This window comes from Syzygium oleosum, unplaced genomic scaffold (assembly GCF_021117445.2).
Source record: "Syzygium oleosum isolate NSW1041296 unplaced genomic scaffold, Sole_v2.1 Sole_v2.17, whole genome shotgun sequence".
NCBI lineage: Eukaryota > Viridiplantae > Streptophyta > Magnoliopsida > Myrtales > Myrtaceae > Syzygium > Syzygium oleosum.
Window position 1 is genome coordinate 3259908 of NW_026607501.1, and position 61496 is coordinate 3321403.

The following is a 61496-nucleotide window of genomic DNA, read 5'->3' on the forward strand; positions in this document are numbered from 1 at the left end:
AGCAATCAATACTTTGAAAGTTAAATTATTTTGAATGAAGTATCTTAAGACATTGATTACCATGACTCATCTAGAATAGGAAAAATAACATAAATGGTCCATGAATTTGGGTCCCATGTGTAATGTCGTCATTGGACTTTTAATTTGTTCAATGTGATACTTGTACTATTTTTAATCTAGTTCCTAAACTATAAGAAAATGTTCAATATTGTCATTTTTTAAATTTAAGTTAACGAAATCTACTGACGTAGATTCCAATAAATTACACGTGGATTGTCCACATAAAATATTCATCACGAATCAATAAAAAAATATTTTCCACATGGGATATTATTACCAAAGAACTCAAACCCGGGCACCTCAATTGACAATTTCTACGATGCTCTAACCTCTCTGGTTTTAGGTTGCTGGTTGCCAAGGACAAGAAGAAGAACACGAAGAAGGCATGCAATTTCACATACGACATCATTATTAATAATGGCATTTGCTTTCTCGGTCCACCTAGGGTGCGCATGACAATGTTTCTATGCCGGGGAACTATTTCTACTCAGAAATGATTCTTTTTTATTCTGTGCCCGGAAACAATTTCTAAGCATTTGAAGGCGTTTGGTAACTGTCCAAAATTTCTATGCCCAGGATAGAAAAGAACAGAAATGCCTTTGGTAACTACACAAAATTTCTTTTTATTAATAATATTTTGAATTGTTTAATTTTTTTTTTCTTTCTACCCATTCTCTTCCTTGGCCATGGCCGGCCACAGCCCAGGGGCGGCAAGGGCGTCACGGCCCTCGCCGACCGCCGGCGGAGGCGAGGGTCCCCCTTGCCGGCGAGGGCGAGGGCTGGACCCTCGCCACCTAGGCGAGGCGGCTCGCCGTCGGTCATGGCGAGGTCGGCCTCACCCAGATCGGGCGAGGCCAAGCCTCGCCCTGGGTCGCGACGGCGAGGCTCGGCCTCGCCGGATCCGGGCGAGGCCGAGCCTCGCCGTGGGTTGCGACGGCGAGGTCGGCCTCGCCCGGATCCGGCGAGGCCGAGCCTCACCGTCGCGACCCACGGTGACCACGGCCGCCGGCGAGGGTCGGCCACTCACCCTCGCCGCAAGGGGGACCCTCGCCTCCGCCGGCGGCCGGCGAGGGCCGTGACGCCCTCGCCGGCCCTGGGCTGTGGCCGGCCGCCGGTCGCCGGCGACCGGCCACAACCCAAGAATAGCAACACAAAAAGAAGAAAATAAAAAAAAGAAAAAGAAGAAAAAAAACTGATTCTCAAAATTATGCCGAGAAACAAGAAGCAACTTTTTTTTACTTCTTGTTTCTCTTCCAAAACTGTTTCTGGGCACAAAGTTTTGCAAAAATGTGCCCGGGAACAAAAAGTTTACCAAGCGCATTTCTGTTCCCAAATTATTTCTGGGAACAAAAGAACAGAAATTTTTACTGTTTGGCACGTTACCAAACGGGCCCCTATTCTTGTCCATTCTTTTCCAGACATCATTTGATCTTGCTTCATCAATCAGCAATAGAGTTGTTGCTTGTTTCCCTCACCAAAGCCAGAACCAAAGTTACGAGTACTCAAACGGAAGGAAAATCCTATCAAAATCCAATTTAAAAACTAAACAAGAAAGCAGAAAATAGTTTACTATGTAAATTTTCGGACCGCAGATTAATTTATCTAGAAAACTAAACTGTCATTGATAGCATTGATTTTATACAAAAAGAAAAGCGGTAATACCACGAAAAACCCAAAATTGGTACACATATTGTAAATTTACCCTAAACTAATTTTTTGACCATAAAAAACCCCAAACTGATACACTTGTGACAAAATTATCCTCCATTAGTTTCCATCAAATTGTTGAGTTGGATGACATGTGACAATTGACGGTATACCACTTTAGGGTTTTACCCTCCATTTGTCACAGATGTATCGATTTGTGATTTTTTGTGGTATTAATCCAATTAAATGAAAAATAATAGAGGGTAAATTTGTCACAAATATATCAGTTTGGAATTTTTGATAGTCAAACAATTAGTTCGGGGTAAAGCTGTTACATTTGTACCAATTTGGGATTTTGATGTTCAAAAAATTAGTTTTTAATAAATTTATCACGGATATACTACTTTGGGGTTATTCGTGATATTAACTTAGAGAAACAACACAATACTTTAAAATGATTATCGTGTAAATTGTGCCAGCTTTCCAATCACCTCCTTTCACGAATAACATTGGTGAATGGAGGGACCAAATCGGGTCACTTTCTCTTTCATTTCGGTCCAATTTGGGTCCACAAGGGACAGAAGTTTCATCCCTGGACGGCCTTACAACTAGCAGGTATCTATCCATTTGTTACCCGCTCAGCCACTGTGCCTTCGGATAATTGGAGCAATTAATTCAAAGTTAAGGTATATTAGTTTGTGATTAAGTGGTCGGTCACAAATTAAAATGGTTTACCACGTTTACTATTTCTCAATTTCTTCGCGCTCCTGCTTTGAGCGAGGAGATTTGCGTAGATTTGTTCCATGGATGACGTGATTAACACAATCAATCAGCATGAAAATTATATAAGAACTAGCTTTTGTAAGAAAAATAAAATATTACATTGTCTTTCGGTTGTGTGGACCATGCTAATCATCCAGACCATTGCTCATGTGGCAAGCCCTGCAGTGGTGGGACCATCATGGTCAACGGTCCATATAGTGTTGGTCCACATGTTTAAATAGATGCCAGCTATCCGGTGCAAGTCCCACAAGGTTTTTTTCACAAATGTGATTGGCTTGATTTGATATATTTAATATATGCAGTACTTGCTCGTTAGGCATGGACTCATGCCCATAATCCCCATAACAACTTAAGGGTGATTGAAAACTAAATTTTCAGAATTTTTCAAACCCTTCCTTTTTTATTCCCATTGGAGCTCCCATTGGAAAACTCTTTTGGTCAACTAGGGTGCTTGAAAAATACTAATAGCTTTCTCTGATTTTCCAAATATGAAAGCCACAGCTGACATTACTAGCTTCTATTTTTCCACAATTGGCGCAAAGAGAGGCAACCCCTTGCTGTCAAGAAATTGCATGTCATCTTGCCCATAAGTCGACAGCTCCGTCTGAGTTTGAGAAAGCTTTGGGAAAATGAAATGGTGTTTGGTATAGTAAATATGGGTGTAGTAGCCCTGATTCAAGCAAACTCATGTTTGGTTCTTTGCATTGCTTTTTCCCCTTCCTATAAGCTGGAAGAAGAAAACATGGTTTCATTCCAACATATCGTGTCGAGGACAGCCCTGCCGCCCCCTCCGTTGGCCTAGTACATTGTCGCCCTCTCTTCCCCAGACTCTATGTCTCCACCTGACAATAGATCGATCTCTCTATCTCTGCGCCCGTCATCTTTCTTCGCCTCTGCTCCGTCTCGATCTTAGCTCTGCAACGCGTCTCTGTCACCGTTAACGAGGACGATGAGCCTCGAATCTCGAACTCGGCTGCCTCAACTAGGGCTTACTCAACGCCATCGACTAGGGATTGAAATTGAGCACAAGCGGCGCGCAACCCTCGGCCGGCGTTGCACAATGGTCAGCGGCCTAGATTTGGAAAAAACCAAAACAGAGACCTTGAGAAGGCGAGCCAAGTGAGACCCAAAAAACCAGACCAAAACTGGCGTTAGTCGGCGTCATGCGAGACCTCGACAGACGTCTTGTGACCCTCAACTGACGTCCCTGACCTCCTTTGTGAATTTATTAACCCTGAAGTAGCATTTTGAAAATGCCGAAAGCCAATGTTGAGTGGGAATTGCATTGAGTTAAAGAACTTTGAAGATGCTCAACTTTGTCGCCTTTGGGATTTTGTTACCAAACACCTCAACTTTGGCAGAAGGGCATTTAGAGGCCCAAAAAACCTTGGAAACACTCCTCGCAAACGCACCTCGTTCATTCATCATCACAGATTATGTATATCCTTCTCTTTTTTATTCAACTTATTTAGATTCATTTTTTTTCGTAGAGGACTCTAGTTAGTTATCTGGATCTTGCGGACCATCATGTCACAATTTGCAGAAAACAATCTTTCCCATGCATTAAGTTGCTTATGAGTTTTTTCTTGTTTTTTTTCCCCATTAAGTTAGGTTATCTATGATTCGTTCTTATTGTGCTAATATTTAATGGATGGACATAACTTCCACGAGATTCCCACGGAAAATAAATATAAACTAATGTATGAGATGGGCCATACGTGTTTTGGAATGGGTCAGATCGTTTATTATGTCATGTTGGAAGATATGCGATATCATTTGGATTGATATGCGATATCGTTTGGAATGATATGCAAAGATCGAGTGGGATTGTATTTGATTTGTAAAATATTTTATTTCCTTTATTCATTTATGCATTGTATTATAAATTTGTACATCGTGTATTGAGCAATACAGAGAAAATATACACTGAATTTTCTCCCAAAGCCATCTCTCCTTGTCTTCGATCTTGCTTTCTTTCATGGTATCAGAGCAGCTTCGCTCCTGACTTAGCTTCCGGAAGTCCTCAACGATTGCCTGCCGAGAATTTGGACCTGAAAAAACAAGGTACCCTTCCGGCGAAGGAATCAGATTTTAAGCAGACGAAGAAAGGCTAAAGGCTACACACTTACCCTCATCATGAATCAGAAACAACCATCATCTTCAGATCCGTCTTCCCCAGAAGATGTTACGGATCAACATGCCTCGGAGAATGTTACGGATCAACATGCCTCGAAGGAAGTTAACCCACAAATTCCACAGACTCTGGATCCACAGACTGTGTTTTCCGGAGGCCAGGCCCAGCCCTTTTTTTGGCAACCCTATCAGGCTCAGACAAATACAGGGCAGCTCCTATCGGGCTCGCCCATCGTGGGCCATCCAATTGGGGGCCAGCCTTTCCAATGGATATCGAATCCATGGTACCTTGGGCCAAACCCAAATGCATCATTGCCTGGGGCGAGCCAAGAAAATGCCCAGCCCAACAGCGGCCCACTAGCCGCAAGCGGAGCAGGCCAAACTGAAGGATCTGGAACGATCAATGCGGGGGTATCAAGCGGGTCAGGGAATCCAGGTTTGGGTCAAAATCCCTACCCGGTTCTGCCACCCGGTTACTTGCCGTATCCAATGGCATCCGTCACTGGCCGACCAGAGCCCGGCGACGTTCTCTACGTCTCCACCGTCGATGGACCGGAGTTGCGGCTCATTAGCCACCATCTCACGGGATCTGGAAACTACTCGATCTGGGCACAAGAATTCCGACGAGCTCTGGTGACGAAGGACAAAGACGGTTTCATAGACGGATCTGTTCCGATCCCGACTGACGAGAGAATGGCAAGACAATGGAGAAAATGCAACCAGCTCGTTAGAACATGGATCAGGAACTGTATTAGCCCAGAAATAGTCGTCGGACTTCCCCCCACAAAAGATGCAAAGAAGATGTGGGATAATATACGAGAAATGTACGGGAAATTGGACCGTGCGAGGATTTTTTTCTCTCACCCAGGAGCTTTCAGAGCTAAAGCAAGGGAATATGAGCATAACCACTTGCTTCAACAAGCTGTCGGCCCTCTGGAATGAGCTAGAATCAGTCGAAGAAAAGCTCGAGGGGCCCGAAACCACGCTACAACAGTATAGGGCGATAAAAGACAGGGAGAAAGTCACACGATTTCTCTTGATTTTGAATGAATCCTATCTCACCTTTAGATCGCAGATCCTCGCCATGGACCCGGTGCCACTGCTCGAACGCATCTTTCAACTATCGGTACAGGAAGAGAGCCAACGACTCGCCTCGCCAGAGCATGCAAGGGGAGCAGAAAGCATCACCCTCGCGACTCGCGGCGAGCGTCGCGAATCGAGTTCCAGAACCCTAGACCGAGATAAGGAGCGGCGAGGGTTTGTGGGCAATGATCTGCAGCAGATTAAAGGAAATGGGATGGACGGTGGAGATCGCGGCTTGGAATCTGATGGCTGGAAAGGCACCGATTCCATTAAGGAATCGGACGGTGGGCATCAAACCCATCCAAAGACATCCAACGGTCCAAGCTTTTCGGGTGCACAAAAATCTTTCGGGCAGAATTTAAAAGGAAAAAAATTTTGTGAATATTGCAGGCGACCCCATCACACAATCGACAACTGCTGGAAATTGCATGGTAAACCCGGGGAAAAAGGAAAGAAAGGAAAAGAATCCTTGGCTGCGGCTTATCAAGTCACTGGTCCAAATAATTATCAGCCCATCACATATGGACAATATCAACAAATTATGCAGGCATTACAAAAATTAGACACTTCCAACAAGGGAAGTAGTTTTTCAGGTATTACTCATTGCCTGATAAATTCTATTTCCAGAAATGCTTGGATAATTGACTCAGGGGCAAGTGATCATATTATTTGTGATAAGGGATTATTCTCCACTATTCATAAAAAATTAAGTATTCCTATCTCTATGAAATTGCCGAATGGGAATGTTACTCATGTCACTACGACAGGGATAGTAAATCTTAGTTCTCAAATCACACTCAGAAATGTCCTTTATGTTCCAAACTTCGTTCAACCTCATATCTGTGTCTAAAGCATGTGAAGAAAATTCCTGTCGAATTTTTTTCGATTCTGATACTTGTTTCTTTCAGGCCCTTTCGACTGGCAGACTGATGGGCTTGGGTAATCTCTCTTAAGGATTATATTTTTGGATCAGTTTTCCCAGAAATTTCGATTTATCATGCATTCCTTTCAATAAACAATTATTGTGTAATTCGACTGCCAATGATAAAAATGTCCTTATGCATTCTAGAATGGGACATAGTGCCTTATTTCCTTATTCTCAGTGTCATATTTGCCCACTTGCAAAACAATCTCGTATACCTTTTTCTCTTAGCAAGAGTCATGTTACCTATATTTTTTCTTTAATTCACATTGATGTGTGGGGGCCATATCACACACCGAACCATGATGGATCTCGGTTCTTTCTTACCATTGTGGATGATTATTCCAGAGCTACACGGGTTTTCCTTATGCAGTCTAAAGCTCAAGTTTTCCATAACTTGAAGACATTCATTTCCTTATCAAAGACACAATTCGGAAAATCTATTCGACGCATCCGAACAGATAATGGAAGGGAATTCTTCAACCGTGAGTGCGACAATTTTTTCTCATCTCATGGAATTTTACATGAAAGCTCATGTATTTATACCCCGCAACAAAATGGGGTGGTTGAGAGAAAACACCGCCATCTCTTGGAGGTAGCACGGGCGTTAAAGTTTCAAGCTTCTATCCCATAAACCTTTTGGGGAGATTGCGTGATAACGGCGGCCTACTAGATTAATCGGATGCCATCGAAGGCACTCAACAAACAATCGCCATTCTAGCTCCTATTTAAAAAAAAGGCTAGATCTGGACCATTTGCGAATTTTTTGATGCTTATGTTACGCCACTTCTACAGCCCCTCGGGACAAGATTGGTCCCCGTGCTCGGCGATGTATATTCATGGGATACCCGAATCTACAAAAGGGTTATCGTCTTTTTGACACATTCACAGGAGAATTTTTCGTAAGCAGGGATATCGTATTTCACGAAAACACCTTTCCTTTTGAAGGTGACTCCTCCAAGGAAGATGTAGGGGTAAAAAATGCTCCTCGTATTTTTTTCACTGAAGAAGAAGGTTTAAGGGATCCCACCTATGTTCCGACCATTCAAGGTTCTCCAATACCTGACATAATTCATGCTGACGATGCTTCTCCATCATCATTGGAACCAGTGGAAGACGATGCGACCACTAAAGATCTTCCATATGCCGAAGCATTATCACCTGTTATGGAGGAAACTTCACCCTCACCTCCAAGAGACCCTCCACGACGTTCTGGGAGAATCACACGTCCACCCACGTGGACTAAAGACTATGTCTATGCTACTCACAATTCACCACGTATTCGATATCCCATCTCAGCTTATGTTTCATTCAATTCGAAACATAGATGTTGTATTAGCCGAATATCTGAAGATCGGGAACCTTCCAACTATGATGAAGCCTCCACTGATCCACGATGGCAAAAGGCTATGGCAACTAAGTTGCAAGCCTTGATTGAGAATAACACATGGGAACTTGTGCCACTGCCCCCTCATTGGAAGCCGATTGGGTGCAAATGGGTGTACAAGATCAAGTATCGATCAGACGGATCCATTGAACTGTACAAGGCTCGTTTGGTAGCTAAGGGTTTTACACAACGGGAAGGTTTTGATTACCACGAAACATTCTCCCCAGTAGCCAAAGACGTCACTATCCGATCTTTCATGTCGGTTGCGGCATTCCAAAACTGGACTTTACACCAAATGGATGTCCATAATGCTTTCCTTCATGGTGATTTGGATGAGGAGATTTATATGGAGGTTCCTCAGGGATTTCGGAGATAGGGGAAGGATAAAGTATGTCGTCTCTGTAAATCCCTATATGGTCTTAAACAAGCTTCCCGGCAATGGTATACCAAATTTGCGAATGCACTCATCGCTGCAGGATTCAAGCAATCCTGTTTTGACTATGCCCTTTTTACGTGGACAAAAGGTATGTCATCCATTTATTTAATGATATATATTGATGATATACTTATTATGGGTAATGATGAAAATGCCATAAAGAGTTTCAAGCAGTATCTGCATTCCACATTCCATATAAAAGACCTGGGATCACCCAAGTACTTTCTGGGAACTGAAATTGCCCGATCCGATCAAGGAATTTCCCTCAGTCAACGGAAATTTGTGTTGGAAATTATATCAGAAGCAGGTCTATCAGGATGCAAGCCAGCCGTTGTTCCGATCGAACAAAATATCAAGCTGACCACGGCGGAATATGATGAGGGATCTTCTCAAGAAGATGATCCCATACTCAAAGATCCAACAGGCTATCAGAAACTTGTTGGGAAGCTCATATACTTGACCATGACCAGGCCAGACATATGTTATGCGGTACAGACGCTCAACCAATTTATGCACAAACCAAAACAGTCTCACATGATGCTGCACTGAAGATTGTCAAGTATTTAAAAAAATGCCCAGGACTTGGAATACTTCTTTCTAGAAAGTGCAACATGGAAATGACGGCTTATTGTGATGCAGATTATGCAACCTGTCCAATGAGCATAAGATCTGTCACAGGTTTTTGCATTAAGCTAGGAGACTCGTTGCTCTCACGGAAGACAAAAAAACAGCACACTATCTCACTGTCTTTAGCAGAAGCAGAATATCGGGCAATGGTGAAAACTACTTGCGAGATAGTATGGCTGCGAGGCTTACTGCAAGATCTTGGGGTACAAATTAAGGGCCCAACCAGACTATTTTGTGACAATGATGCCGCTCTCAAGCTTGCGGCTAATCCTATGGTGCATGAGAGAACGAAACACATAGAAGTAGATTGTCACTTCACACGAGAGAAGATTCAAGAAGGGGTAATTGAAACAAGAGGGATAGGGACTGCAGAACAACCCGTGGATGTTTTCACCAAACCCCTCTGTCAGAAACAGCATGCATATCTACTGAGCAAGCTAAGTGTCTTGGACATCTACAAGCCACCAGCTTGAGGGGGAGTGTTGGAAGGTATGCGATATCGTTTGGATTGATATGCGATATCGTTTGGAATGATATGCAAAGATCAAGTGGGATTGTATTTGATTTGTAAAATATTTTATTTCCTTTATTCATTTATGCATTGTATTATAAATTTGTACATCGTGTATTGAGAATTACAGAGAAAATATACACTGAATTTTCTCCCAAAGCCATCTCTCCTTGTCTTCGATCTTGCTTTCTTTCATGTCCATACCAGTAGATGAACAAATGTTTAAAATATAAACTATTCTTGCCAGTTTTAGTATTTATAGATTGAGCTCGATGTCCTCCAACTCATCCTCGTCGTAAGTCATCACCTCCATTAGCCTTGTGCTCAGCACACTCTCTTCTCCTATCTAAACCCTAATATCGTCCATTGAATTTATCTCTTCTTCGTACATATTAAGGTTAGTACACATGATTATTATCCCCTCTTTCACCTTGGTACCCACTTTCCCTAACATGATCTTGGGGTTGTCATCGAGTTCGTAAGATCACCTTGTTCAGTGAACACGCTGGATATATTGTTCTTATTTACTTTCATGAACATCAGTAGCACACGATGCAAAAAATTCATATCCTGATCAAGATTATAACTGTAATTCGTGATTTTGAAAGGGTGGTTGTGGCATGTTGATGGCCCAACAGCCGCCGCCGGTGACGGAGGCAATTCTGCATCAAGTGGCCGCTTCTCTCCAAATGTACGTGGACAAGCTCCCTCAGATGCCCAAGCTCTTAGGGTACACCCTCGACATCGGTTCGCCTGAACCCGGTGGTCTCACTACCGGCATGTACGAGACCAGATGGGTACGTACTAAGTTTCTATTCCTTTCAACATCTGAATAAGCGTGTATCAATCCGATCATTTGTTTAATCTCATGACATTTTTCCACTTGCAAAATGGGGCAACTTTCTTGACTTTCACGGAGAAAGTGTTCCACACTTAACACAATTCAATTTCATCTGGTCTCAAATGTGGACGCCACACATGGACAAGACACATTTCCTACTAGTAAATAAGAAGAATAGAGAGATTATTTCTAATTAGGTTCATGTTTAACTGACAAAACCAAATTAACAGACTAAAGTTAAGGCCTTCCAATGTATTATTCTTGTGCTTTCTTTATTGAAGTTCACCTAACTTTGATTTTCTATCCATGAACAGAAATTTCACCGCGATTTACCTGCAACAACTGCATTTGCCAACGGAACGTCGGCTCAAACCGCCACAGTGCCCGGCCCTACCATCGAAGCGATCCGAGATGTATTGACGGGTGTGACATGGGAAAATCACCTCCCCCAGTCACACATACTACCATGGGACCCCACTATTCCCACCGCAACCCCCAAGCACGGAGGTGTCCCTACGGTCGTGCATCTCCACAGCGAGCTTCACCCCCCGAATCGAACAGCAGTGCTCTTGCTTGGTTCACCTCCGATTTCAAGGAGATTGGTTCCGCATGGTCCCGGTCCACGTAGACATACCCTAACATACAACACTCCGGGAACTTATGGTACCACGATCACACCCTCGGTCTAACAGGGGCCAACCTCTTGGCCGGCCTAATGGCCGCTTATGTCCTTCGAGATCCGGCCTTCGATGCGAAGATGAACCTACCTGTCGGCCTGGAGTTTGATCGCCACTTGATGATCTTTGATCGAAGCTTCTATAAGGACGGATCCTTATACTTGAACTACACCGGAGACAACCCAACTATCCATCCACAGTGGCAACCGGAGTGCTTCGGAGAGGCCATCATAGCCAATGACAAGGCGTGGCCTTATCTACAAGTCCAACGTAGAAAATACCGATTCCGCATAATCAATGTCTCTAACGCGCGGTGCTCCAGTCTTGCGTTAGCCAACGGCCTATTGTTCACGGTGGTGGGATCAGACTCGTCGTGCTTAGCCTCACTCGTCACCATACAGCGGATTCTACTGTCGCCTGCCGAGACCTTCGGTGTGGTCGTCGACTTCTCCGTCGCCACTACGATTGAATCCATATTGACCAATGACGCCCCTTACCCGTATCCAAACGGGACTCAGTCTGATCAACTAATGGGCCAGGTCATGAAGTTCATCATCAAACCCGGAGTCCCGAGCCCACCGACACTTCTTGTGTCCCAGCAAGTCTGGCGCCAAGCCAGGCAGCGACGATTGTTGGAGCCTCCCTCACGCGATACATCACGTTGTACGAGTACCTGAGCTCGGCCAACCTGTCCACCCATCTATACATAAACAGCAAGAACTTCCTCGACCCGGTCACGAAGAAACCAAAATCCGGATCCACGGAGGTGTGGGAGGTAATCAACTTGACCGGATACAACCACCCGCTGCATATTGACTTAGCGACGTTTCAGGCGATCAAAGTGCAACGGTTGGTAGATGAGCAGTGTTGGAGTTGGTGAATACTTCGGGGACCCTTGTTTCTCACACCGAGTACGCCCACGTGAGCTTAGGGAAACTGAAGTGTTATCCGACAACATATGAACCCTGCGTGCGGAACGCGGGGTTCGGGGCGCGCGCCCGACACGGTGTCCCGCCGTCTTGGGCCGGTCCGGGCTGGGATCGTGCGGCGCCCCCGACAAGGGTTCCTTGCCGCCCGGTCTTGGCCGGGTGAGACGCTTGCCCTCTCGCCGGTGAGTGGGCGGGGGGCTCGGGGGCAGCGCCCCCGAAACCTCAACGGGTTTGGGCTGGCCCTTATGGTGCGAGATTAAGAAATTTCGTATAGGTTTAGGTTTTGGGCCCGTTTGGGGCTCATATATATTTTGCTCGTTTTTCTGATCATTATAACGAGTTGAGTGGTTGTAAACCGAAAATATAGTGAAATCTCTTTGCAGGACGTAGCCCTATTTGAGGGTGAACCTGGGTAAATTCGTGCATTGTCTTTTTCTCTGATTTCTGCTTGATCGTTCTGTTTCGGTTCTCGATACATCCCTTCAATTTCTATCAGAGATGGAGTTGTTCGAAGAATTAGGGTTTATTCGAGATGTCAGGAGGATCACGAATAGAGATAGAAAAATTCGATGGGACGCGATTTGATCTGTGGAAGATGAAGGATCTTCTTTGTGATCGAGATCTTTGGTCGGCAATCGAAACGGAAAGGCCTGTTGCTGCGCAACCTGGTGTCGTGATAAGCAAGGAAGCGGTGAAGGAAGGGGATTCAACTTCCAAACCGGCAGATCCGAAGGAGATTGAAGACCGGAATCGGATTGATCGGAAAGCAAAGGGTTTGATTCGGCTTTGTCTCACAGACTCGATTCTGACAAACGTGATGGGGGAACCTACAGCCAAGGACCTATGGTAGAAACTGGAGTCGTTGTATCAAAGTAAGTCGTTGGTTAATAAGCTGTTTTTGAGGAAAAAGCTGTATAATCTTCGGATGCATGAGGGCGACTCGTTTTCTGCACATATGTATAACTTTAACACATTAATTAGTCAACTCGTATCAATCGGTGTTAAGTTCCAGGATGATGATAAGGCAATAACACTGCTCTGTTCACTGCCGGATTCATGGGATAACCTAATTGTGATGATCGGTGGTGGGGATAATGAATTATCGTATGAAAGTGTGTGTTCTGCCTTGTTATCGGAAGAGACACGAAGAAAGGGATCGGGAAATTCCGGTAAAGAGGCATTGGCGGCTAGGGGAAGGCCAGCAGAGAAGACTCTGAATCAGAGAGGGTTCAGATCCAAATCTCGTGGGCGATCAAAGAGTAGGGAGAGGAGGGTACAGTGCTGGAAATGTCAAGAGTGGGGCCATGTTCAGCGGGACTGTAAAAACAAGCCAGTTTTTAAGAAAGAAGCTGCATCATCCTCGGGTAAGAAGGAGGTCGATGCAGGAGATATGTATTTGGCTGCTGCGTGTATGGCGCAGTTAGACAAGGATATATGGTTGATCGATACGGGTGCTTCATACCACATGACGCCTCATAGACACTGGTTTTGTGAATATGAGCAATATAATGGTGGGGATGTCATGCTCGGAGATGATACTGCAGTTCAAATTGTCGGGCGTGGCAGGGTGAAGCTGAGGATGAGTAATGGCACGGTGAAGACTATTCCAGACGTGATGCACATATCCTTGATGAGTAGAATTTGTTATCAGTCGGTACGATGGCTGATTCGGGGGTTATTTTTAGCTGTGATAAGGATTCGTGCAAGATGACTCGAGGTTCTATTGTGATTGCACGAGGAGTCCGTTACGGGACATTATACAAGCTGCTCGGCGAAAGAGTAACTGTTGGTAGCTGGTTCGTTTCTAAAGAGGCCAAGGAAGATGGACATGATACGTCCATGTTATGGCATCAGAGGTTAGGGCATATCGGTGAAAAGGGACTGTCTACCTTAGCTTCAAGTCAGATGGTAGAAGGAGTTCCAAAATGCTCTGTGGGTTTCGGGTTCTGTGAACACTGTCTTCATGGAAAACAGAACCGAGTTAGCTTCCAACACAATGGTACAAGAGCAACTGAGGTTCTCGAGCTGATTCACAGCGATGTCTTTGGACCTACTCCGACTCCATCTATTGGAGGATCCAGGTACTATGTATCGTTCATAGATGATTTTTCGAGATATAGTTGGATTTATTTTATTAAAAGTAAATCAGATGTATTCGAGAAATTTCGAGAATTTAAGGTTTTGGTTTAAAACCAATTGGGCAGGAAAATCAAGGTCCTTCGTACAGATAACGGAGGTGAATTCTGTTTAGATAAGTTCGAGCAATTTTGTGTGGATAATGGTATTGCAAGGCAGAAGACGACTCCATATACGCTTCAACAGAATGGGGTAGCCGAAAGATTAAATCGGTTACTCATAGAAAAGGCAAGATGCATGCTGAGTTGGGCAGGTTTGGGGCCAAAATTTTGGGCAGAAGCTGTAGACACAGCCAGTTATTTGAAGAACCGGTCACCGACCTCATCAGTGAAGGATCGTACACCATATGAGGCAGTGTTTGGGAAGAAGCCGAATCTGTCGCATGTTCAGGTGTTCGGGTGTGACGCATATGTTCATGTACCCAAGGAGAAGCGGGGTAAGCTTGACAACAAGTCTGAGAAGAACATATTTGTCGGATACAAGGAAGGGGTCAAGGGCTATAAGCTGTGGAATCCAGAATCAAAGACCATTGTATACAGCAGGGATGTTGTCTTTCGTGAATCACAACCCCAGGTTGGCACACAGAAAGGTGATGAGCCCAAGAAAGTGGTAGTGCTTGAAGAAAGTCCTAAAACTGAAACTGTGGAGATGGTTCCACAAGGCACACTAGTAGAGTCTAATTCTGAATCGGAGCAAGGGGACTCGGTTAATGAAGTCGAGGATGCAGATTCAGATGAAGACCCGGATACAGATAGCATGACGGCTCTCAGGAGATCGACGCGGGAAAGAAAGGTACCACTTCGATACTCACTTAGTGCTTTGAGTACGTTTCATGCTTTGAACATTACCGGAGATGATCCTAGTTCTGTAAAAGAGGCGAGATCTATGGATGATGCGAATCAGTGGGAGCTCGCAATGATAGATGAGATGCAATCGCTTGATAAAAATGAAACATGAAGCTTGTGTAAATTGCCTAAGGATAGAAAGGCAATTGGTTGCAAATGGGTGTTCAAACGAAAGCTGAAACCGGATGGGACTGTAGAGAAGTACAAGGCTAGGCTTGTAGCCAAGGGGTACTCTCAGATTGAGGGAGTTGACTATGACGAGATTTTCTCTCCCGTGGCGAAGTTGACCTTGATACGGTTTGTTCTGTCTATAGCAGCTGCATATGATCTTGAGGTAGAACAGATGGATGTAAAGACGGCATTCTTTCATGGGGACTTGGAGGAGGAGATATATATGAGGCAACCAGAAGGCTTTGAAGTAAGAGGAAAGGATAATTTGGTGTGCAAATTGAAAAAGTCTTTATATGGGCTGAAGCAGTCACCGAGGATGTGGTACCAGAAGTTTGACACGTACATGCTCCAGCTTAATTTTGTGCGTTCAAATTCTGACCATTGCGTTTATGTGAAGAGAACGGGCGATCAGTTTGTTATTCTCACGTTATATGTGGATGATATGTTATTGATCGGGAATAGTGTGAAGATGGTGAATTCCGTGAAGAGTTTGTTGGCCAAAAAGTTCGAAATGAAAGACTTGAGGCCTGCAAATTTTATTTTGGGCATGCAGATTAGGAGGGACCGTGAGAAACGGAAACTGTGGCTAGGACAGGAGAAATACATAAAAGAAATATTGAAGAAATTCAATATGATAGACTGCAAGCCTGTTGGTACCCCTATACCTTTAGGGACCAAGCTATCTGCGGAACAATGTCCAAAAACGGATGAAGAAGCTGAAGAGATGGCCCAAGTTCCATACGTGAGTGCAGTGGGTAGCTTGATGTATGCTATGGTGTGCACGCGTCCGGATATAGCCCAAGCAGTGGGAGTCTTGAGTCGATACATGTCTAACCCAGGTAGAGAACACTGGAATGCGATCAAAAGAGTTTTCAGGTATCTTCGTGGAACTTTGAATTTTTCTTTATGTTTTGAAGGTACAGGGAATGGAAACATGCTTGATATCGTAGGCCATGTAGAAGCTGATTGGGGTGGAGATATTGATAGTAGACGGTCCACTAGCGGATATGTTTTCACATTGTTTGGTGTTGCATTGAGTTGGATGAGCAGGAGGCAAAGCGTGGTAGCGCTTTCTTCTACGGAGGCTGAGTATATGGCTCTTACTCATGCTGGAAAAGAGGCCGTATGGTTACGGCGGTTGTGCTTGGAGCTCGGTTTTGAGCAAGGTGCCATAGAGGTGAGATGTGATAATCAAGGGGCTATTTATTTAGCTAAGAATCCAGCATTTCACTCACGCACAAAGCACATTGATATACAATATCATTTCATCCGAGAAAAGGTATAGAAGAAAGAGGTTCGGCTTGTAAAGGTCGACACGGTAGAAAATAGTTCTGACTTCCTTACTAAAGCCGTCACAGGTGCGAAGTTTGAATGGTGCTCTACTGCGATTGGATTGAAGAAGAATGATATTGGAAAGGCTCTCATTTGCGCGAAGTATCCACCAAGTGGGAGAATGTTGGAGTTGGCGAATACTTCGGGGACCCTTGTTTCTCACACCGGGTACGCCCACGTGAGCTTAGAGAAACTGAAGTGTTATCCGACGACATGTGACCCCTGCGTGCGGAATGCGGGGTTCGGGGGCAGCGCCCCCGACACGGGTGTCCCGCTGCCCGGTCAGCGGGCGGGGGTTCCGCTGCCCGGTCAGCGGACGGCTGCCCCGCTCGCCGGCGAGCGGGCGAGGGGCTCGGGGGCAGCGCCCCCGAAACCTCAACCGGTTTGGGCTGGCCCGTGTGGTGCAAGATTAAGAGATTTCGTATAGGTTTAGGTTTTGGGCCCGTTTGGGGCACATATATATTTTACTCGTTTTTCTGATCATTGTAACGAGTTGAGTGGCTGTAAACCGAAAATATAGTGAATCTCTTTGCAGGATGTAGCCCTATTTGAGGGTGAACCTGGGTAAATTCGTACATCGTCTTTTTCTCTGATTTCTGCGTGATCGTTCTGTTTCGGTTTTCGATACATCCCTTCAAGCAGGGATTCTTGAACTGCATGACTAGCAAGAACGACGCAGTGGCATGCAACGTAACGGGCCATGCAACTGGGCCCACTCTCGACGTTCTGGCTCATGAGAGGGTGTGGAAGAACATCGTCAAGATCGAGCCCGGTTACAAAACGACGGTCGTCGTGCACTTCAATTTGGTTGAACAAAACGATGCTCCATACCCTTTTGATGCCACCTCAGCTCCAGGATATGTTTACCATTGCCACGTAAGCTACCATAATTTGCCAACTTTTTTGTCAATAGAGGCAGATTAAACTTGATCATTGACCCGGCCGAGCATGCTCTTTCCTAAGCATGGTCATTGAATATGGAAAATTCGAACCCTTTTACATCGTGGCCGGGCCTGAACAAAGCCTTTTAGGCCCTAGTACTCGACTCGACCCGGTTACTAATTCTTACTCGATTCTTCTCTATGTTATGACTCTGTCATGTGAATTCTCTATGCAGATATTGGATCATGAAGAAAATGAGATGATACGACCCTTGAAGCTAGTTAAATAACTAAGATAAAGTTCTTGCCGGTGATTTTTGGGAATGGCTTTTTCAAGTGTGAATTAATGTTCAAGTAACATATATATGTCCTTAATTTGTATTTTCTATTTTCTTTACATTATTTTCTATTTTTTTTACATTCCAGTTCAAGTAAATCAAAATGTAACCATAGTTGTGATAAGATAGTTGTGACGGTAATTGTACATGAAATCTCTTCGATGGGTCCTATTGGATATGTCTAACTTGTGTCTTCAACATGCCACTTACTATAAATAGTTATGTTATCTAGAGGGTCCTTTTGATGTAACAACAATATTTAACATTGTAGCTTCCATGTTAAGCATACTTAGGTAAGAGCACTACCCGGATGGATGAGCTCTTGGAAAAGTGTCTATCTGTACACCATTTTAAACCCTTAAGGTTTCGTACGAGACAGGTCGAAGCGGATTATAGGGGGCAAGAGGGCCTCGACAAAAGAGCGGTTCCTGATAGGCTTCTATGATGGGAAGTGGGTAGGAACAAACTTAATTGCACACCAAACATGAACAAGAATTGACTTACAAGATGTGCCTTTAGGCGTAATGCCAACGTTTAGCATTGGGATGGATTAAAGCAGACCATACCTCGAGTGAGTTAATTTAAGATGGTCATAAGTTGATTAACTTGGACCTCTGCATGCAAAGCCATTCATGGCAAGACATATAGAATCGCATCAAAATTATTTTATTCGAGTTCCCAGAGGTGAATACATTAATGTTTAGTAACCCAATCCTAAGAACTTTTAGATTGATGAGAATATTTGATTAGGTGCCAACATACACTAAATAAATTGATTTAGGTACTGTCGCGACCTAACCTCCCGCGGATGTGAGCCACCTAGGGGTTCGGCTAATGGATTATTAAGTCTAACCCTAACTCGGGCCCTTCCAAGCTCTACCAATTTGCGACTTAGGGTTTATGTTTTTAACATGCAAATCATTTCAATCAGGAGTCACCACTAATCTATTTTTTGGTGGGTCGATTAGAAACCCAAGTAAAATATCAGGAGAATTACTTTACTCTTACGAACCAGAGATTATAGATTCGGAGACTTGGTTACACTAGATTACTCTAATGCCCTTTCGGTACCTTTTCTCTTTTATTTCAAAAAATATTTGGAGGCAGCTTGGATTGATTTTAAACCTATCCACTAACATGCGAGGTGATCATGCGAGTGCGCAATCATTAATGAAACACCCAAAAAAGCAAAGCAATAAATAAATTACAAGATAGAGACTTACCTCAAAGCAACAAAAGCATCTGCAATATTAGTTAGAAAATCACATCAACAACCCTAATATGATTTCTAATTAACAAGCAATTTCACTCACATTTTTTTAGGGTTTTCTCTTATTTAGTGAAAATTAAACTATGTGCAATACATTCTACGTCTAGTATGACATGCAACATACGATTTATTTAAATGTCCTAATTCTAACAACAATTAAATGCATTATCTCTAATGTAGCACGCAAATGAACCTAGAAGTGAGATTTCTAATGACAAGTATTAATTAATATACAACTACTCCAATATGACATGCACGTGATATTTTTTATATTTTTTAATTTAAATTCGGAATAAATAATTAACCTAATTTAAACATGTAATAATAATATCTAAGAAAAGAATCTAATCTATTCTAAAAACATAATCAAAATTTATCCTAAACATGCAATTGCCTAATCATTTTGTATTTTTTTTTTTTTTATAGAAAGACAATCAATTCAATTCAAACAAAAGACAGAAAGAAATAGCAATGGAATGAACACGACACCCAATCACAAGAAATATTATATGTATCCATTTAAATTTAGAAACAATAGATTGACGAATCATATCTCGGGCATGAGGATTGGATTGGCCAATCTTCCGCACAATCGTAAATCATATCTCGGGCGGGAGAACGGATTGACGATTTTTCGTACAATCGCGAGTCATATTTCGGGCATGAAATCGGACTATCGATCATATGTGCATTGTGAAATTAGGAAATAATTCCTAATTTAAATGCTACCTGAGGATTTCATGGATATGAATAATATTCGAAGATTCAAACAATACTGCAATTTCACAAATTAAGCAACAAAATATACGAAAATCGAATTAATGAAGATTCTTACCTAATTCGTAATATCACCTAGATAGTGTTTCCAATTTCGAACTCGACGGGATCGGGACGGTGGCTAACGGCGGGCAGTCGACGGCGTCACGGTGGCCTCGTTTGCTCGGACCGAAAGTCAAGGAATCGGTCCCAAAACAATTGGCGAGAATACGAGGGTGACCAGTCAGAGATAGAATCTTCGAATTGTTGAGCACGTGAAAATTGTATCCAATGTTGTAGCGAGCGGGGGCCGAGACCATGAAGAAAAAGCCTCGCTCCTTTGTCTTCTTCTCCTTTCCTCTCTTCTATCTTTTGCACAGAGACCACCAAGGACAAAAGCTACTGCTTGACCATGTCTAGTATTGACTAGATTTTATTGCTTTGGCAGTGGGTCTTCAATGGCCAAATCTCTTGACCGATGGAAGTGTTGGCGCAGCGATGGATGGTTGCCAAGCACCGGAGGAACCACCGCGGGAGGAGAGAACTTCTCTTCTGTTTCAACCGTGAACCTCTCGCTCTCACGCTTTTCTCTTCTCACCCTTGTGGCCATGTATTCTCAATTGTGTGGCCTCCTCCTATTGCGATCCCTAACACATCTATTTATAAGAGTTAGTCAGAGTTATTTTGCAAGAGCCAAGATATATTATTTCTTAATTCTGATACTCAACTTAGGTAATTTTCTGATTATTTCCTCTAGCTGAATATTCACAAAATAATATGAATTATCTTCCAAGTATATTATTTAATAATTCGATAATTCAATTATTCCAATTTGCTCTATAATGCAAATTTCGGCCATAAATGTATTCAATGGACTTGGACAAATATTTAATCTTTTGGGCTGAGTCCAATCAATTAAGCTCAAAACCATTCACTTAAGTCCATAGCTCGCTGGTCTAATGCAAATGCAACTATATGAGCCTAATTACTAATGCAAATGCTCCTGATCTATATGCAATTTAACTAATATTTTTTCTAGGGATCGGGATCGATCCCTAATTTTTATGCAACGAACGACTAACCGGGTCGTCAAAATTTAGGTGTCAACAGCTGCCCCTCTTTAAAGGGGAGCTCGAAGAGGTTTCATTCAAAGACAAAATGATACCTAAATTTTGACTATGTAAATGCAATGAGAAAAATTAATTTTTTTGTCGAGCAAATGGGATCTCAATGAGCCCACACCCATTTTCTAATGTGATATGAAAATGCAAATGATAATGTAAAGATAGAAAACATACTTGCACTTACTTACCTGTGAATTTGGGAAAGTAAATTTGGGTATGAAACAATTTTTGAAGACTAGCCAAATATCTGGAATTCCACTCAGACATTTGAGGCTTGGAGATTTTTTAGGTGTTTGAATAGACAACCTGGAAAACCACTCAGGTGTTTGGATAGATAACCTAGAAAACCACTCAGGTAATTGGAAAAGTCATCTGGAAACCACTCAGATGATTAATAAATAACCTGGAAACCCACCCACTTAGGTAGTTGGATAAAGTCATCTGGAAATCCACTTAGATGATTGTATTGACAACCTGGAAAATCACTCAGGCAGTCGAGAAAAAGTCATCTGGAAACCCACTCAGATGATTGCATAGACAACCTGGAAAACCACTCAGGCGGTCGAGAAAAAGTCATCTGGAAACCCACTCAGATGTTTGGATTGACAACCTGAAAAACCACTCAGGTAGTCGAGAAATGTCATCTGGAAACCCACTCAGATGATTGCATAGACAACCTAGAAAAACACTCAGGCAGTCGAGAAAAAGTCATCTGGAAACCCACTCAGATGTTTGGATTAACAACCTGGAAAACCACTCAGGCAATCGAGAAAAAGTCATCTAGAAACCCACTCAGATGTTTGGATTGACAACCTGGAAAACCACTCAGGTAGTCGAGAAAATATCATCTGGAAACCCACTCAGATGATTACATAGACAACCTGGAAAATCACTCAGGCAGTCGAGAAAAAGTCATCTGGAAACCCACTTAGATGTTTGGATTAACAAGCTGGAAAACCACCCAGGCAGTCGAGAAAAAGTCATCTGGAAACCCACTCAGATGTTTGAAAGACTCGAAAACTCCCTTCGGATTTTCTAAAAGAAACTAATAGATTTGAAAATTCCCTTCGGATTTTCGAAAAGATACATGAAACTGCAATCAGATATGATTACTAGGATTTAAAATTCCCTTCGGATTTTCGGAAATAATACTTGAAACTTGAGTCAAATATTTGAACAGGCTCGATGATTCCCTTCGGATCTTCGAAAAGATAACTGAAACTGCAATCAGATATGATTAATAGGATCGAAAATTCCCTTCGGATTTTCGGAAATGATACCTGAAACTTCAATCAGATATTTGAATGGTGAAAAATATTTAGACGAATTTGAAGCTTCAGATAGCAACTCGAACGTTGGGAACTCTTCAGTCTTCAAGGAAACATTACCTGTCGGACGTGACTACAGCAAAAACACATATGCATTCATCAAAGAGATTAGCAATCACGGCTACTCTAGAACACACATTTCAGAATTCATCAATTCAATTGAGGTTTATGCATGATGGTTTTACCATATTTGCATCACCAAATTTCCACCGGGGAGAATTATCATTAAGATAATTTTCACTCATAACGTGGATTTCTTAAGAATGCTAAATGAGAGACTTTCAGTTAGAAAGGGCTTTCATTCACTCTCATTCAGAAGGGCTATTTTATGAGAATCACTCAATCTCACTATCATCGTGTCGATAAGGGTCCGAGTATTCTCGCAAGCGGTACAGCCTTACCAATCTAAGAGGTCTTTGTCAGGACCGTAGTGTCGGTTTGGTCAATGGCTTAACAAAGGGGACTGTCCAAGTCGAGGCTATGAAAGAAAATACTCCGCAATCATCTCCGGGTTTACAAGTCAAGAACCTTGCAAAATGAGATACAAATAGTCTTGCTCGCACTTCTTCGAGCTAAGCTTATCAATATATGAATTCTACGTTAATTCAAGTGCCCTAATCTGAAGAGACTTTGTAAGGGACGTAACGTAGGCTAGGTTCATGGGTCGAGAAACGAATGGATCATTAGGCTCATAATGTGTATAGTTGGGGTTAAAAAGTTGGTAATCATCTAGGCATAATCACCGGTCTTCTTCTTCGCCTTCAAGAATTGTCTTCTTGGTAGATGTACTATCAGCCTTGAGTTCACCACTTGATTCCTTCGAGACTTGTAGGACCATTGCTCCACTGGGGTTCATGACTTTGACATGTCATATCTTGACATTTTTTTTCTCTAAAGTTCTCCCTTTTTTTTTCGTGGGCATGGCCTTGCTTTTACCAGGCACACTGCTTTTTTATACCTCCTAGCTTTCATTTTTTTTGTTGACTTTTGACACACACTGTCTACAATTCATATATTGGCCAACCACACTTTGGCTTGTTTTTACTGAATGACTTAACATTTGGACTCTCAGGGGTCTTTGTCTTCCGTCAGCGCTCCGGATATGCTGCATGGATAGTGATGGCTTTTACCTTGCTCCAATGTGGGGGATGATCACCAACTGGATTTTTATGAAATGAAATAACAAGCTCAAGTGGGCTATACAATGGATATAAGCGTGTAGGATAGAGAAAGAAATGCTCTTCGTCATCCTAAGGCACTTAAATTTCATATGAGTTCATCTGAAATAGCAACACTTGAAGATTGATGCAAGTGTGAGCAAGAAAATTTCTATTCACTTTTCTCACCTCATGATATCGGCTCACCTTCAGTTTACCCCGATGTGGGGTGGTTCTTGACAGGGTAAATATGAAAAGAACCTCACAAGTGTTTAGGCTCAAGAAGAGTTAAGCAAAGGATAACCCATAGTGTTTGGGATAGAGGAATGAAATGCCTCTCATCACTTCAGTTGTCGTACCTTTCGCGAAATAACCCTTTACCTTAGAGACGTGGAATTTTTCCACTCAACTCACAGTGTATAAATAGGGGACTGTGTATAGGATGGGGCTTACCTTTCATCATCCTGACACATCTTATTTAGCACACTCAAGCAATTCCATCTCATTCATTAAATTGTCCATTATGATAATTCTCAGTGGACCTGATGAGTTGAACTGGTAAATCATCATGCAAAACTCACTTTTGAAAGATACGAGTATTTTAAGAACCTATTGGCTTCAGGCATGCAAAGGTTCATAACTCAAAAGTTTCATTAAATGCACGAGAAGCATAACATCCACTTCAAGAACATGTCATCGCTCAACAATATCAAACAAGAAGAGTGTCCTTAGGAATGAAAGCCCTTTGATTGCCCTTATTTGGAAAGGATGAACACATGAATGCTCCATTGTTGCTTTTGCCCCTACACAAGAAAGCGTGCATGAATAGGATACTAAGCAAATGTGAATTGAGACTTAGAAGATTCCAATTAGAACCATGACATTAGCTCAGTCGAATTTGTCGGTCCATTATCATCATCAAAGTTCAACATGCCCCTCAGTTTGTCATTTTTCATTGGTGTACAAGGAAAAGAGCTTGCGTTAAGCATGGATTAAGAAATGTTGGGCACTCAATTTTGCTATTCGAAGATAGCATCATGCCCAAGTAGGTGTTGATCCTTTGCCCCATAGGTTCATCATCAATAGAACTCGATGTGTCAATTTCTCATTACAACAAGCTGGAGAATTATGCTCTGAGACATGAAGTAAACAAGTTAAACAAACAAACAGGGTTTATTTGATGCATATTTTGGAATTTTTTTTTTTGCAGTGAAATGTCTTCATTTTCAAAAAGTCTTTTTTTGGAGGGAGCATGAGGAAGCCCAGCCCTCAGAATTTCTCCTTGGATAATATTTTCTTTTTATGGTTCGATATTATCACCGGGCTAGTTTGATATACTTCAACATGCCCTCAAAACAAGAAATTTTTTTTTATGAATTTGCAACAAGCAAAATGATTTCACATGACTGGCCAATGACAATGGTCGAACATCCAATTTATCAACTATGAAGCATTGAAATTACGAACTTTGAAACCATCAATTTAAAGTGTTTTTCAAATAGCACGATGATTGACTCACTTGTCATGAACCGACACAGAATTGAAAATATAACTGAGTAAGAGTGTGGGGAACTTACTTGACCAACGAGAGATGAATGACAATCACATAGACATGCGCATGGTACGTGGCATGATTTCTACTCTAGAACGCTTAACAAAGTGGAGCCACAAGGATGATCGGACTAGCCGCGGGCGTGCAGACTAAGTTGGGTCCTCATGACTCCGGCTTCGTCAAAGAGTCGACCCATGTTGCGGGCAAGCGGACCGGGGTGGTAATCTCTTTAACATCAAGAAAGAAGTTTCGGAATTGAGATGGGCAACTCGTACCGCGGGCGGACGGTCGGAGTGGTATCCATCTCAATATCATCTTAGGTGATCCTATGCAGCCCAGGTCAGGCGACAGGTTGTGTGTGCTATAGTGTAGTGAAAATGCATAGGCATGCACAACAGTTTATAAACAAACACCGTTTCTATATCAAAATTAAAACATCCAATCTCAACACCTCCCTACAAGACAAGGGTTAACAAACACTTTACCCCTCATACCTCCCATTCTGCAAAAATATTTAATACCTTAAACGTTAGGGACATACCTGGAATCCTCGCCGCGAAACAAAAATATTTTTTTTTTCAAAAAGAGAAAATTCGGCTTAAGTCCACTAAGAGTTTTAACTCAAGTCCCCAGTGGAATCGCCCTTAAGTCCCCAATGGAATCGCCAAGCTGTCTCGACCTAACCTCCCGCGGATGTGAGCCACCTAGGGGTTCGGCTAATGGATTATTAAGTCTAAGACTAACTCGAGCCCTCCCAAGCCCTACCAATTCGCGACTTAGGGTTTACGTTCTTAACATGCAAATCATTTCAATCAGGAATCGCCACTAATCTATTGTTTAGTGGGTCGATTAGAAGTCCAAGTAAAGTATCGGGAGAATTACTTTACTCCTACGAACAAGAGATTATGGATTCGGAGACTTGGTTACACTAGATTACTCTAATACCCTTTCGGTACCTTTTCTCTTTTATTTCAAAAAATATTTGCAAGCAGCTTGGATTGATTTTAAACCTATCCACTAACATGCGAGGTGATCATGCGGGTGCGCAATCATTAATGAAATACCCAATAAAGCAAAGCAATAAATAAATTACAAGATAGGGACTTACCTCAAAGCAACGAAAGCATCTGCAATGTTAGTTAGAAAATCACATCAACAATCCTAATATGATTTCTAATTAACAAGCAATTTCACTCACATTTTTTTAGGGTTTTCTCTTATTTAGTGAAAATTAAACTATGTGCAATACATTCTACGTCTAGTATGACATGCAACATACGATTTATTTAAATGTCCTAATTCTAACAACAATTAAATGCATTATCTCTAATGTAGCACGCAAATGAACCTAGACGTGAGATTTCTAATAACGAGTATTAATTAATATACAACTACTCCAATATGACATGCACGTGATATTTTTTATATTTTTTAATTTAAATTCGGAATAAATAATTAACCTAATTTAAACATGTAATAATAATATCTTAGAAAAGAATCTAATCTATTCTAAAAACATAATCAAAATTTATCCTAAACATGCAATTGCCTAATCATTTTGTATTTTTTTTTTTATAGAAAGACAATCAATTCAATTCAAACAAAAGACGGAAAGAAATAGCAATGGAATGAACACGACACCCAATCACAAGAAATATTATATGTATCCATTTAAAATTTAGAAACAATAGATTGACGAATCATATCTCGAGCATGAGGATTGGATTGGCCAATCTTCCGCACAATCGCGAATCATATCTCGGGCGGGAGATCGGATTGACGATTTTTCGTACAATTACGAGTCATATTTCGGGCATGAAATCGAATAGTCGATCATATGCGCGTTGTGAAATTAGGAAATAATTCCTAATTTAAATGCTACTTGAGGATTTCATAGATATGAATAATATTCGAAGATTCAAACAATACTGCAATTTCACAAATTAGGCAACAAAATATACGAAAATCGAATTAATGAAGATTCTTACGTAATTCGCAATATCACTTGGATAGTGTTTCCAATTTCGAACTCGACGAGATCGAGACGGTGGCTGACGGCAGGCAGTCGACGGCGTCATGGTGGCCTCGTTTTCTCGAACCGAAAGTCAAGGAATCGATCCCAAAATAATCGGCGAGAATACGAGGGTGACCAGCCAAAGATAGAATCTTCGAATTGTTGAGCACGTGAAAATTGGATCCAATGTTGTAGCGAGCGGGGGCCGAGACCATGAAGAAAAAGCCTCGCTCCTTTGTCTTCTTCTCCTTTCCTCTCTTCTATCTTTTGCACAGAGATCACCAAGGACAAAAGCTACCGCTTGACCATGTCTACTATTGACTAGATTTTATTGCTTTGGCAGTGGGTCTTCAATGGCCAAATCTCTTGAACGATGGACGTGTTGGCGCGGCGATGATGGATGGTTGCCAAGCACCGGAGGAACCACCGCGGGAGGAGAGAACTTCTCTTCTTTTTCAAACGTGAACCTCTCTCTCTCACGCTTTTCTCTTCTCACCCTTGTGGCCATGTACTCTCAATTGTGTGGCCTCCTCCTATTGCGAACCCTAACACATCTATTTATAAGAGTTAGTCAGGATTATCTTGCAAGAGCCAAGATATATTATTTCTTAATTCTGATACTCAACTTAGGCAATTTTCTCATTATTTTTTCTAGCTGAATATTCACAAAATAATATGAATTATCTTCCAAGTATATTATTTAATAATTCGATAATTCAATTATTCCAATTTGCTCTATAATGCAAATTTCGGCCATAAATGTATTCAATGGACTTGGACAAGCGTTTAATCTTTTGGGCTGAGTCCAATCAATTAAGCTCAAAACCATTCACTTAAGTCCATACCTCGCCGGTCCAATGCAAATGCAACTATATGAGCCTAATTACTAATGCAAATGCTCCTAATCTATATGCAATTTAACTAATATTTTTTCTAGGGATCGGGATCGATCCCTAATTTTTATGCAACGAACAACTAACCGGGTCGCCAAAATTTAGGTGTCAACAGGTACGAGGGGATAACATGAAGAAATATTAGCCTCCTTTGCCGTGGACTGATTTCCTAGTTTTCTCTGCCTTAGTGTTGGCCAACGACAAGACAACAAGCCCAAGTCATGCGCCGAGAATCAAAGTACAAAAAATTGCTGGAATTTCTTTCTAAAACGCGTTAAAATTGAAAATGAGATACCTAAAGATTCACACTTTTGAATTATCGGATTATCCTTAGTTCTTCCATCGTAACCAAATTATTCCACATGTCAATCATTCAACGGCAAATGTATAGTTTATGTATTACGCCAGCCGTGGATCTAATAAAAATCTCGAATTATATCCACCTCAATTAGAGGACTTTGACTTCACAGCAATCCAACAAACGCGTAATCTATATGTTCAAAGACAAAGCCATTCAAACTTCTGGTCGTGATGCACATTAGACTTGGCAATGAAGCTTGATAATGAAGCTGGGTTTGGTAAAGAAATTGGAAGATGTCCCGATGCAAGATTTAGGGAAATTACCATGAAAGTTCCAAACTTATTATTTGGTTAATAATTCAGTTTCAAACCTTTCAATTTTGTCAATTTTGTCATAAATCTTTTGATTTATTTGTCAATGAACTCTTTTTGGCTAATTTTGGTTGGATATCGCTGACGATGAAGTCGACCATCTCATGTGGCATGCTTGGAGGTGGTGTGGATAATTTTTGCAATTTAAAAATTTTGAATTTTCCTTTTTTTTTCATTTTTCCTTTTTTCTTTTCTTTTCTTTTTTCCGTTGTTGGGTTTCCAGCCGATGAGGCCCCGGTGACACCCTTGCTAGCCACAAGCGAGAGCCTCCACACCCTCACAAGCCACAAACGAGTGACTCACAGCCCTCACCTAGATCTAAGCAAGGACCGCAACGCCCTCACTTGGTTTGGAAGAGGGCATTGCGGCCCATGCTTGGATTTTGGTGAATGCCAATGCCCTTGCCTATGGCCAACAAGGGCATGAAGGCCCTCGCCCATGTCCAGCAAGGGTCGTGACGCCTTGCCCTCGCCGGCCCAGATTTGGAAATAAAATAAAGAAAAGAAGAAAACAAAAAACAAAAAAAAATTCATAAAAACTTAAGGAAATTGAAAAAATTGTCAAAGTCAACGCCGATCGTGCAACTTAGGATTGTTGTCGTCCACATTAGCGATTACCAGTCGGAAGGATTTCATTTGTAAATCGTTGAAAGGTATATGACTAAATTAGCCAAATTCAAAGGTTTGGGACTGAGCCTCCGCAGAATAGGTGTAAGACTTTTTTCGGTATTTTTCTCGTGAGAGTTGAAGATGATCAACATAGTTGGAAATTGAAAGAATCAACATCCAATTTACTTTTAATTAGGCTATAACCTTATCATGTTTAATTATTTCATTATTGTGCGCTATGCGGACCAACTGAATGGAACCTCACTCAATTTGGGGGCTCAATTAGTATAATTTACTGTTGGCCCTACTACATGGATGATGAAGGTAAATACTAAAACATCCCCAACTTAAATATCAAGAAGCTTAATTAACATCTTAGATTAATGCGTTACCTAAAGTTTAAGTGCTCTAAATGTTTAAATATTCTAAACTTCCCGATGCATGCGAAAAAGTATTTTATGTGATAGTCACGTCACGCCACATGACAAATGACACATGAAAAAACCGGTTTACAAGGAAAGAGAGTTTTTTAAGTTCAAACATAAAAGTGAATTGGGATGCATATCATGAAGCACGATATGACTCAATTATCCCTCGTCAGTCATATGACTAACATATGTTATTTTTTCATGCATATAAAGGCCGTGATTTGTGCCAAAGACTAAACCTTGAAAATCCAATTGAAAATGGGAAGATAAATAAGGGTGAAAGTCTAGAACACCGAGTCTCTTATCCAGCCTGGTACAATGTAAAATTTTGTGAAAGTACCGTCAGATGATCTAAAAACTTAAAATGAATGTCAATCTAATTGTTGGGTGTCTAGTTTCATGAGAAAGACTTTAGGCAACCTAACATGCAATTCTATGTGCGCATCCCAAATGCTATAAGTTTGGTCTGCAACACATAACTTGTACACACAATGGCGAGCAAAAATTAAAAAAAGAGTTCCTTTTTTGGGAAACCAATTAGGTCATCTTCTCAAAGGATCATTGAAGTATAGGCATGCTAGCTAAAATTGCGTTGGTGTAGCGCCAAAGCTTAGCTAGTTCGTGTAGGTATGGATTGCATAAGAAATTGGGAATAGGAATGTCGTACGAAATTACCATATGGAAAAGTCAACTGCAACATCAAGTTGTTGACAAAGGGAGAGCAATCATGAGAGATGGAGAAAATGTGCCGTCGATCTTTCTCTCTTTAAATTGTGAACGATCGAATTACTGATCCAAAAGTCTCCAATCATGGGGTCTACTTGAAAAAGAGAGAATTTTTTTGGTCAAAAGAATAATCTCATTTCACACTCAAAGAGAAAGATGAATAATGCACATATATTGTTCTTTATCCCCCTATCATGCCCATGTACTGCTCAACTACATGGGGGTATAAAGTAAAAGATCAAGAGTTCACTAATTATCTTTGGCAATTGCCCTCCCACATTTGATTGAGTATTGTAATAAAGGGTAATTAGTTTACTCATTGAAAATAAAAGAAGAACCTTATATTTGGAGATTTCACGTAGCAATTAATCTCAAAATCACTTTCACTTCAAAGAAGAATCAAGAATGATAATTTTACCCTTTGTGTCTTTAAAGTGTTAGGTTATCGCTTGTCTATAGAGTTTCTATTAAATTTATATACATGTAATTTCCTCAAGCATGATAAATTAAACTTTTGTGCCAAACTTTTAACAGCTAGTAATATCTCCGTCGTAAAAAAAAAAATGGCCTATCAAATCTTCTAAGACGATATATTGTTAGAGGAAAAATGAAAGTAGCTTCCGAAGTCTTCATCTCGGAGCCCACTTTTGTCCTCTAGCTCCTTGTACAGCTCATCTTCAACTCGTCTATAAGATTAAATCATAACCCCAAAATAACCAAGTCAAACAGAGAACCGGGAAGGAGCGGCGGCCAAGCCTTCGCCAGTGGCCGCCGCCACAGCCGCCGGGAAGGAGTGGCTGCCCTCGCTTGGGCCTTCCCGAGGGCCGGCGACCCTCGCCGGCGACTCGCCCGGGCGGCGAGGGTCGCCGACCCTCGGGAAGGCCCAGCCGAAGGCCGGCGACCACTCGCCGGCGAGGGCGTGCGGCCCGATCTGGGCGAGGCGACCCTCCCCCCGAGATCGGGGCGCACGCCCTCGCCGGCGACTCGCCCGGGCCGGCGAGGGTCGGCGGCCCTAGAGAAGGCCCGGCCCGAAGGCGGCGACCCTCGCCGGCCCTGGGCGAGTCGCCGGCGAGGCGTGCAGCCCCGATCCTGGGGAAGGCGCAACCCTCGCCCCATATCGGGGCCTGCACGCCCTCGCCGGCGACTCGCCAGGGGCGCGCAGGTCGCCGGCCCTCGGGAAGGCCCGGCCGAAGGCCGCGAGGCGTATGCGACCCCGATCTGGGGGAGGCGCGACCCTCGCCCCGGATCGGGGGCTGCGCGCCCTCGCCGGCTACTCGCCGGGGCGGCAAGGGTCGCCGGCCCTCGGGAAGGCCCAAGCGAGGGCCGCCGCTCCTTCCAGGCGGCTGTGGCGGCGGCCACCGGCGAAGGCTTGGCCGCCGCTCCTTCCCGGTTCTCTGTTTGTTTGTTTGTTTTTTTTTTTTTTTTTCTGACGTTAAATGGACGGATTTGTAACGGTTGGGTAGATTTGGGACTTGGATAAAAGTTTGTGATTTTTCTTGAGACAAAAAAAAGTTCAGGATATAATTAGGACAAAGTATAAAGTTGAGGGTTTTTTTTGGAATTGGGCCCAATTTTTTATAGTTCATCTTCGACCACAACTTGTCTTTACAACAATGAACTCTCTCTTTGGCTCTACTCTCTTAGCTTTTAGGGCATATGGGTGCATATATACAATGAAATTAAGTTGGTATGGGCCATCGGTTTTTTGGCCTCTACCCAGATTTTCTTGGTTTATTATGAGCAAGCCGAAGTATAAAGTTGAGGGATTTTTTTGGAATTGGGCCTAAAAAATTGTGGGAATTCACAATTATTTCCACAAGATACTGACCATGATGAGATGAGAGAGAGAACCAAGCAAAGGGTTGGTGGTTGGGTACAGCTCACAAAACATCCAACAATGTCCAAACATGATAATAATGGACAAAAAAGATTTATTTTTTCTTTGTAGTTTATAAAGGCTGTGAGATCTTGGTTCATTTTTATCACAAAACTTGTGCCGAACACACGCCTTGCTGCTGCTGCTGCTTCTCTCTCTCTCACTTGCATGTTCTTCCTTGGACACCGTCTCCATCACAAAGCTTGTGCCGAGCACACGCCTGGCTTCTTCTTCTTCTTCTCCTCTCTGTCTCTCATTTGCATGTTCTTCCTTGGTCACCGTCTCCCTCACAAAGGCAAGGACTCAAGTTTTTAACCTTAATATCACAGGCTTAGGAACGTATATTGGTCCAGTGATTACTCATCTATGTTGTCGTCGTATTGCATGAAAGTACAGCGCTTTGGTCATGTGTATCAGCTACCACATAAACCAGGAACACCTATCACTTCATATATTCTTTTACGTATGCCTACATGCGTATAAAGTAGCTTATACTACAATACACACACAGTATTCGATAGATAATAGCGGTGCCTGTTCTTGTTACAATGGTTTCAATGATGCAAAATTTGACATGGTTGTAGGATAATTTTTGGGGGCGATCAGCCGCATGATGAACTCTAAACTTATGTACAGGGCAATCCTAATTGTCTTAAGTTGCATCGTCACTACAAGCGATGCACAAAGTCTGACCGTGACCGATGCAACTCTCTTGCAAGTAGCCGCTTCTCTCCATATGTACGTAGACCAACTCGCCCAATTGCCCAAGCTATATGGATACACCACCGTCGGCGGAGTCCCCAAGTTAGCCACTTTGACCATTGGCATGTAGAAATGAGCATGGTTCCAGATTTTATCCTAGAACCTAAGAACCTGACTAGTGGAAACATGTAGGTTCTGGGTTCCAAGATATATAGGGTAGGTTCCAAGTGCAAAAAATTGGGGAATTTATTTTGACGGGTAGGTTCTAGGTTCTAGGTAGGTGGAACCTGGAACCTGGAACTTGAAACCTGAAACCTAAACAAGTTTTTTGTATTTTTTCTTGGTCTATGTCTTCGCGTAATCCTGCGGTATTTTATAACATTAGATGATGAGTGTATAATCTGGAATCACTTGTCCGAGCTTTCATTGTATGACTTGTTAATATTTCATATTCTTCGTGTGTCTAAATATAAGTTGTGATTAATAGATCATAACAGTAAGTTGTGGTCATTAAAAGTGATGATTCACTGTAATTGTTCAAATAATACAGGTGGAACCTGAGTAGACTCTGGAATCGACCCTCAAACCTGTGATAGGGTAGATTCAAAGTTTCAAAAAATGAGGAACTTATTATCATGGGTGGAATCTATACGGAACATGAAACTGCTCACCCTTAATATCGATTTATGCAATGACTTCTCATTTTAGTTATATTTATTTGAACCATAATGTCAGGAAAACTAGTATTTTGTATTCTCTTTGATGAATGACGAGCTTGTTCAGTATTATTGTGTTTAACTAAAAATGAAAAAAAAAAAAAAAAGAACCTGTTGGACCCTAGAACCTGTGACGGTAAGTTCCATGTTGACATCTAAATTTTGGCGTATCATTTAGTGTAATTTGCATAGAAAATTAGGGATTAAATTTTTAACCCCTAAACAAAAATATTTAAATTGCATAAACATATAGTTTAGGTCCATTTAATTTAATTGCATTTTTGCATCAGATTAGCGAGTGGCGAATGAGCTTAAAATTTCATCGAACGAGACTCGGCTCGCTCGGAAGGCAAGGGCCGGGAATTACAAGTCAAACGGGCTCGGTTGTTTTAATTTGAGTTTAATTCAGCCCATTATGCTTAATTAAATAAAAGGCCAAGTTAAATCAGCCCATTTAAATTAAATTAAACCTAAGCCCAAGCCTAAGCCCATTAGGACTATAGAGCCTATCTAATTGACCTAGGTTAGCATTATATCAACATGTTTAGGTCAGATTTCAAAGGGGGGGAGAAAAATTTTCAGATCTGATTTTGAGAGCTCAAGTGCGAGAGTGAAAGAAAGGGAGAGAAGGGAGGCTGGGAACACCACCACCCGTGGTCGTGCCTCCCATCGCGCGTCACCGCCGCGTCGGAGGACCGCCGACACCGTCCCGGTCAGCCACCATCACTCCTTCCCTGTCCGCAAGTTATAGCCGTTGAAGGACCATCATCGCTGCTTTGCCTCGCCGAACAGCCTGTCCCGAGAGGCTGTCGCTGCTGTTGCTGCTTCTCCATGCACCAGCCACGTCTTCTCCAGTCAACCGAGGAGCTTGTCAACGCCTCCTCTCCATCCTGTTGGTCCACGAAGCAGCAGCTACAGTTTTGAAGATTCCCCATGCAGCGTGCATAAAGACGTCTTCGTTCAGCCGCTTTCCCTCGCCAAGCTGAAGACTCTTCCCTGTCCAGCGGCCAATCAACAGAAGCTGCAGGCGGTGCACGTCAGTGAGGCCACAGCAAGCACTTCGTCCAGCGCAAGATCAGTACCACATCACCCGGAACCGTTCGTGCATCGCTGTGAGCCCCCGCCAAGTTGCTGTTCAGCCGGTCATCGCCCCCGCCGTCTTCGACGCCCGTGAGCCACCGTGTCGTCGCCACCACCGCCGTCTCGATCCGCAAAGCCCGATCCCGATCCACAATTCGAATTTGGAAGTTATCTGCAAATTAGGTAATTCAACATTATCCGATATTTTCAGAATATTTAATTTCCTAATATGGGTGTTTGAATATTTCGTGAATATCATGTGGATATTTAGATATCTTAGGATAATGTTCGATATATCCGCAATATTTTTAAATATTCAAAATTAGGAAAACTTCCTAATTTAGCAACGTATCTGGACGACTATCCGACCTTATCCCTAAGGTTCGATACGCGGCGATACGGAAAATTATTATCTTATCCATAACCACTTGGGTACGATAATGATTTTTATCCGCTTTCCAAATTTGAATAATCTGCTTTCCGTCGATATCTATAACCCTATAGATATGACCGATAGTTTGATTTGTATGCCTAATCCGAGTTTGAAACAAATATGGCGGATCGCGTGGACGTTTTGAATGTGGTTGCTATCCTTGTTTATTTAATTGCTTTCCTTTTTCAAATAAACAGAAAATTCAAAAAATATTAATTAGATTTGAATTAGAGTTTTTGCATGTCTAGGAATCCTAAATATATCTAGAAGATAGAGTAGTTATTTAATTTAAATTAGGACTTGAGATGATTTATTTCCTAGTTTAAATTAAGTAATATTCTAATCTTAATAGATTATTCAGGTTATTTTATTATTTCGAATTTCCATGAAAATCCCAAGAAAAGAAGAATGAATTGTTTTAGGATAGATTGTATTCTTAATTTAAGTAATTCATTATTTCGAATTTTAACAAAAATCCTAAAAAGAAATCATGCTAGGGTAGATTAAGTCATCATAGTTTGCATGTTAATTTAGGCATTTTTATTATTCCGAATTTAAATTGAGAAAATACCAAAAATAATCATTCGTCTTGTCATTAGAAATAGGTCACGTCGTCGCACGACATATGGTTTGCATGCTAGGTTGCATTAATCGCATGTCATTTTCGCATGTCATTGCATATAGGCTAGATTTCATTTAAATAAGTGAAAATCCAAAAAAGAAATTGAGTGAATTGCTTGTTAATTAGAAATCATATTAGGGTGTCAATGTGATTTTCTAGCTAACAATGCAGATGCTTACGTTGCTTCCAGGTAAGTAATTCTTCCAAACTTGCAATTTATTTGATGCTTTCTGGGTGTTAAATTGGTGGTTTGCGCACCCGCATGATCACCTCACATGCTAGTGACTAAGTTAAAATGAATCCAAACTGTCTGCCAAAACATTTTTTTTTTTTAAAGAAAAGGTACCGAAAGGGCGTTAGACTAGACCTAGCGTAACCAAGTCCCCGAGCTTATAATCTCTGGTTCGTAGGAATAAAACATATCTCCCTATGTTTTATTTAGGTTTCTAATCGACCTACCACAAATAGATTAGTGGCGACTCCAAGCATGAAAACTTTTGCATGTTAAAAACTTAAACCCTAAGTTGCGAATTGGTAGGGCTTGGGAGGGCCCGAGTTAGGCTTAGTCTTAATAATCCATTAGCCTGAGAGAAATTTTAGGTCGAGACAGCTTGGCGACTCCGCTGGGGACTTGAGTTAAAAGTCTTAGTGGACTTAGGCTAGTTTTTCTTTTCAAAACATATTTTTGTTTGGCAGCGAGGATCCCAGGTACATCCCTAACATTTTAGGTGTTAAATGTTTTTGCAGATTGGGAGGTATAAGGGGAGGAGTGATTGTTAAAGCTTGTTTTGCAGGGAGGTGTTTGGATGTATGGTTTATTTTATGCACGAAGCGCTGTATGATATAACATGTTGTGCATGCCTTGCATTTACACTACACCGCACACACTACCTGCTGCCGGACCTGGGTGGCATAGGTTTAGGATGGTACTGAGACAACGGACACCCCGACCACACCCGCGTGGTATGGGTTGCCCTTCTTGGTCCCGAAAGTTCTTTCACGGTGTCATTGAGTTCCCACCACGGTTGCACCCTTTGCAACCCGGGTCGGCTCCTTGACTAAGCCGGAGTCAGGGGAATTCTAGCCTAACCACCACCATGACTGGTTTAGCTCGGTAATCCTCGCGTCTCCACTTTGCAAGCCAGAGTCTAGATAGAAATCGAACCTCACATTTCATGCGCATGTCTATGTGGTTGCCATGATCCTACCAGGTGAAGTAAGTCTTCTGAACCTTTATCTTGCAGTTTACTTATTTTCTCGTATTTTTTTGGGTGGTCCATGACAGGTCTAGGTAGGCTTTAATTTGAAAGCCATAATCATTGAGTCCTTTGAAAAGAAAAAAGAAAGAAAGAAAGAAAGCCTTTTTTTTTAGAGAATTTATTTCCTGGGTGTGTCATAGGTAATTATTTTCACAAGAGGTTGTTATCGTTTTTATAACAAAAATGGCGAAAAAAAAAAAAAACTTCAGAGAATTTGTTTTCAGTTCATAGTTTCTAGGGAGTCTTAATTTTTGGTTTTCCTAATTTTATGATTGGGGATTTCGATGCGTCTATTTCCTAGGTTGTGTCTAGAGTGTTATTTATATTTCTTTGCTTAGAGCACTTTTCCATAAAGTCTCGTTCATATACGAGTATTTTTATGAATAAACGAAGAATGAAAAAGACTAGAAAGCGTGTCATGGACCAACCTTGTCTTGACCATGTGCTTATTTGGTTCATTTCTCTTGAATTAGGTGACTACGGATCATCCATAGTTATCGATCCGTCGCTCGAGCCTCGCCAAGGGGCAACCTCGCCGAGTTCCTTCATTGTTGCTCCTCCGCCACCGTGAGCTCACCGCCCGGCACAAACCGTAGCTCCGTCCACCACTTGCTGTTCTCGCGGCGATTGCGGCTTCTCTACATAAACGCCGTCCGTGTCTTTGTTTCTCAGAGCCTCATACGTCGGCCAGCCGCCAAGCCGAGACGCCCCTAGCTGTGAGCCACCACCGTGAGGAAGTTGATACTCGAGCTAAGTGATTATGGATCGCCGACCATCAGCCATTCATACGTGGCCACGAGCAAAAACAACTGATCAAAATGAAGTGTTGAACTGTGTTGCTAATGACATGAACAAGCGAATTGCGAGCCTCCAAAATCAAGTTGATGAGTTGCGTGCTACTATAGCCTATCTCGTCAAGCAGAAGCACCGTGATGACATGGATGCCTCATCTTCAATAGGGAATTTCAACCCGAAGGGAAAAGACAAAATGGTCCTTGAATGGTCTAGTTTCCCTGAAGTAGCAGAGTTTGACACCGCGATGGAGAGACTGGTAACATATTTGGAAGGGAGAATATCTGACATGGAGGGTTCGCCACACAAGACCAAGGAGGGTGAAGAACCCAAGCACATGTGATTCATTGTCCCAAGCACCTTGATTTCCCTATTTAAATAGGGGCATCTTTGATTGTGTTAATCCTCCCCTACATGGGAGTATTTCTCGCCTTCTAGAATTTCATTTGTTTTCTAGGGTTTTTAGTTTTCTGAACTTTCAATTATGCTTAGGACTTGTTTGCTTGCATTTTCAATTCCAATAAACGTAATTCATTTGACTCTATTGAATGAAATTACAAGTTATTTTCATTTTGAGGGCATATTGAGGTATACCAAACTAGCCCGGTGATGATATCCAACCAATAAAAGAAAAATACAGTCCAAGGACAATTCTGAGGCCTGGGCTTCTTCATGCTTCCTTGTGTTAAAACTTTTTGAAAAGAATTTCAAAAAAAAAAGTCACAAAAAATCAAAAGAAATAAAAATACACTGTTTAGCCCTGTTTGTCCTTCTGAACCCCCTACTTTATGTTTCAGGGGCAATCTTGTGACACGTGAGGGTATGAAAACGGTCCAATCTGATGAATCATGTGCAGCCGAGCTTGATCCCAATGACACCGACGAACTCGGCGATTCCTCATATATTCAGCGCGATCTAGAGCGACATGAAAGGCCCAAAGTCCTCACATCAGACCAAACTATCACTATTAACCTGAGTGATTCTGGAGAACCCAGAAAAGTGCAGAGAGGGGCAAATCCCCCTAAGAGTGAGACGAAACGCCCCGATCCAGTTGCCGCATGAGTAGGTAAGTCTTTCAACCAAAAAGTGCGTCCAAGACACTTCGAGGTAAATGACCTAGTCCTAAGGAAGGTACTGCCAGTCTTTCCTGTTCCTGGAGGTAAATTTGCCCCAAACTACATTGGTCCATATGTGGTTAAAAAGGTGCTTCCCGGAGGTGCCCTGATTCTCGCAGAAATGGATGGTCGTGAGTTCTCCAATCCCGTTAATTCGATCTTTGTAAAGATGTATTATCCTTGATAAAACCCGACATTCCGCAACAAAAGTTTCCAGTGTTTGGCTTTATACCTTTGAATTGCAAACATTTCACTTGATGAATAAATGGTTTCAACCAATTTCAAGTTAAGATGTTTGCATTGGCTTTAATTTCTGCATGGTTATTTTGTCGATCAGTATCATTGACTTCAAAGGAGAAGTCTATTTAGACAATCTGATAACTCATGTGGAATGACTTGAATGTGTCGAATGAGATACATCGGGATGATGGAAGGCAAGCCCTATCCTATACATAGTCCCATGCACTAACCCCCAGTGAGTTGAGCGGAAAAATTTCATGTACGTAAGGTAAAGGGTTATCTCGCAAAAGGTACAAAGAACCGAAATGACGAGAGGCGGTTCATTTCTCTATCCCAAACACTACGGGTTATCCATTGTTTTGCCACTTTGAGCCTAAACACTTGGAGAAATTCTTTCAAATTACCCCTGTCAAGAATTACCCCACATTGGGGCAAACTGGAGGTAAGTCAGCATTATAAGGTGAAAAATGAGTAGAAATTTTCTTGCTCTCACTTGCATCAATCTTCGAGTGTTGCTTTTTTCAGATGAATTCACACGAAATTCAAGTGCCTTAGGATGACGAAGAGCATTTCTTTCTCTGTCCTATACACACTTTATCCTTTGCTAAGCCCAATTGAGCCTGCAAATTCGTTTCTTAAAACCAGTTGGTGATCATCCCCATTGGGCAAGGTAAAAGTTGTCACCGCCGAGCAGCATATTCAGAATGTCAATCGAAGGCAATTACCCCTGGAAGTCTAATGTTGAATCATTCAGTCAGAGTATAGTTGGCCAACATATGCATTGTAAACAGCGTATGTCAAGGGTAAAAAAAAAGAGTTCAATGGGCAAGAAAGAGTAGTGTGCCTGGTAAAAGCAAGGCCAATGCCCAAGGATGAAAGATAAGTGTATCAAAATCATCCCCAGTGGGATAGTCATAGTCCTACTAATTTAAAGAAGTGGTGAATTCAAGCCCAATGAAGCATTCGCTGAAAAGACAACTCCCAAGAATGAACAAGAAGACCGGTGACAATGCCAAGATGATCACCAACTTATTCACCCCAATTATACACATTTTGAGCCTAATGATCTATTCATTTCTCAACCCATGAGCCTAGCCTACGTTACGTCCCTTGTAAAGTCTCTTCAGATTAGGGCACTTGAACTAACGAAGGATTCAGATGTTTATAAGCTTAGCTCGAAGAAGTGCGAGCAAGTCCATTTCTATCTCGTTTTGCAGGGTTCTTGACTTGTAAACCCGGAGACGATTGCGGAGTATTGTTCTTTCAATAGCCTTGACTCAAAGAGTCCCCTTTTGCTAAGCCATTGACCAAGCCCATGTTACGGTCCTGACAAAGACCTCTCAGATTGGTAAGGTCGTACCGCTTGCGAGAATACTCGGACCCTTGTCCACATGATGAAGGTGAGATGGAGTGATTCTCATAAATCAGCCTTTTTCAATGAGAATGAGAGAAAGCCCTTTTAGATCGGAAGTCCCTCATTCGGCATTTTCAAGACACCCACTTGTAAGTTCGGATTGTCTTGTCATGATTGTTCCCCAGCGGAGTTTGTAATACCGATTTGACAAAACCATCGTGCATGAAAATCAGTTGAAAATCATAGTGCTTGTGTATATGTGTTCTTGACAGTGTGCGAATGCATATTATTTGTTACTTAAATCCGTGTCTAACAGGAGACACACCTTCAGAGTTGGAGATATCGCCAGGTACGTATATCTCTATCCCTAGGATGTCTATGACTATCTAGGTGTCTCTAACCTGTTCGAGCAATCGTCAGGACCCACATTTGATCATTTTTGCGATCTCTAGATGCCTTTGATGATGTTTAGGTGTCTATTGATCAAGCTTTTTCAGGTACCTCTGATGATATCCAAGTACTTTGTCAAGGAACCCTTGAACACTTGGGCTAGCCCCTTTGTTCACCAAATCACAGATTTTCATACAATCTCGAGAAGATTCCCCCGTTACTCACCTATGAGCAGGTATAGGTGAGGCGGCCAAATCTTTGCATATGAGCAGGTATATGTAAAGGTCGGAATTCTCCCCAAATCTCAGGTATTCCCCCGCTACTCGCCTATGAGCAAGTATAGGTGAAGTGGCCAAATCATTGCATATGAGCAGGTATATGTAAAGGTCGGAATATTCTTTCAACCCCAAGTGTTCCCCCGCTACTCGCTTATGAGCAAGTATAAGTGAGGCGGCCAAATCTTTGCATATGAGCAGGTATATGTAAAGGTCGGAATATCCTCTTGACTTCAAAAGTTCTCCCCGCAATTCACTTATGAGCAGGTATAAGTGAAGCGGCCAAATCTTTGCAAACACCTATGGAGATGTATAGGTAGTTGGTAAAGATCAAAACTGTTCTCACGAATCCAGATGATGATTGGATACGTCGAGCTTTCTTCGTGTGTTTTGACTTAACTGCAGATCACCGAAGTTCATCAACGTATATCAGGCAATACCTATGGAAATGAGCCCAGACATTTGCCAAACAACATACAAAGTCCGAGTCGTGCCTCGAATTGCGCTATCTCACTCCTGTCAGGTAAGTAATTCCAGGTATGTTTTCCACTCATGTTAGCATGCATCATTTCTTACTGCATTTTAAAATGGGACTCATAATCCCGACAAAAACAACATTCATTGCATTTGCATGGTTGAAATTTAGGTATCATTTAGTCTTTGAATGCAACCTCTACAAGCTCACCTTCAAAGAGGGGCAGCTGTTGACACCTAAATTTTGGCGTATCATTTAGTGTAATTTGCATAGAAAATTAGGGATTAAATTTTTAACCCCTAAACAAAAATATTTAAATTGCATAAACATATAGTTTAGGTCCATTTAATTTAATTGCATTTTTTGCATCAGATTGGCAGTGGCGAATGAGCTTAAAATTTCATCGAACGAGACTCGGCTCGCTCGGAAGGCAAGGGCCGGGAATTACAAGTCAAACGGGCTCGGTTGTTTTAATTTGAGTTTAATTCAGCCCATTATGCTTAATTAAATAAAAGGCCAAGTTAAATCAGCCCATTTAAATTAAATTAAACCTAAGCCCAAGCCTAAGCCCATTAGGACTATAGAGCCTATCTAATTGACCTAGGTTAGCATTATATCAACATGTTTAGGTCAGATTTCAAAGGGGGGGAGAAAAATTTTCAGATCTGATTTTGAGAGCTCAAGTGCGAGAGTGAAAGAAAGGGAGAGAAGGGAGGCCGGGAACACCACCACCCGTGGTCGTGCCTCCTGTCACGCCCCGAATCCCAACGGGCTCGCGACACCCCTCGATGGTCAATCATTGAACGCGACGTCCCAGGACGCGTCGCCGACCCAAATGAAACACCCAACAATAAAAGCAAGCGGAAGCGAAACTAATTAACCCAGACAATAAACAACGACAAAGGGATAGTGCGAAACAATAATTGCATACCATCATAAAATAGTCACTATACAAAACGATAACTCAGACTACCAATTTAGAACCACAGTTTTCAAAAGGGGGCGGTGGTTGACAAACTTATCTCCTCTACAAAAGGTACTCAAAAGACAGGGTAAATGATCTATTCTTCAATCCCTGTGGTGCTCTGGCGGCGTCTCCGAATCGATTACGGTCGCGGATCTGAAATGGTTATATAATAACCGTGAGAACGAGTCTCAATAAGCAACCCCCTAAACCCCACGTAGGCCAATGCGTACCCAGACAAGTCATACATGCAATCTACCCCATAACATATAAAATTAGCATAATTGTACTTACCTCGTCATCAAGTCCATGCCAACTCTACACGTTAGTCGTCACGTGATAAGGCAATAATATTAATTAAATAACACATCACAAGTCGCTCAAACACCAACCACGCTTTCACTCAATCACTCCAACTAATTCAACCATCAATTCAATCACACTCAATTCGCATGCGTGGCCGAGCAACTTTCTCACGACCTCCCGGGTCCTTTCACACGGCCAGCGTCAACACGCCTCAGGCCAGCCCTCAGATCAAGCCGGGCTCAGTCCCGCGTAACCACGCCTCAGGACATTTCTCTCGACCCGCGTAACCACGCCTCAGGTCCTTACTTGCCTTTCTAGCCACACCCGCGTAACCACGCCTCAGGTTGGCGGCCCTCAGATCAAGCCGGGCTCAGTCCCGCGTAACCACGCCTCAGGACATTTCTCTCGACCCGCGTAACCACGCCTCAGGTCCTTACTTGCATTTCTAGCCACACCCGCGTAACCACGCCTCAGGTTGGCAGCCCTCAGATCAAGCCGGGCTTCGTCCCTCACTGGACATTTCACACTTTTCCCACGACCCGCGCTACTGCGCCTCAGGTCAGCCCTCAGATCAAGCCGGGCTTTTCTCATGCACATGCACCACAATACAAAATTCACCATGCTCTTAGTCATATAAATCAATTTCAATCACCACCCATTCACCAATGTTAATCTAGCACGCCACATCAGTCAACTCAATTCATGCTCCCGACATCGGTCCACCGACCCGACATTCAAGTCAACACATTCAATAAATTCCAATTCACCCACAAGCGCCACGACAATTCGGTCATGCTATTTACCTCGATCAATCACTAAATTAGCCACACAATTATCACCACAATAATTCATCAATTAGGCACACTCAATCTAATTAGCCCATGCCTAAATTAATTCCTAACCCGGTACTAATCACATCCTAAACAAGTCTAAAAATACCCAAAGTACTAGGTAGGATTTAGGAAGTCACTTACTTGGTTTTGGCCCGGAGAAAATCGGCTCGGGCCTAAAATGGCCCGGGTGAACGAGTGCCGAACTAGGCGCGGGCGCGGGCCAACAGCGCGGTGGCCGGCCAACGCGGGCACAATGGCCGGACGGCGCGCTGGCCAGCTGGGCGCGTTGGCCGAACGGGCGTGCCCGGGGCGCACGGCAAGCTGAACGGGCGAGGTGCCCGGGCTGAACGGGCAGGCGCCGGCCACGGCCGGCGGCCGCGCCTCGGGCCTGGACGGGCACGGCACTGCCGGCGACGAGCCACGGCCCAGGGCGAGCGGGCACGCGGCGGGTGCGCGTGGCAACGGCTCGGCCACGACCGGGACGCTCGACCGGCGAGCTCGAGCACGGCCCGGGCACGCTTCGGCCGGCGAGCCGGCTGGCCGGGTGGTTGGCCCGGCAAGCTGGCTGGCCTAACGACGGGTCCGGACGGCGACGGAGGCGAGCTACGGCGGCGGGCAGCAGCTGGTTGGCGGGGCTGGGCGAGCTCGGAGCAAGCCGACCGCCGAGTAGCTAGCTGGCCGGCGAGTCGACCGGGCTGGCTGGGCCGATCGTCCGGCACGGCGAGCGGTGGCGGTGAGCTAAAAGGGCGATGAAGGTCGGCCGGGGCGGTGAGGGTGAAGGAGAGAGAGGCTGGGGCTGAGGGAGGCGACGGCGACGAACTTGCCGGGCGACGGGCGGCACGGCGGCGGCTGGGACGACGGCAGCGACGGCCAAGCGCGGCTGGACAATGCCGAGCGCGACGGGCAACGGCGGCGAGCGACACGGGACGGCGGCCTCCAGCGGCAAGCTGGGTGCGGAGGAGAAGGAGAGACCAGTCGGTCGGGGTGGTGGCTGGCGGACGGTGAGCGGCGATCGGGCGGTGCCTGACGGCCGGACGGCGACGCGGCGGCCCGACAAGCAGCGGCAGCGCGCGGCGAGGCAGTCCAGTCGGCGAGTTGCAGAAGGCAGAGGCGGAGCAGAACCAGTCGGGGGGAAAAAGAAGCCAACGAGGAAGAAGAAGCCGAGAAGAGAGAGAGAAAGGAAAAGAAAAGAAAAAGAAAGAGGAGAGAGAGAGAGTTGCATGGGGAAGGGGGAGGGAGACGTGCACGCAAGGGGGGAAACGTGCGCGGAGGGGACGTGCTCAGCGCGGCAGAGGGAGGAGAGAGAGAGAGAGAGAGAGAGAGAGAGAGAGAGGGGGGGGAGAGAAAAATAAATAAACATTCAATCAAATATTAATTGCGATCCGATTGCCCAAATTCAAAATCGAAAGCGATCTACCGGTCCAAAATAAGCCTCGCATATAAAAAGGGACAAATGCCGAATTAATTAAATCAAACTATAGCGAGGGAGGTCTACTAGTCCAAATTCGCACCCGGTCAAAAACTCCCATTTTTCCATTATTCCTGACAATCTCAACGCTGGCTACGATAATATTGACACCGTCCAATTTATTTCGTCCTGAAACTCCCGAAAATCGACTGCCAAGTTCGAGGTCTAAATAACGGCCAAATTCGATCGAATGCGATTCTAGCGAAATCTCAAGATTTAAAAATAATAACCGGGAGTGATCAGTTCCCGGGCGAGATTTTTACTATAAGCGCACTGACGAAATACCCGTTCTATAAATCCCAAAAATGGGTCAAAATCCGGAATGTCACAACTCTTCCCCCCTTACAAAAATTTCGTCCTCGAAATTTACAATTCAACCCAACTATTCAAACAAATGAGGGTACTGGTGTCGCATCAACTCTTCACTTTCCCACGTCGCACCTTCAGTTCCATGGTGCTCCCAAATCACCTTGACCATCGGAATTTTCTTGTTCCGCAGCACTCTTTCTATTCTGTCTTCGATCCGAACTGGCTTTTCCACATACGACACTCTGTCGTCCATGTCTATCTCTTCGTAGTTCAGCACGTGGGTCGGGTCCGGTTCATACTTTCTTAACATTGACACGTGGAATACGTTGTGCACTTGAGACAAATTTGGTGGTAGCGCGAGACGGTAGGCCAGGGTACCAATTCTCTCTAAGACCTCGAATGGGCCCACGTACCTCGGGCTCAACTTCCCTTTCTTACCAAACCGAGATAATCCTCTCATAGGCGATACCTTGAGGAAAACGTGGTCCCCCACTTGAAATTCCAAAGGCCTACGTCTCCGGTCCGCATAATTCTTTTGGCGGCTCTGAGCGGTCTTAAGCCTATCCCGAATTATCTTGACTGTTTCGACGATTCTTGAACCAACTCGGGACTGTGATGCTCCTCTCACCAACTTCATCCCAACAAACCGGTGTTCGCAAGCCCCCGCCATAAAGTGCCTCGAATGGTGCCATTCGATACTTTGCTTGGTAGCTATTGTTGTAGGCGAATTCCACCAAATGTAACTGTTCCTCCCAACCACTCTTAAAATCCAAAACACATGCTCGCATGACATGTCTTCCAAGGTCTGAATCGTCCTTTCGATGGCCATCCGTCTGGGGATGATAGGCCGTGCTAAACTGTAACTTCGTTCCTAATGCCGCATGAAGACTTTTCCAAAAGGCGGCAGTAAATTTAGGATCCCGGTCTGAAGTGATTGTCACTGGCACTCCGTGCAGACGAACTATTTGTCGCACGTAAATCTCGGCATACCTTTCCAAGGCGAAGTCCTTTCGTACAGGTAGAAAATGTGCTGACTTTGTCAATCGGTCGACTACCACCCAAATCGAATCATGACCCCTTTGACTCCTCGGTAATCCCATTACAAAGTCCATCGTGATGTGTTCCCATTTCCACTCGGGAATTTCCAATGGCTGCAACATACCACCCGGCTTACAATGTTGTGCCTTCACTTGCCGACATGTTAAACACTTGGCCACGTGCTTGGCTACGTCCACTTTCATGCCGTTCCACCAATAATCTGTCGCAAGTTCGATACATTTTCGTACTACCCGGGTGAATACGTAATTGCTACGGTGTGCTTGAGACAAAATCTCTTCCTTCGGTTCGTATCACTTGGGTACACATAACCGTCCACGGAACTTTAGAATTCCATCCTCGGATACCCGAAAATCCGATTTCCTTTTTGTGGCATCCATACTCAAAATCTTCGAGTCTCCGGGTCCGTCGATTGTAAAGTCTTAATCTTAGTACAGTATTTCTGGTTCAATCCTCGGCAAGTAGACTCGAGACATGACTCACTTCAAACTTAAATTCGAATCCCGAACTCCTCCAACAGAGTCCACTCCTTGACCATCATATGCGCGATGCTCGATTTCCGACTCGGTGCATCCGCTACCTTATTAGCTTTTCCAGGGTGATACATAATCTCGCAGTCGTAATCCTTAAGGAGTTCCATCCAACGGCGCTGTCTCATATTTAATTCCTTTTGGGAGAACAAGTACCTTAAACTTTGATGGTCCGTATAAATCTGAAATTTCTCCCCACACAGGTAGTGTCTCCAAATCTTAAGAGCGAAAATAATCGCGGCCAATTCCAAGTCATGCGTCGGATAGTTCTGCTCGTGTGGCCTCAACTGTCGCGATGCGTATGCCACTACTTTCCCGTGTTGCATTAGCACGCATCCTAATCCTCTCAACGACGCGTCCACATCAAATCTCATATCCTCCCGGGCCCGACGGATCGTTAACTCTGGCGCGGTCGTCAATCTCTGTTTTAATTCTTGGAAGCTCCTTTCGCACTTATCCGTCCATTCAAACCTCATCTCCTTCTTTAGTAACCGCGTCAACGGCGTCGCTAATGCCGAAAACTTCTCCACGAAGCGTCTATAATAACCGCTAGTCCGAGGAAGCTCCGAACCTCGGTTCTTGTTGTCGGTCTCGGCCAATTCGTGACGGCTTCAATCTTTGTCGGGTCCACCGCAATTCCTTCTCCGGATATCACATGTCCTAAGAACGCCACTTGGTGAAGCCAGAATTCGCACTTACTGAACTTAGCGTAGAGTGCGTGTTCCCTTAAGGTCCGTAGAACCTTTTCCAAATGTACCTCGTGCTCGGCGGAACTCTTTGAATACACCAGAATATCATCTATGAACACGATCACAAACTGATCTAAAAATTCCTTGAATACCCGATTCATTAAATCCATAAAGGCTGCAGGGGCGTTCGTCAGTCCAAACGGCATTACCGTAAACTCATAGTGTCCGTACCTCGTCCTAAATGCCGACTTCGGCACGTCCTCCCTTCTTGATCCTCAATTGGTGATAGCCAGTCCTCAGATCGATTTTTGAAAACACCGACGCCCCTTGCAACTGATCAAATAGGTCATCAATCCTTGGCAGCGGATACTTATTCTTAATGGTCACCTGGTTCAATTGTCTGTAGTCAATGCACAACCTCAAGGATCCATCCTTTTTCCTCACGAATAACACTGGCGCTCCCCATGGAGACGCACTAGGGCGAATGAAGCCTTTGTCCAACAACTCTTGCATTTGGACTTTTAATTCCTTCAATTCCGACAGTGACATCCTATAGGGTGCTTTCGAGATCGGTTCCGTCCCTGGGGCTAACTCAATCGCGAACTCCACTTCTCGATCAGGTGGCAGTCCCGGCAATTCCTGAGGAAAGACATCGGGAAAGTTGCACACCACGGCTATGTCTTCTAGTCTCGGCTCTCCAGCCGTCGAATCGATTACATTTGCCAGAAATCCTTGGCACCCTTCATCCAACAGCTTTGTTACCTCGAGCGATGAAATCCAGGGGATCGAGGTTCCTCCTCGGTTTCCCACAAACTCAAATCTAGGATGTCCAAGTCGGATTAAACTGGATCACCCCGCTACTACGATCCATAACAGCTCTCTGCTTGACTAGCCAGTCCATACCAATAATCACATCGAAGTCATGCATACATAATACCGCCAAATCTATCCTTCCTTCTCTATCACCAATCACTATTTTACAATCGGGACACCCAAACGTAATCAGCACTTTATCATTCAGCGGAGTAGTCACACACAGCATAACATCAAGCAATTTTGGCTCAATCCCAGATAATTCAACGAACTGCTCAGATATAAATGAATGCGACGCCCGGGATCAAATAAGGCATAAGCAAAGCATGATCACGAGAGAGACCGTACACGTGACCACGCCCGGGCGCCCCGAGCCTCCCTCCTTGCCATTGCATATACCCGTCCTTGGGCCGGCGGCCGATTCTGAGTGGCCGGCTGGATAGCTCTAATTTGATTTCCATTCCGGGGCGGCGGCGGCAGAAGTGCAGGTGACCCGGCCTGCTTGTTGTTTGGACATTCTCTCATCTTATGGCCCCTTCCACCACATGTAAAACATGCTCCGCCCTATTTGGGCAAGGTCCATTCCCGTGTTTTCCACCACACAACCTACACGGGCGTTTCGTAACGGTTTGGCTTCCCGATATTCCTCCGAGCGGGTGGAACGAAGCGACTATTTCCCGTCATGGGTCCTTTCCCCAGTTGACGGTTGTCCCTAGCCGGGGCATACCGCGATCCAGAAGCGGCAGCTCGATCCGTCTGATCTCGCTCAATTGCCTGAGCCCTTTCATATATCTCATTGTAGCCTCTCAAGTTCAACGAGATCATCTGGCTGCGAAGGTCCGGCTTCAGCCCATCCCGGAACCTCCTAGCTTTGTCCATCGGGTCCTCCACCATCCTAGGGGCAAATTTGGATAGTCTTGCGAACTCGGCCTCATACTGATCTACCGATCTCTGACCTTGGCGGAGCCCCATAAATTCAGCCAATTTCTGTTCTCGGGCACTTTCCGAGAAATACTTGCCATTGAAGGTCTCGGTAAAAACAATCCAATTCGGGGCGGTACCAGCGGGGAACACTTGACCCCTGGTGGCCCTCCACCAATCACTTGCATTATTCTGAAGCTGATAAACTGCTAGCGTCACTTTCTCTTCCTCAGTACACCCCAGCACCTCAAAAGCTTTCTCTAGCTCTTCTACCCATCTTGGTGCGGCCTCGGGTCGCCTCTCCCATCAAACTTCGGGGTTTCAACCTCGAAATTGCTCAACTAGCTTGGACATCGGCCTGTTCGCATTTACTCGCACTATACCCGGATTTCCACTAATCACATTATTCCCCCGATTTCCATTATTCCCTATGATCTCACCTGGCACTGCAGCAGCCCGTCGCGCTCCTTTCTCCCGTCCTGTCTACCCGATAATAATCCTGCTTCCTCAAGTACCCTCCACACTTCATCCAACGGGATCCCCACAACTCCACTTGCATGGGCTATACGACCTCGACCTCTACCTCGACCTCGACCGCTCATCTTACCGGTCCTCACAAGGCTCACCTGCTAAATTCCACGCAGGAATTAGAAACCTAGGCCAACTACACCAGTCTAAGCCCTAGGCAGTGCATCACAACACATTTCATTAAGCAGGCAGCCAACCACAACAACACCCAATCACAACCAACAGAGTTCATGCACTTACCTCAAGTCCTGACGCACCCTGCACCTCACATAATATTGCATAAAAACCACTCAAGAATCACAATCATACGATGGGTACGCATGGCACACAAATCTCCTTAACCTGTCTACCCCAAAGTCATCGCTCCTTATCACTCCAGGCTTCGACCATCTTGGTTCGAGCTGACCTTGCTCTGATACCAAATCAACAGGGATGTCACGCCCCGAATCCCAACGGGCTCGCGACACCCCTCGATGGTCAATCATTGAACGCGACGTCCCAGGACGCGTCGCCGACCCAAATGAAACACCCAACAATAAAAGCAAGCGGAAGCGAAACTAATTAACCCAGACAATAAACAACGACAAAGGGATAGTGCGAAACAATAATTGCATACCATCATAAAATAGTCACTATACAAAACGATAACTCAGACTACCAATTTAGAACCACAGTTTTCAAAAGGGGGCGGTGGTTGACAAACTTATCTCCTCTACAAAAGGTACTCAAAAGACAGGGTAAATGATCTATTCTTCAATCCCTGTGGTGCTCTGGCGGCGTCCCCGAATCGATTACGGTCGCGGATCTGAAATGGTTATATAATAACCGTGAGAACGAGTCTCAATAAGCAACCCCCTAAACCCCACGTAGGCCAATGCGTACCCAGACAAGTCATACATGCAATCTACCCCATAACATATAAAATTAGCATAATTGTACTTACCTCGTCATCAAGTCCATGCCAACTCTACACGTTAGTCGTCACGTGATAAGGCAATAATATTAATTAAATAACACATCACAAGTCGCTCAAACACCAACCACGCTTTCACTCAATCACTCCAACTAATTCAACCAGTCAATTCAATCACACTCAATTCGCATGCGTGGCCGAGCAACTTTCTCACGACCTCCGTGTCCTTTCACACGGCCCGCGTCAACACGCCTCAGCCGCCCTCGATCAAGCCGGGCTCGCCCCGCGTAACCACGCCTCGGACATTTCTCTCGACCCGCGTAACCACGCCTCGGGTCCTTACTTGCCTTTCTAGCCACACCCGCGTAACCACGCCTCGGGTTGGCGGCCCTCGATCAAGCCGGGCTCGGTCCCGCGTAACCACGCCTCGGGACATTTCTCTCGACCCGCGTAACCACGCCTCGTGTCCTTACTTGCATTTCTAGCCACACCCGCGTAACCACGCCTCGGGTTGGCAGCCCTCGATCAAGCCGGGCTTCGTCCCTCACTGGACATTTCACACTTTCCCACGACCCGCGCTACTGCGCCTCAGGTCAGCCCTCAGATCAAGCCGGGCTTTTCTCATGCACATGCACCACAATACAAAATTCACCATGCTCTTAGTCATATAAATCAATTTCAATCACCACCCATTCACCAATGTTAATCTAGCACGCCACATCAGTCAACTCAATTCATGCTCCCGACATCGGTCCACCGACCCGACATTCAAGTCAACACATTCAATAAATTCCAATTCACCCACAAGCGCCACGACAATTCGGTCATGCTATTTACCTCGATCAATCACTAAATTAGCCACACAATTATCACCACAATAATTCATCAATTAGGCACACTCAATCTAATTAGCCCATGCCTAAATTAATTCCTAACCCGGTACTAATCACATCCTAAACAAGTCTAAAAATACCCAAAGTACTAGGTAGGATTTAGGAAGTCACTTACTTGGTTTTGGCCCGGAGAAAATCGGCTCGGGCCTAAAATGGCCCGGGTGAAAAAGGCCGAACTAGGCGCGGCGCGGCCAACAAAGGGCGGTGGCCGGCCAACGCGGCACAATGGCCGGACGGCGCGCTCGCGCGCGGGCGCGTTGGCCGAACGGCGTGCCCGGGCGCACGGCAAGCTGAACGGGCGAGGTGCCCGGGCCGAACGGGCAAGGCGCCGGCCACGGCCGGCGACGCGCCCGGGTCGGACGGGCACGGCACCGGCGACAGAAGCCACGATCGGGCGAGCGGGCACGCGGCCTGGTGCGCGTGGGCAACGGCTCGGCCACGACCTGGGACGCTCGACCGGCGAGCTCGAGCACGGCTGGGCACGCCGCCGGCCGGCGAGCCGGGCCGGCCGGGTGGTTGGCCGGCAAGCCGGGCTGGCCGGAACGATCGGGCCGGACGGCGACGGAGGCGAGCTACTGCGGCGGCAAGCAAGCCGGTTGGCGGCCGGGCGAGCCGGCAAGCCGACCGGCGAGCTGGCTAGCTGGCCGGCGAGCTGACCGGCTGGCTGGCTGACTGTCCGGCGACGGCGAGCGGTGGCGGTGAGCTAAAAGGGCGATGAAGGTCGACCGGGGCGGTGAGGGTGAAGGAGAGAGAGGCTGGGGCTGAGGGAGGCGACGGCGACGAACTTGCCGGGCGACGGGCGGCACGGCGGCGGCTGGGACGACGGCAGCGACGGCCAAGCGCGGCTGGACAACGCCGAGCGCGACGGGCAACGGCGGCGAGCGACACGGGACGGCGGCCTCGAGCGGCAAGCTGGGTGCGGAGGAGAAGGAGAGACCAGTCGGTCGGGGTGGTGGCTGGCGGACGGTGAGCGGCGATCGGGCGGTGCCTGACGGCCGGACGGCGACGCGGCGGCCCGACAAGCAGCGGCAGCGCGCGGCGAGGCAGTCCATCGGCGAGTGGTGTATGCGTAGGCGGAGCGTAACCGTCGGGGGAAAAAGAAGCCAACGAGGAAGAAGAAGCCGAGAAGAGAGAGAGAAAGGAAAAGAAAAGAAAAAGAAAGAGGAGAGAGAGAGAGTTGCATGGGGAAGGGGGAGGGAGACGTGCACGCAAGGGGGGAAACGTGCGCGGAGGGGACGTGCTCAGCGCGGCAGAGGGAGGAGAGAGAGAGAGAGAGAGAGAGAAAGAGAGAGAGAGGGGGGGGAGAGAAAAATAAATAAACATTCAATCAAATATTAATTGCGATCCGATTGCCCAAATTCAAAATCGAAAGCGATCTACCGGTCCAAAATAAGCCTCGCATATAAAAAGGGACAAATGCCGAATTAATTAAATCAAACTATAGCGAGGGAGGTCTACTAGTCCAAATTCGCACCCGGTCAAAAACTCCCATTTTTCCATTATTCCTGACAATCTCAACGCTGGCTACGATAATATTGACACCGTCCAATTTATTTCGTCCTGAAACTCCCGAAAATCGACTGCCAAGTTCGAGGTCTAAATAACGGCCAAATTCGATCGAATGCGATTCTAGCGAAATCTCAAGATTTAAAAATAATAACCGGGAGTGATCAGTTCCCGGGCGAGATTTTTACTATAAGCGCACTGACGAAATACCCGTTCTATAAATCCCAAAAATGGGTCAAAATCCGGAATGTCACACCTCCCATCGCGCGTCACCACCGCGTCGGAGGACCGCCGACACCGTCTCGGTCAGCCACCATCACTCCTTCCCTGTCCGCAAGTTATAGCCGTTGAAGGACCATCATCGCTGCTTTGCCTCGCCGAACGGCTGTCCCGAGAGGCATCGGCTAGTATTCGTTTTGCTTCTCCATGCACCAGCCACGTCTTCTCCGGTCAACCGAGGAGCTTGTCAACGCCTCCTCTCCATCCTGTTGGTCCATGAAGCAGCAGCTACAGTTTTGAAGATTCCCCATGCAGCGTGCATAAAGACGTCTTCGTTCAGCCGCTTTCCCTCGCCAAGCTGAAGACTCTTCCCTGTCCAGCGGCCAATCAACAGAAGCTGCAGGCGGTGCACGTCAGTGAGGCCACAGCAAGCACTTCGTCCAACGCAAGATCAGTACCACATCACCCGGAACCGTTCGTGCATCGCTGTGAGCCCCCGCCAAGTTGCTGTTCAGCCGGTCATCGCCCCCGCCGTCTTCGACGCCCGTGAGCCACCGTGTCGTCGCCACCACCGCCGTCTCGATCCGCAAAGCCCGATCCCGATCCACAATTCGAATTTGGAAGTTATCTGCAAATTAGGTAATTCAACATTATCCGATATTTTCAGAATATTTAATTTCCTAATATGGGTGTTTGAATATTTCGTGAATATCATGTGGATATTTAGATATCTTAGGATAATGTTCGATATATCCGCAATATTTTTAAATATTCAAAATTAGGAAAACTTCCTAATTTAGCAACGTATCTGGACGACTATCCGACCTTATCCCTAAGGTTCGATACGCGGCGATACGAAAAATTATTATCTTATCCATAACCACTTGGGTACGATAATGATTTTTATCCGCTTTCCAAATTTGAATAATCTGCTTTCCGTCGATATCTATAACCCTATAGATATGACCGATAGTTTGATTTGTATGCCTAATCCGAGTTTGAAACAAATATGGCGGATCGCGTGGACGTTTTGAATGTGGTTGCTATCCTTGTTTATTTAATTGCTTTCCTTTTTCAAATAAACAGAAAATTCAAAAAATATTAATTAGATTTGAATTAGAGTTTTTGCATGTCTAGGAATCCTAAATATATCTAGAAGACAGAGTAGTTATTTAATTTAAATTAGGACTTGAGATGATTTATTTCCTAGTTTAAATTAAGTAATATTCTAATCTTAATAGATTATTCAGGTTATTTTATTATTTCGAATTTCCATGAAAATCCCAAGAAAAGAAGAATGAATTGTTTTAGGATAGATTGTATTCTTAATTTAAGTAATTCATTATTTCGAATTTTAACAAAAATCCTAAAAAGAAATCATGCTAGGGTAGATTAAGTCATCATAGTTTGCATGTTAATTTAGGCATTTTTATTATTCCGAATTTAAATTGAGAAAATACCAAAAATAATCATTCGTCTTGTCATTAGAAATAGGTCACGTCGTCGCACGACATATGGTTTGCATGCTAGGTTGCATTAATCGCATGTCATTTTCGCATGTCATTGCATATAGGCTAGATTTCATTTAAATAAGTGAAAATCCAAAAAAGAAATTGAGTGAATTGCTTGTTAATTAGAAATCATATTAGGGTGTCAATGTGATTTTCTAGCTAACAATGCAGATGCTTACGTTGCTTCCAGGTAAGTAATTCTTCCAAACTTGCAATTTATTTGATGCTTTCTGGGTGTTAAATTGGTGGTTTGCGCACCCGCATGATCACCTCACATGCTAGTGACTAAGTTAAAATGAATCCAAACTGTCTGCCAAAACATTTTTTTTTTAAAAGAAAAGGTACCGAAAGGGCGTTAGACTAGACCTAGCGTAACCAAGTCCCCGAGCTTAGAATCTCTGGTTCGTAGGAATAAAACATATCTCCCTATGTTTTATTTAGGTTTCTAATCGACCTACCACAAATAGATTAGTGGCGACTCCAAGCATGAAAACTTTTGCATGTTAAAAACTTAAACCCTAAGTTGCGAATTGGTAGGGCTTGGGAGGGCCCGAGTTAGGCTTAGTCTTAATAATCCATTAGCCTGAGAGAAATTTTAGGTCGCGACATTCCAGGTTCCAGGTTCCGACGGGCAGGTTCTAGGTTTCAAAAAATGAATAACTTGTACCCGATGGTAGGTTCCAGGTTCTATGTGGAACTTGAAACCACTCACCCTTATTGGCATGTACCAAACCTCATGGGTACGTCTATTAGGTGGTGTAAACGTATGTTCCTATCATATTCTAGGAGACAACTATAGCTTTATTGAGGTTTCTATTCACATGATCTACACGTTCGTTACAACTTCTATAACAGAAATTCCACCGTGACTTGCCGACCACAACCGTTTTTGCGTGGGGTACATCGGCCACAACGGCCGCTGTCCTTGGAACCCAGATCAAGGCGCTCCAGGGCGTGCACACGCTCGTGACATGGCAAAATCACCTCCCTAATCCCACGTACTCCCGTGGGACCTAACCATCCCAGCTGCTGTACCAAAGAAAGGGGGTGTCCCGACCGTTGTCCACCTCCATGGTGGGATCATCCCGCCTAGTCATGGCCACGGTTCGGAACCGGCCGGTTCCGGTTCGTAATTGAAAAATTTTTAAAATAAATTATGAAATAAATAAATAATGAATTATAAAATTATGAAATAATGAATTATTCAATATAAATTGTAATCAAAATGTAAATTGTAGGGGTGATTGGTTCCCGGTTCGGTCCGGTTCCGCTCGGAACCGGGAACCGAACCAGTAAGACCGGTCCCTTAATTTTAGAACTAGGAACCGGACCGGCAAATCATAGAACCGGGAACCGGACCATTGGCCCGGTCCGGTTCTAGGCGGTCCAATGGAACCCTTTGCTCTTCACTAGCAAAGGATCGTAGCCACAAAAGGCATACAACTTCACATGCTCATGGCTTGGCTTGGGTTTTATACACAACCCCTTTGATGGTCTCTTCATTCCCATTCGATGTGGGACTCTTGGCATTTGCATGAAGACAAGCCAAGAGTCTCACATTGAAGGTGTTCAAGGCAAGCCGAGAGTCCTACATCGAATGGGAACGAAGAGGCATTAGAATCATTGTGTATAAAACCCAAGCCAAGTCTTGTAATTAGAGTTCAATACACCCAAGCCAAGCATTGTAATTAGAGATCAATGCACTTACAATGCATGGCAATTAGAGTTCAAATTGTTTTATAAAAAAAATTTAAATAATAATTTTTTTAAAATTTCATTATTATTTTTTTAAAAAAAATAATTTGGAACCGGAACCGGCGGTTCCGGGCCAGTTCCGAACCGCGGGCCCGGTCAATGGGCCGGACCCGGGTTTGACCGGCCTGGTTCTGGGTCAAAATCGGCCCGTGGCCATGACTAATCCCGCCCCAGTCGGATGGCCACGCCAACGCTTGGTTCACTGCAGATTTCGCCGAGACTGGGCCCACCTGGTCTCAGTCTACGCACACTTACCCGAATGCGCAGCATGCCGGCAACCCCTGGTACCACCATCGACGATCGTGTCGTGGGTCTCACACGTGTCAACCTCCTGGCCGGCCTGATTGGCCCATACATCATCCGGAACACCCCCTCGACGTAAAGCTGAAGCTCCCCCTGGGCCCACAGTATGACCGAGTCCTAATGATCTTCGATCGGAGCTTCAACACTGACGGCTTGCTGTACATGAACTCCACCGGAAACAACCCCACCATCCATCCTCAGTGGCAGCCGGAGTACTTCGGCGATGCCATCATAGTCAACGGCAAGGCCTGGCCTTACCTCCAGGTCAAACGTAGAAAGTACAGATTCCTCTCACTGACCAACAACTTGAACTTCGACCAAATTGGGTCGGACGTGTCGTACCTTCCCAATCCGGTGACCATGCAATCCATTCTCTTGGCTCCCACCGAAGGTGCTGATGTGGTCATTGACTTTTCCATGGCGAGCGCCAATGAGTTCATTTTGACCAACGATGCTCCGTACCCGTACCCGACTGGCAGCCCCGCGGATCAGCTGAACAGTAAGATCATGAAGTTCATCGTCCAACCTGGGGCTCCGAACCCGCCTGATGACTCAGAGGTCCCGCCGAAGCTGAAACCGTACCCTACGGCCACAACCGTCGAGGCCACAAGAACCAGGTGCATAACACTATATGAGTACCAAAGTGCAGCTGGGACTTCGACCCATCTGTACACGAATGGGTTGAAGTTCGAGGAGTCGGTGACGGAGAGCCCAAAAGTCGGGACCGAGGAGATCTGGGAAGTGATCAACCTGACAAGCAATAACCATCCGTTTCACATGCATTTGGCGCAAGTCCAGGCAGTGAAGATCCAGCAACTGGTGGATTTGGCCGGGTTCACCTCATGCATGACCCGGTCGAACGACGCCATCGCGTGCAACATCACGAGCCATTCGACGGGGCCATTGGCAGATGTGCATGTGACTGAGCAGAAGTGGAAGAACGTGGTGAAGATCGTGCCAGGGTATAAAACCACGCTCGTGGTTCAATTTTATGTGATTGATGAGAGTTATGCACCGTATCCATTCGATGCTACGGCAGAACCGGGTTCTGTGTATCACTGTCATGTAAGCTTACTCTATGAAACCTTCTGTTTTTTTGCATATATGTTCTTTTGTTATCTTCCGCATGTCGATGTTCTGAATGTTCTGACTGATTAATGTTATGCAGATACTTGATCACGAGGACAATGTTATGATACGACCAATGAAGTTGGTCGCCTGAAGAATCCATTGATCGACGATTTAAAAGCAATACATGCTTAGGCAGTATATATTCGTGCAATAATTGAGATTGAGATTGTAGATCTACTTGTGAGTAAACGATTTGATGCTTATTGATGATGTGATTTCTCAAATAAGGAACCGAACAGTGCCCGTGCTATCAAGAAGCAATGTATTTGCTCTCTCTCTCTCAAAAATATCTCTTTTTGTCAAAAAAAGAGATGAACAAATAAAAATAATAGACAGAATCATCGTAATTATAATTTGCAGACTTACCAAACATTTCCATTGTGGGTTTGTGAAGTTAATATTTAAATTGCACTAGTCAATTAATTTAATGCTAGCTCTTTTGGTGTCTCACTTGATTCTTATCCTTTTCTTCTTCTTCTTTTTGAATCATGTCCTATTGAGTTTTGCGAAGATTCAAATCCTAAAAGTGGATTTTAAACGAAAGCAATCAATGATCCACAAGTGTTATAGCCGGGAAAAAACCACTTTTAAATTTTGAGATTCCTGATGAGAAGAGGTTGTAAAATTTTATGGGACTACTACCAACTAAACTAAAGGATTAATATGATAGATTAATGCATGATTTAGTACTTAAATATTCTAATGCTCGCCCACTCGTAGAGTATGGCAAATGAAAGGTTTGGAAAGATTGGAACATAGGACCTCCTATATTTATTTTTTTTGGTCAAACGGGATCTCCTGCTTTGATATGATGTAAATTTTGTGGATTCATTGCCAACCGTTCTAAAGTTTAAATTGATAAATGAAGGCAGGGTTTAATATCTAAATATTTGAACAAAAGTGTCCATGACTTTGCAAATTTCTTGAAGGATTTTGTTACGAAATTGTAAGTAAATGAAATATTGCAAATTCTATCATATCATATCAAATCTTTTCGCGAGATGCATAATATATACTTGAGAAATCACATCACTGAGCATAATCAATAAGTGCCTCTAGACACTCATTGACACAACTTCTTTCATTAAAAAAAATGAGAGTAGGTCCTTGCTAATTTATGCGTTCTAATATCACAAAGTTAACCTAAAAAAATTGCCTTTAGAAGAAACAGGGACTACTAGACGACAAGAGCCAGTTAGTTTGCTTTATTACACGTTAATTGAAAATATGGCAACTCGATATTCTTTAGCTTTTGATTTTGAAAGGGTGCAAAGGAAATCTTCGTAATATCCTATGCAATGAACTTTTGCTCTTGTACGTATCTATATATTATCCTCACTTGTAAATAAAGTTGATCTATAGCTTAAGAGGGAAAAATCGCAAAAAAGGTGATTAATAAATTCTTTTAAAGAATCAATGAAGTGAGTATTTCGCATCGTTTGTCTATGGGATTCATATACTCTTATACTATGTAAGAAGATCCAAACCAAAAAATATATCGAACCTAATCCTTTAAGAATAAAGATGAAGGGAGGTCATATATATATAAAGAATATACAAACCCATACACATGCGATATGAAATATTTTAACAGACCTAACTAAGGTTATCGTCCGAGCATGTTAATAAGTGAAATTTTAATTTTCAAATAACATCTTGAACAGTTAAAAATGCCATCATAAGTGTGTTTGTAACATAATCTCAAGAGGTTAAAATAGAGTTTTTTTTGGCTTTCGTTCTCATATCAATTTGGAAAATCACGAAGAAGTTGCACGTGATTTTACATGACGTTAACTATCCACGTGTCTTTATATCTAAGGATTTAGATGCTTAGAATTCCACAAAAATATAATCTCAAGTATCAAAAGCGATTAAAAAAAAAAGAAAAAATTGAAAGAAAATAAAAGTCGCTCCGAACACATATGATTATAAACTAAAATGGTACTCATAAATTAATTCATGATGCCGGAGCATTCTTTGAAGACGTTGAGTTGTCGATTCCAAGACGACTCTTGCCGATACTGTTGACACCAAGTCGACTCTTGTCGATATTGTTGATTTCAAGTCGACTCATCGATCACAACGAACCGAAGGCTGTTCGGTTCCTTAAAAATCATAAAGGCCATTAATTTATCCACTTTGGAAATGGTAAAATCATGGAGACTTTCAATTGGTTACATTTAATTCTCATATATTTTGTAGATCTAGTTAATGTCGTTCAAGTTTATAGAATCCTTATTTATTTATAGTTGTTTTCTAGTAAATGTTGTTTGTCTTTCCTATGAGTCTTTTATTTTTCCAAAGAGTCTTAGTAATTACTCAAGTTTGGAGGGTTGTTCCATGCTCTATATAAGCGTGCTATGATAAATAACAGATAAGACTTATTTGATTTAAAACTTAATTGAGCCTTTAGCTTGAGAACAAGAATAATTTCTTGTTTTACTCTTATCCTTTAGGTTGATTCCTACGAGTGGCGAGTATTGCTTTTATCTTTTAGGTTAATTACCTACGAATGACGAGCGAACTATCCATTTAAGTTCTCACTTGTGTTGCCTCCTATTTCTCTATACTTTCTCCGGCGTCAATTTAAATACAGGGTTGACCAGTGAAACTAGCTACGACTTTTGCATGTTCAAGAAAATATGTTCGGCCGATTGGTGGCTATGCTCAATCTTGATCCTCCTCGAGATGGACCCTTTCTATCGCACCAAATCACATCAAATGTCAAATGTCAAACATCATGTGCTTTATGGAAAAGTTTCTTCTAGATTCATGGCAGCTGGAATTAGCCCCCACATAAATATTAAAACGTGCTTATACTTTCCTTGCTTCATCTCAAACGCTATCACCATCATAGTGAGCACTCTACACCCTAAGACAAACTCAGACATAATAAAGCCTCAATCTGTTTTACCACCACGCGTGTTAGACCAGCAAGAATGACACCCAATGGCCTTTTTACGAACTTGTAAGCTCGATACTCTTGCGAGTCAAAATTCGTGCAAAAGAGCATTCCTTGTGCTAGGAAGTCCATGGGAATGTGATCGCAGACTCCTCCTTGAAACATTAGTTATGTTTCGAAGGTCTTATGAAATCGAGATTTCCCCGAGTAGAAGTTATGACATAAATCACAGACTCTGTAAGGGTATGACTCTAGCTAGGTCTGATCGGAAAGAGTCACTCCTTTGATCTAACTCAGGCGCCTAAGTAGTATTTTCAACAATAACATGTGAAATTTTCTTTTGAAAAAAA

The 61496-nt window shown here is 43.8% G+C and overlaps 1 long non-coding RNA gene and 2 pseudogenes across 1 annotated transcript; 2 read left to right on the forward strand and 1 right to left on the reverse strand.

Moving 5' to 3' along the window:
* Positions 1-4317: 4317 nt before the first annotated feature.
* On the reverse strand, positions 4318-5870 carry LOC130140253 (uncharacterized). Its single transcript, XR_008818291.1, has 2 exons — positions 4620-5870; positions 4318-4524 (listed from the first exon to the last, which is right to left on the reverse strand). It is a non-coding gene; the product is annotated as an uncharacterized LOC130140253 (long non-coding RNA).
* A 1597-nt stretch (positions 5871-7467) lies between these two features.
* LOC115676593 (multicopper oxidase LPR1 homolog 1-like) lies at positions 7468-17691 on the forward strand (annotated as a pseudogene).
* Positions 17692-32756: 15065 nt separating this feature from the next.
* LOC115676592 (multicopper oxidase LPR1 homolog 1-like) lies at positions 32757-58335 on the forward strand (annotated as a pseudogene).
* Positions 58336-61496: the final 3161 nt, after the last annotated feature.